Source organism: Amblyomma mixtum, chromosome 9 (genome assembly GCF_055824585.1).
Source record: "Amblyomma mixtum isolate Tamu chromosome 9, ASM5582458v1, whole genome shotgun sequence".
Lineage (NCBI taxonomy): Eukaryota > Metazoa > Arthropoda > Arachnida > Ixodida > Ixodidae > Amblyomma > Amblyomma mixtum.
This window is the reverse complement of record NC_143020.1, coordinates 77,566,437-77,638,525: the sequence shown is the minus strand read 5'-3', so window position 1 is coordinate 77,638,525 and position 72,089 is coordinate 77,566,437. Positions and strand designations below refer to the sequence as shown.

Below are 72,089 nucleotides of genomic sequence, written 5' to 3'. Positions count from 1 at the left end.
CCTCTCAAGGCATTCCGTTGGCGCACTTCTAGAATGTCTAATCAAATGGCCCTCGGCTTCGTCTCCATAATCTGTCCTATTCATGATGGCAATCGCCCCGCCTTTATCAGCTGTTTTAATGATTACATCCCGGCAAGGTGAACACGTTTCGATAGCGGAGATTAGAAAGAGATGAAGTACTTGCACAATGATGATTGGAGCATATTTGATGTTTACCTTCTCTTACTGAGTGACTACGGGGAAATGCTTTGGGATTGTTATAAGCCTCTCAACACGTTATGCTGCACTGCCAAAAAGTACAGTCATTTCAAAAAATACACGGCCCATGGCTTTGGCGGGAGGAGTGGCTGAGGGGCCGCACCGCGGCGCTTCTATATTCATGGGGCGCTCGCGGGCAAGGTACACGAGGGCAAATTTCGCCCTCAACTAGCGAAGGCACTTAAAGCACTTGAAAAATTTCATGTGCGGTCCTCGTCAGTTTTGTAGCTGTGGCTCGCTACGAAGGAGGACGCCGTGATGCTCCCACTTTCTTACGCGTGCTTTGGAGGGTGCACGACCCCTGTTCATAGATGGTTTAAAAATATGCGCAAGGGCAAAGTGCAGTGATCTGTCGCACTCTCTTGTCCCGCTGTAGCAAGCAGCCTAGGGCTGCACAGCGTCAGGACTCCACTGTGTGAAGGGGTGAAGATCTGTTTTTATTTTTTGGTTCAAGCTTTCCATTTCTCATTACAGAAAAATGAACTATTTATATTTTTTTTTACTTAGACAACTCAACAAGCTCCTCTTGCACCTCACTGTGCTTATTTGCCAGGGATAATACGAAAGTTATTGCGAGTCAAGCGACAGATTGCAATTGCGTTCCAATTGACATCTTACTCTCCTCCACTTATATCGCAATTATATTCCAGTTCTGTTCTGTTTCTGTTATATTTCTTTGCATTGGGAATGTCCTGTTGCATTTTACCATCACCTGGATATAAGGGACCCCTAGGGTTAGTTTCCGTATGCCAGAATCATCATGCTATATCAAGTAATTGTGTAATTCAGCAGCTAACACACACTTTATTCATATTTCCATATCTACCTGAAGTATTTTGATACCATAAAGGCTTGTTTGGTTTTTTGTTTGTTTGTTTGTTTGTTTGTTTGTTTGTTTGTTGGGTTTAACGTCCCAAAGCGACTCAGGCTATGAGAGACGCCGTAGTGGAGGGCTCCGGAAATTTCGACCACCTGGGGTTCTTTAACGTGCACTGACATCGCACAGTACACGGGCCTCTAGAATTTCTCCTCCAAAGAAATTCTAGCCGCCGCGGCCGGGATCGAACCCGCGTCTTTTGGGTCAGCAGCCGAGCACGATAACCGCTGAGCCACCGCGGCGGCATACCACAAAGGCGCCGTGCGGGTACGGCAGAAAAGGCTTTTTTCTTAGCGACACCGGCAGCGATACGGGCAAAATTTCTACTCATGAGGCACATGCTTCTCATGGGGACGAAGTAACCTCGGGAAAATCTGACAGAAATTCTATCTGCAATCTGGTCAGTGACGCTGAGATGAAGATGAGAGGAAGACGAATATACGAACAGGAAAATGCCACTGTCAGTTGAGCAGACGTGAGGGTCGTGAAATAATGCGATAGCCATAGTGTAACACTCGATAGCACATTTGGTAGTGCTGTGAGCATAGAACAACACAAAGTTTATGCAAAGTTATGCTCCACCGCGAGCGTCTATTGTGAAGGAGATGAGCACAGATAACGAGAATTCATAGTTTCTGTTTTACCAATTGCGTCACAATTCGACAGAGTGCGTTTTTATTGCGCACAAGTCGACTTTATATAGTGAGGACGGTAAACAATCTTTAGGCTCATCCTTAAACCCAGCTGAACTAATTGCACAAAATCTCTTTTCATCTGCCAATGGAGCGAGTTCATATTGTAAAAGCACGAAATAAGTACAGAATATAATTCGTTATAAAGCTTTATGGAGGCTGTTTTTTAAGATCTGTTCTTACTGGGAACGGAGGAAGTCGATATAGTGATGGCGCAAAATCAGTTCTATAGAAGTTGACTCTTTATGAAGCCTTGAGGATATAATTCCATGAAATTTGTTTTGACTACGAACAGAGCGTGTTCGTGCAGTGGTGCCACCAAACAAGCTGTATTTGACTCATTATAAACTCTTTACGGTGATGATGTTGATGAATTTTTATGGCGCAAGGGCACCTGCAGTATGAATTATTACCGAGCGAATTCCAGAGAATCCTTCTTTACTTTGAAAAAGAGAAATATTTCCGTTAGGTCTCTTTAAAGAACAACAAGAATTTTAATGATTTGGTTCCGTATACATTAAGTTCCTACAATTTTAAGATCATTAGGCTCTCTGTATATGGTCAAATAAATCCACGTCCGTTTTTGTAAGAGAAGGAATGTTGAGTCCTTACTGGCATGCCCCGCAATGAACACATACTAGAAAATGTGGTTCCGGTGGCACTACAGCTACTGAGGGGTGATGGCAGGGTGATGCTGAGCCCTCATAGGCAGCTACAAACTTTAAGCAACTTAAGCAGCCTGTTTCCTGGTGGTTCTCAGCGCAGAAAACAGCAGAGCATGCCGGCATGTCACCTAGGAGGTTGATACTTGCGCCGGCGCTGCAAAGTGAAAGCGCTTTGTTCTAGCTTTTTTCCTACATAGATGCAAATATTGTCGCCTAAAAGGCGCAGATACTTGTTTACGTCACGACCTGATGTTAGTTCTCAGATCAAAAGCTCCTTTATTTGCGTTAAATGAGAGCAAACTTCGTAGGAAACACAGAGAGGACATCGATGTCTCGAAGCGCGGCACTGAAGTCTGCGAACGCTGGTACGTAACTTGGCGCCGTTAGCACTTAATTATGGCACTAGACAGCAACGATGCCTGGGCCACGGAAGACTGGATGTCGTCATAATGTAGCATGTGTTCAGGCCAGTCAAATCACAAAATACGGTTTGTGGGGCATTGGGCGACAGGTCTGCAGTAGATCGGCTGCAGAGCGACAACGTTTCAGTGATTTCAGCTTTTCTCGATATGGATAATCTATTTTGCTTGCGGGGAACTCGGCAAACAAGTTCTTACACTTCATACAATCGTTCTCACTAGAACTAAATGCGCGTCTATTTTGATGGTTCCGAAATGCTAAAGGCCTATGTGTAGAACTCGCGGCGAATCACATTCAGTTTTTATTAACTTTGAAATCTTTTCTTGCGTAGCCGCTGTCTCTAAGCAATAAGGAAGAACGTTGTTTTATAACAAAATAAAAAGAGAAAGCGTTTAAGTATATAACCAACACAATGATAACAATAATGTGTAAAAGGAAGTTGAGAAATAAAAAATAGCAGCACCACTATGGAGGGTAAGGTAAAAGGAAAAGTGCTAGGATACAAGAACAAACTACACGATGGTAGGAACACCAACGCGAAATTACTGGCGCTAAAGTGTGGGAGTGGTCATTGCTTGGTTAGCCGGGAGCAGGTTCTGAGTGGTATATGTGCACGGTATGAACGTTCAAAGATATATTCCTGTCACAAGGGCCGATTCCAACTTCCAGCTGCAGATCGGCACTTGGGCACCTTAATTATGGCCACTAAATAAAGTACCGGCTTAAAAGTCGACGAAAGTAAAACTTAGGGAAGTGAGAGAAAGGAAAAATGAATTTTTCGAAACAATTCTTTGCACATCCATCGGAGCTAGCGTCAAAGAACTTCTGAAGTACAAGCAATCTGGCACTTAGTCAAGATATCATACCTTAGTACTCATAGCAACACGCATTTCGGTGCAATGTCCTAGAATGCAGATGTTGCGATATGATCGAATAGAAAATGTCTTCGCGAACAATGAAGTTTTTCGGGAAGAGTTCTGTAGAAACAGCGCTTATTATTTAAGGAATGCGCAGAGCTATCTGTTCTCTTGAGCCGCTTGAAGCGAAGAGTACGCTTGATGCTAAAGAGTGATCTGCCGCGAGAAATAAAAATTCATACAAAATCTAGAAAGCGAACCCGTTGCGTGGAATAGCGAAAACACATCTTGAAAGATAACGGAAGGAAGTGCCCTGCTTTTTGTGTCCTGTTTCGTTCCCAGAATCTATGCGAACATATGAGTTTATTCGGGCATGTTTCAGCCAGAGCGCGAGTGTTCGCAAGAGTGCTTTGAAATAAATTTAATGTCTTCACTGCGCCATAGACACCATAAAATGAATGCTAGAGAAGAATTTATCGGAAAGGTTGAAGATCGAAAATAATGGCGCGCAAGGAAGAAAATGCGAGAAGCGTAGCAAATCGAAGAGAAATGCTCCAACAAGTATTCTTTCTTATAAACTCGTTGGCCCAGCATAGCTTTCGTTGACTTCGCGATGGCGTTAAAAGGGGACGCGGCTTTGAAATCCCACAAAATGCATCAAGAGTTGTTTTTTTTATTTTTGCGAGCGCTATTATGGCTGATTATTTTTCGCGCTTCCTCGAAGATTTATTTCTAAAGTCAACCCGGTGAAATGTGCAGTATTTATAAATAAAATATTAATCTCACTTTAGTTATGTGAATGGCCATGCGGCCTTCACGCTGAAGGGTTATAGAAATTGAGTTTTTCTTCTTTCAAAAACTCATATGACATATTCTTGTTAGCGGCATCAAACTCCTAGTTGGGACTAACCACGCCGCTACGATAATTCAAAAAATAATTATAGGGTTTCTGTTAATTGCCTGGATAAAGAAAGGGGTTTTGCAGCATATTTTGTCCGCCGAGAAAGGGAGTGTGATTCTACACCTAGGTACTTTCTTGCTATATTGAACCCATTACTTTCAGGAAATTGGCAGGGTATGCAGGGTGTCTTAGCGAACTAGGACCAAGATTTAAAACAAACTAAGCGTTCTTCAGAACTGAAATCGCGTGGGTGTTGTTAGAGTTTATCTAAAGTTACAGTACCATTTTTTTTGCTCGTCTACTTGAATAATTAGTTGAGATAACGAAATTAACTTTTTAAATATAGCTTGAAACGTTCAGGCGTCAATGGGAAAGTTGTGGCGCTCCACAAATATTGACCAACCCAGGCACTTCCAACGAGATAGACTTAGCGTGTCCGTTTTTATCCGGGAAAAACGAAAGCCCGCGGAGTTTAAAAACTACGACGTGACAGCGCGCTCCGTGCACCCGGATGCGCCGCGATTACAGCGCTCTCATCCATGCTTTGCAAAAAACATCACTCGCTTCGCGTCTTTCGTGCTGCTCAAGACAGAGCTTCGCGTTGCGCTTGGTTACAAGATAAGCGCCAGTGGGTACGGGCGGCAGTTAAAAGAACACACACACACACACACACACACACACACACACACACACACACACACACACACACACACACACACACACACACACACACACACACACACACACACACACACACACGCGCGCGCACACACACACGCACACACGCACGTACGCACGTACGCACGTACGCACGCACGCACGCACACGCACACGCACGCACACGCACACGCACACACACACACACACACACACACACACACACACACACACACACACACATTGGCCAGCTCGCCTCCTAAGCCTCCCATTGTCCCCTTTCGGGGAGGGACGCATGTTTCTCGCCGGGTCCGCTTCGCGCAAGTGTACAAGGAGCCATAAAAATGTCAGCACACCACTACATCGTACGCCGACGGCTCACAACGTCTTGACAAACACCAGTTGGGGATCAATATAGATACGAACGCTTCGTCGGAGGTTCGACAGCTTTTGGTTTGAATAGAGAACACTGCTAGACGAAACGGGTTCGGGCGCGTCCGGAGGAATGGGAGTTGTGGGCGAGAGTGCAGCTGGCTGTCGTCCGGTATGGCCCCGAGGCTCAACAACTCGGTCTCAAGAAACGGGCGCGCGCAGAAGACGTCACCGGACAGAACGAACACAGCCACATGCTTAATTAAGGACAGTGACGGCCACTTGAGTTATTACGCCGCACGGACACCGGAGGACGGCTGCTGGGTCGGCAGTCCATTGTGATCCGACTCGTATAGGAACGTCGCTCGGCGCTCTCGGGTGTTGTCGGCGACGGTGCAGCTGGCTGGTGGTCGGTGATGGCGCCAAAGCTGTAAACTTGAAACATCAACAGTTCTCAAGATACGGGAGCGCGCAGAAGACCCCACCGGACAGAGAGGACGCAGCCACTTGCTTAATTAAGGACAGTGACGGCCAGTTGAGTTATGACGCCGCCTGTACCTCGGGGGGCGACTGTTGGGTCGGCAGTCCAGGGTAATCGGACTCGCATGGGACGCGGTTCGGTGTTCCCGGTTGTTGTGCGCGACAGTCGTGGCTCGCGTTTGGGTCAGATAATTGCCCTAATTCCGAGAACCGACAAGGTCACGGGCTCTGGGGAGACCAGCACCAGTGGAAGTGTCTTGCTATGTTGTTTTTACGTGTTTTGTTTTTTCTTCCACAGGGGAGAGAGTTGGTCTAATACAGTGGAAATGTTTTGCTATGCTGTGTTTAAGTATTTTGCTTTTCTTCCCATATGGGAGAGAGTTTGTCCAATACAGCAGAAGTGTGGGGCGCGGCACGTAACCCAGGGAGCCAATCTGGTTGTGGGTCTATTCTCGGAATGTACGATGTTTTAAGTGAAAATGATGCCCTTTTCACACTATGTATATTTGAGAGAGGCTTATGCGCATTAAGAAAATTGGAGGGCGGGCCACACGGCTAATAACCAATCGTGTTAACAGTTTGACACGACTGGATGCTGAAGAATGTGGGCCGGACTCATGTGTCTTAATAACTGGCTCCAGGAGTCCGGGAAAAGGGTTCTGGGCTACGGGCAGATGTAACGCATTTTTGGTTATGCTAGTAGGGACCTCCCCTAAGTGTTAGCAAGTTCCATGTTGTTGTGCTCACTGCTCAACTTATGTATATATGTAAACTATTGTACATAAAGCTTCAGTTTATAACCCCTGCAGGTTCTCTGTTGTTGTGAAGTATTGTCTACCTAGACCTCCAGCCTTCAAGACATAACAAGCCGTCTCCGACGGGGCACCCCTGGTGCAAAGGAAGGAAGAAAAGAACCTTTTCGCCTTGGTGCGAAACTTTACCTTCACTGACAACACAAGCAGAACACCGATGTCTTCAAGCGAGACACCGAAGTCTGCGCACACAGATACTTAACTTGACGGTGTCAGCACTTAGCTATCGCACTAGACAACAACAATGCCTGGCTGACAGAAGACTATGTCATCGTAGTGCAATATGTGTTCAGGCCAGACAAGTCCGAAAACGTGGTTTGTGAGGTGTTGGCCGACCGGTCATTAGTAGGTAGGCTTCACAGCGATAACGCTTCTGCGATTTCGGAATGTATAGGTATGCTTTTTTATTTTTCTTGCGGAGAACTAGGGAAACAAGCACCTACACTTCATTCAAATGTTCTCACTAGAACTAAACCAGTGCCTATTTTGATGTTGCCTAAGAAGCAGTGGCATATGTACAGGGTTCAAAGCGAATCCCGATGTTTTTATTAACATTAAATTCCGTTTTTACTTGACCGCAGTCTCTGAAGCCATAGGGAAGGGCATTGATTTATAACAAAATAAAAGGAGAACGGGTAAATATAAAACCAACACAATAATGACAATAATATGTAAAATAGAGCTGAGAATTAAAAAAATAGCAACACCTCTATGGAGTGTAAGGTAAAAGAAAATGTGCTACGATGCAAGAACGCAAAAAAAAAAATAATAGCAGCACCACTATGGAGGGTAAGGTAGAAGGAAACGTGCTAGGATGCAAGAACAAATTACATGAGGGTAGGAACAAAAACGGCGAAATTAATTACTGGCGCTAACGGGTGGGAGTAGTGATTGCTTGGTTAACCGGAGGCAGGTACTGAGTGGTTTATGCGGACGGTATGAACGCTGAAAGATATGTTCATGTCACAAAGGACCAACTCCAACTATCTGCTGCAGATAAGCACGTGAAGAGCTTTATTATGGCGCTTATATTAAATAGCAATTTAAAAGCTGAAGAAGCAATACTTAGGCAACTGCGAGAAAGGAAAGAAAATAATTTCAAAGCAATTCTTTACGCATTCGACGGAGCCAGAAGTACATGCCTGCTGAAGTACAAGAAATGTGGCATTAAATCAAGAAAACATTTGTTGTTACTCGTAGCAACAGGCATTGCGGTGTAATGTCAGAGAGTGCAATGTTGCAGCATGATCGAGTAGGGAATGCCTTAGCGAACACTGAATTTTTTCAGCAAGAGGTCTTCAGAAACAGCGCATGGTTTTTAAGGAATGCAAGCACTATCTGTTTTGTTCAGCCGCTGGGAGCAAAGGATATGTTTGGCGGTGAAGAATCATCCGCCGCAAGAAAGCAAAACGCATAAAAAGTCAGGAAAGCGAACCCATGGCGTGAAGAAACGAAACCACATCTTGAACAATAAGGGAGTGAATTGTGTTGCTTTGTGCATCGTTCCTTTCCTAGAATCCATCCTGATGTGTTTATTTATAAGTGTTGACGAAATATAGAGGTTCTTAACACTGCAGTTATTCGTGTTTGTGTCAGCCAGAGCGCGAGTTTGTCGAAGAGTGCTGATCAATATATTTCATGTTTTGCATTGCAAAGTGGACGAGACGAAAAGAAATTATAAACAAGAATTAAACGGAAGGTTTGAAGTCCGAACAGAATGGTGCTGAAGGAAAAAAGTGTGAGAAACGTACAAAACTTAAGAGAAACGCTTAAACGATAATGTTTTCTTATTAATTTGCTGGCTCAGCATAGCATTCCTTGACTTAGTGATGAAGTTAGAGGGTACTCTGCGCTGCATTTAATTTTTTTTTATCCATACGCTATTAAGTTTATTTTTTTGCGGCCTCCATTTCTTCACTGCTGAAATCAACCCGGTGAAATGTGCTGAAATCTCGCATGGATTATTATACTCACTTTAGTTATGTGAACGACAGTACGTGGCAAAATTTTAAATTCAAAATTTCTTTGTGGCAAAAAAAATCTAAAAATGCCTTGAACTCCGCAATACCAGCAGCAACACACACACACACGCACACATACATACACACACTCACGCACACACGCGGGCACACACACATGTTGCGAAAGCATGAAGTGCTTGAGTCCTTTTAAGAAAGTATATGGCGAAGTATAAACTTCGTTGAAGGAAACATATTTGACTCGACGTGCGGGTCGGAGGTCCGATCTTTTTCATCAACGATTTATCTTCGCTGGTGCCTCCCCTTTTATAGGGGTAGTACACGGACTAGGTAAGCGAGAAATCGAGAAACGGATTGAGAGTACAGAAATAAGGAGATGGAAGGAATATATATATATATATATATATATATATATATATATATATATATATATATATATATATATATATATAACCAAGAACAAAGAAATAAGCATGGATAGGAAAAAAGGAGTGTTGGACCCGCGCATAAAAATGGAGAGTGCGCAGAACATGTAAGAAGTATGAAAATACAATATCCAGATGTGGCCTTTGCTTTGTTAAGCACCGCATGCTTGCTTGTTGACAGGCGTGTCGAGTCGAGCACAGATGGTCGACAGCGTATGTGGCCGTGCAGCTACCTCCTGCCGCGACGACAAGGGAAGAAAAGAATATGCACCCAACAACAGAGAGAGGAGGAAAAAAAACTAAAGCAGTGTTCTTCGTCCTCATTCAGCAATAGTGCAGCAGCCGCTGGTTTAGCGCCTGAGGCTCAACAATGGGAGAAAAAAAATAGAGGGAGGAGGACGGTGAAGAGGATCCCGAAGGACTGTTACCAGTATAGAAGACGTGTGCTTATAAAGTAGTCAAAATAGATATGCTAAAAAAAGACCTATGCTGGCTTCGCTAGGCCAGATGAGCAAAACGGGGGGTGGAAAAAAGTCCGCCAATGTGCTATCTCAGACGACGCAGTCAGTGGTGCTTTGTGTACTTTCGTAGGCCTTCTTACCTTACAGTGTTAACTTTAAGAATAAAACATGATTCTCGTTTTTCGCGCTCACCAGTGTTTTTGAAGCCACTCTGCAGTATTGTTACTTTAAGTTTATCAAACTCGTTGCCTTTCTCGCGGAGGTGTTTCGAAAGAAGGAGGTTGTGGAGGGATTCAGTATGTGAGCGGTAGTTATTAAACCAGAGTCGCAAGGAATTGTCTGTTCTGCCTATCTAGTGCATTCGACAATCGATACACTCGAGCATGTAAACAACATTGCTGGAATCGCAATTTTAATCTTCCCTGATAGAGTGTTTGAAATTTCAATGGGTGCTTTTAGCCAGTGCGGTGGTTTGTATGTGTTGGCAGATGTTTGCAGACTTAGCATCGTTTTTTTTTTCCGCACGGTGTGCTCCTCATAGCTATCATTTCATCGACAGTTGAATGGACATGATTGTTTTGTAAATTTTTCGGTCTCCTTTATATTTCGTGGGGGACCATTCTGAATATTTTGGAAGCCGGTAACTCCGTTTTATGACATCGAAGTGTTTATTTTTTTAGGATTTCGTTAATGTTCGGGAGGTTGTTTGTGAAGGTTAGTGTGAGAGTACAGCGCTGTCATTTTGTCTGATTTTCCTGAATGACGTGGTTATGATTAGTTGCTCCCACCTTTTTAATGACATCGTTGATTATACAGGACGTGTAATGTTGCTTTTTAGAATGTCCTGCGTCCGATTAGCATTTCCGTGAATATCTTCCGATCATGAGCAAATTCCTTTGAATCTGATGGCCTGTGAATATTCACAGCCCTGTGAATACTGACAGACCATCAGGAGAGGAAAGGATTAATTGGAAAGATATGTGAAACGATTTTTTCTCTCTACTGGGCGTAGTCAGGCAGATGATGACGATTATGCATCCAGTCTTGTGCCAGCTGCGGCCACCCCATCCTCGCAAATTTCTTAATCTCATTCGACCAGATAACTTTCTGCCGTTCATGCCACGCTTCCCTTCCTTTAGAATTCAGTATGTTAACCTCAAGTACCATCGCTTATCTTGCCTTCGCATTACATGCCCAGCCGAAGCCCATTTCTTCCTCTTGATTTTTGACTAGTATGTCATTAACGCGCGTTTGGTTCCTGACGCACTCTGCCCTGTTCCTGTATCTTAACGTTACACCTGAAATTTTTCAACATCGCCTATCATCTTGGTCTTCTCAAGAGCCAGATAAAAAAAATGTACAAATGAAACAGGCAGTGAGCCTACACTGGCAGTGCTTTGTAGAGCTCAATGCCCAAACAAAATAAACGAAAAGAACGCTGGTCACGCACGAGTGTGAAAGGCTCGCCGTCGAGGAGACCCAGTTGTGGCCGCCACCAAACGAGAAGGCGATCGGCGGTGTTACCAAACCCTGGAACGGCGGGCGATTAAGACCTTGTAATAGCGAGAGCGACGCCGACGACAACGCGTACCGGGCAAACCATAAAAGGAAAAAGGGGTCGGGGTTCATTTTATGAGGGCCGCGCGGGAGCGGCAGATTAGGCACGTCAACGAAAAACAGCCACCGGGTCACACTGATCGCTTAACTGTACTGTTACGTAGTTTAGCAAGTTGTCTTCAAAGCTTGTTATTTCTCAGAAATTTCTGTCGATTGCGTTGGGCTACTGATTTGTTTGATTTTTTTCCGCTTTGGCTTTTTTAAATCCAGGAAGCGGTATGATGACGCTTTAGGGATAGATTACAACAATTCATAAAGGATAATAAAAACGTTGGAACGTTACGTCTTGACAATGATTGATCCCGTGGTAAGGAGGATGCAGCAGGAAAGCCTGCAGGGCACGGATGCCGTCCTTGTTAATTGCGCGCGGTAACACCACGAGCTTTCAGCTTTTATTTACTTATATCGTAAATCTGCACGCATTCGGTTGAGATATGGGAAAGGTACATTTCTGAGTCAAATATGACCTGTTTGATGCATATTTCTTGCTTTGAGGAAAGAGGGATATACGTCATACAAACACTGCAGAAGAAATAGAAAATGATTGTTTTCTTAGCGTGTACTTCGATACGACTTTTGCCCTTTCACGAGAAAGAAAACATCCAAGACGAGAACCTACCCATAAGCACATTGAATATGTTTAGGAAATGGCAGATCCAGAAGGTCTCGCAAATAAAAAAAAAGCAAGCGCAATGAATGCACTCAGGCAAAGTTGACTAGGTATAAAACTGAATGCTACCTAGGCATGGCTTGGGATAAGTAACCCTTGGAAGTGTAGCAGCAGCTGCTGCCTTACGCAGCAGGAGCAGCACCAGCCGCAGAAGACGATGACGCTGAAGATCCTGGGAATTGAGCTGGCTCCGCTATGCACCCTGGCCAATCCGCCGCCGTGGGCATCTGCCATTAAGCCTGAGGACACCATCATCATCATCATTAATAGAGGTCGCCTCTCAAGCCGGCGTAAGCGCCGTTCGGCTGCACGCCATCTTAATTTCTAACACTCCGGCCAGTCAATCAATCATTTTCTTCATTGTGTCGGCCTCATACTTTCCGGGTGAGACAAGCTGGTGATCCGGATGTGATTCGAACGTGCAACCTCCTGATCTCGAAACATAGAAACAAAGTGATCGTTCAGTGCATTCAGAAACTACATAAGAAATTTCTACATTACCTGAAACTAAGGATTACTAATGAAGTAAAAAACCCTGAATATTCAAGACAAAGAACAGGAAGTTTATTTCATCCTTCTGGTGTTAAGTATGTTATGCACAAATATTTTCAACGCTTCTCTGCAATACTTCATTTTGGTATACAGAATAGCGTTGAATTAAGTTTCGCGTTAATGAATTTGACTAGGAGGGAAGGCAAGAAATTAAGAAACGTCTGGTCGGAAACAGAAACATTCATAAAGTAAATATAATTCATAAAGGGGAGGAACAACTATTTTTTATTTATAAAAAATCAGGTCCTAGGCTTCTTACGAAAATTCCTCATTTACGGCTGCAAAACCAACTCTTCCGGAGAAGACTAAATGATTCTAAGCAGAAAACGTCTTAAAACGTTCACGCGTATACGCTGGGTAAAGCCTATGTAACGGTATGGTCTCGCTGGAACAAACAAAGCCAGGAACGAACACCAACTGAGTTCCGTGAACTGAAAGTATGGAATTCAATGTGCCGCTCGCTAGCGTAAAAAAAGAAATTATGCTGTTTTTAAACGTGCTCATGATAGTCTGCATTTCTCAGAGATATATCTGATGAATAAATGAATAAAGTGTTCACTAAACCACACTTTTTTTTTCATGTGGTTGCCTGCTTCTGTGTACATAAGGTTCTATAAAAGAATCCTGATTTACATTTATTGTGATCGATGAAACCCAAAGTTCTCTGTTGTTGGATGACTGCCAGATCGCTCGGAAACGGCAATGCTGTCCTTGCATGCCTGCATACTCCGGCGGCTAGCAAAATAAGAAAAACACTGGGTTCACTTTCTTATGCCGCTTCTATAATTCATCAAACGTGAAAGAGCCCCAGAATGCGATGACAAATTTAGAGTACTGCGTACTGAATGCACAGGCTCCAAATAATATTTAAAGCGCGTGGGCGCTTATAAGAAAAAAGATATTGGCAACGACTAGCTTGAAATGGTCTTCTCCCCGCAAACTGTCTCCATTTTCTTCATCGCTGGTACACTTGGTGAGCAGCTAATTATTGCGTACTAGACTGAGTCAAACGAATCTTTTATTGATAAATATATCCCTCATAGAGACACTAAACTACGAAGTTCGAATAGAAATTTTGGGTTTAAGTAAGTTTATTTTGTGTGGAACAATGCCATATTGTATGAAATTTGTTTTCCATGTTAAAGGTGCTTTATAACCGATTTCCCGGGACATTATTTTCAAGTAGCTCAGTTTTCTCCAATGCGCTGCGCTGCTTGGACTCCAGATCAAGGTGCTTTGATAATCAATTAAAAAAAACAGTAGTTGCGACTGTCCTTCGCTAAGACATAGAAGCTATGGTGTTTTTCTACTGAGGTGTAGGTTGCTAGATAGAGTCCTGGCCATGAGGGCCGCATTCCGACAAAGGTGCAACAAAATAAAGCTTTTTCTTAGGATTTGTGGGTCTGCGTCGAAAGGCCCAAGGAAAAAAGAATCCGATATTTACAAAACAGAGCAAAAGTAATGAAAAATAGGCGATGTTTGGTGAAATGTTTAGGGGTATCCCCCAGGGTGGAGTAGATTTGTAATATGGCAGTAATTACTCATTGACATCCAGCCGAGCGCAGCCATACGGCTACAGACGAAAGCTATACAGCTTTCTCAAAAACTTCGTGGTTAAAGAAAAATTCACCCTGGTCCGGGGTTCGAACCCGGGACGACCGCTTCGCCGGAGCAGTCGCTCTACCAAACGGAGCTAACCGGGACGGCAAGCTTACGGAAAGGCGAGAGCGAATTGATCTATAACTCGAAGCAAGAACTATGAGTTATAGACCAATGCCCTCTCGCCCAGCCATAAGCTTGCCGTCCCGGTTAATTCAACTGGTAGAGCGACTGCTCCGGTGAAGCAGTGGTCCCGGGTTCAAACCCCGGACCAGGACGAATCTTTCTTTAACTACGAAGCGTCTGAGAAAGCTGTGTAGCTTTCCTGGGTAGCCGTATGGTTCACTCGGGTGGATGGCAAAGAGTAATTACTCCCATATTAGATGACCATTGCATGAAAGAAAAGTAAAAAAAGCTATTTCCTATGTTTCATCTACTGGCAGTGAGTTTTGAGCAAATGTTTATTTCTGCAATATTGGCGTTAGATAGTTGCAAACTTCGAAGACCAACGATATCCATATTTCATAGTCTCCCGCATTACACCGCCTAGAAGAAACGCTAATCATTGTCTCTATCAAAAGTGTCGGTACAGATTTGCAGATGTTATCAGGAACCACGTTTGTCGGTATAGTCCCAAGCCCTCACTACGTATGTTGGACCCGCCGCATGTCCAGCCCGATGATATCAAATACTGCACGAAGCGAGAGCCAGGTGCATAAAAAGTGTGGTCACGCCCCCACACCCCCTTTCCCTCTACCGTAACGCACTCACCACCTGACGATGACGAAGGCCACGTAAGGAACGTACAGAGGGTTGTGAAGCGATCACGATATGCAGCCATACTCGGGTCGTTGAGACGTGCGTATGATGCCTATTCTTCAATGAGCATTGCTCAAGAAATGCTTTCCTGTCTCCTTTGCCTTCTAATGTATTCCGTTTGATAAAACTCTCACGGTGAAAGATAACATTAAAACACTTCTCGATCGTAGTGTTTTTCACCAGAATTTGTTCCCTATATTTTGCAAAGACGCTGCACGCGCATATTAGGTTGTCTTAAGTAGCGAGAACAATAAATTCGCACTGCACAGATCATAACATCCGCTTCAGACGACATTATCCTTTGACATGTGGGATACTGCAATGCTGGATAGGTTTAATATGGAAGAAGTCATGATCCTTCACTTTAGAAGTCGGAAATCGTTTCCAATGGTTATTTTAGAAATAAAACGTAAATCGTCATTGGGAATTTTCGTCTGCGAAATATCACTTCGTAGAGCGGCATTTAACAAGCTAATGCAAAAGTTCATTTAAGGGCTATAATTTTACGCCTCTTATCCGAAATTATTAAATGATACGAAATTAAACCACGAGAAAAGTCACGAAATAAAATGAACATTCAAAGTATAGGTTCATCTCAAATTCGAACCCATGCCACGTAGGCTCAGAGCCTGCTCTTCTAAAGACTCCACTATTAAAAAAAAAGAACTCGACTATCAGCGCATGTTGTGTCTTCCTTAATAGAAAATTGCTGTATTTTAGGGCGCAGCTCCTAGGCGCCCATTTCTGTGTTTCGCGCCGTAGCCGACGCCGTAGTCCATTGTAACCAGCAGTGGACACCCTTTACGCTGCGGAAGCAATGGAGCGGGAACTTGGAAAGGAGGAAGTAAAAGCGCAACCTCCTCCTCTTCTTAGCCACCGGCGCGCCAGTGGGGGGCGCAGCTGTGCATAGCAACCGTGACGTCACACAGTAGTGGTAAACGAGCGCGCGTGCGTCGTCGGTGGCAGCTACACCGCCGCTCCTTCGCCAGACGTCTCGTTGCAGTCGAGTGAGTGAGACGCATTGCTCCGAGGCGGCCCACTGATTACCCGCCAAGCGGTTACACCTCAATCGTGCTTTAAGCTACGTGGTGGTAGTGACAGATGTGCGCTGCATGCTTTGGCATTGACAACGTTGGGCCAGAAACGCTGCCACCGGCTAGGGTGGCAGGGTGGGTGTGGACTTTAATGTAAATATTAAGACAAGCGGGAATGTCTTACCACTTATGAGGTAGAACCTCCCGTTCCCTTTGCTCGTAATGGCTCCCACAGCTGTGAAAATCTCGCGAAATACTTGCGCAGACCTCTTCTTTAAGAACCAGGCATTTGTGCAGCAAGTCGAGCATATATCCATCTATTTCTCCGTCCACAAAGCTTCCTTCTTTAAAACCAAGAACTGTTAGTGAAATGTTTCTTGAAGAAGTAATATGTGTGAAAAATAACAAGTTGTCTGTAATTATATTACAAGTCTTACTCGGATTATTTTGGTCAATCTATCGAAAAGCTGAATTAGCTGATGAGCTGCACTCAAATTTCGCATTAGGAAGTAACGTAATCACCGCCAATTTTTTCGATAGCAGCGATTTTGCTTTCTTTATTATCAGTTAAGGTTCTCTACATTATATAATCAACACCTGTTGTTACAACTGGGACTAGTTTTGTGAAATACATCTATGCTGCTCTAACTTCCACAACGTCCTTAAGCAGAAAGGAACCGGTGGCACTTGGGCTACAGCTGGATCCAAGACATTTCGCTCAAGAAAAAGAGCTCAAAAGTACGCATTGTTCGCACAGTGCATTTGGGAGAGCAGTTCTGGGGCAGAACATAGAAGCTATCAAAGCTCTCAAGTTCATGCGTGTCATCGCTATCATGCATTGTTTTAAAACAATGGACAAAAAACACTCCCTTTTCGAGTAAGGCAATGTTAGACCCCGCTCAGAGTCTGAATTTTTGTACAGTAAATATCCTGCCCCTCTACAGCCGTAATGTAGCCAGTCCTGCAGCCACTCGGTTATTTTCTTCTTTCGTAAGTCACAGATCATGTCAGTAGGCCGTTTTTATTCGTTCAAAGGCATGGACCATGCAGAGCGAACAAAGGGAACTAGAAGCGTTTTTCCGGAGCTCTCTGAAATGGTATGATAACAAGACTCCACAGCTGCACAGACTTTAGTTCCGCAACTCGATTGTTAAGCAGGAGAGAAAACTTGAAAGCTTTATTATTATCAGCGCCATCACAGACAAATGGAAACGCACCGACGTTCTGTAGAATGCGGTTGTGTTCCGTATAGAGTCGTGATAAATATGTTACCTTGAGACGTTATGTATTGTAAAAAGGAACAGTTCTTGCATTGTTAAGATTGTTCTCGAAGCATGTCAAGATTTAATACGAAAAAAATAGCAATCTCTCTTAGGCTTAATGACCCCCTTTCTTTAAAGACCTCATACAACTGCATCCTGGCTCAACACATGATTCACAGTGTCAACTAGATTTTTTTCGGCTCATTCTTGTCGATACACTAGTTACACAAAAAAAATCGGCAATTTTAAGCCTTTCAAAACACTGCCGCTAGCAAAAGTAACAAAAGTAAACGCGTACTCTTCGGAGTTGTACCCGAGTTACCGTAAAATGCACAACTCCCTTCTTAAACATGGTTATTTGCGCTCATGATGCATGCTAAGCTTGACATCCTTTCATGGAAGATTTTTCTAGTGCGTCCTGCTTTCTGTAAGTGCTTATTCTGGACCAGACGCCCTCTGTACGTGCAATTTGGTGTTCTAGTAGCATGTACCAACGTACAAGCAACGCCTGAAGGAGTCATATATGGCACTATATAGAATTGTGTCGCTGAGTATTGTACTGAACGCGGATGCGTTGTGTGCAGCATAGAACGCGGCGAGCTCTGCAATCCTTTACACCACAGCAGCCGCTTGTGGGCGCGTGCGAATCGTATACGGACTTTCACCTAATCTTCATTCTTCAATTAGGAAAACGAAAAAGGAGAGCAATTTTTTTCCCGTTGATTTCTTAGTTTTTTCAGCTTTCTTGGTTTGCACGCGCTACTAAATTCATCACTTAGCACATCAACATTAATCCATAAAAAAGGCACTGAAACTGCGTCTTCGAAAGTTCTGTTTTCCTTAAGTTACTAAGTTTCGAGGTTCTTCGCCACATTTGTCACTGTTGGTGGAAGTTTCGAGTGGACGTTAATGGAAGACGTTGGCTTATCATATAAGACCGCGAAGAAAGTTGTATGCAGAAAGCGGCCCCGCGTGAGTTTCTTCTCGAAAACCAAATACTCGCGTTATCTTGCATATAAAATTCACTTAAGTGCCACTGTAGCCAGAAAGTGAGTTAGCTGCAGATAAAAGGGCCCAGAGAACACATTTTCGAGCATACTTACACTCCATTCTGCAATTTATCATCACTTTCACCTAATCTTCATTCTTCAATTAGGAAAACGAAAAAGGAGAGCAATTTTTTTCCCGTTGATTTCTTAGTTTTTTCAGCTTTCTTGGTTTGCACGCGCTACTAAATTCATCACTTAGCACATCAACATTAATCCATAAAAAAGGCACTGAAACTGCGTCTTCGAAAGTTCTGTTTTCCTTAAGTTACTAAGTTTCGAGGTTCTTCGCCACATTTGTCACTGTTGGTGGAAGTTTCGAGTGGACGTTAATGGAAGACGTTGGCTTATCATATAAGACCGCGAAGAAAGTTGTATGCAGAAAGCGGCCCCGCGTGAGTTTCTTCTCGAAAACCAAATACTCGCGTTATCTTGCATATAAAATTCACTTAAGTGCCACTGTAGCCAGAAAGTGAGTTAGCTGCAGATAAAAGGGCCCAGAGAACACATTTTCGAGCATACTTACACTCCATTCTGCAATTTATCATGCGTACGTCAAAACAAAAGTTAGTTTGAATTTATTCGATGCTGGATATCGTAAGTAAATTTTTTCGTTTCTTTTGAAAACATATTCTTGGTCTGGCAACCTTTGGCCGCTCGTATTCGAAGGGCATAGTAGCCTCGTGTCTATTGCTCCGCACTGCTCGCTGCATTGAGCTCCCACGCTGAGGCGTGAGTTTTTCCATCAGCCGCTAAATAAAGATCGGAGGAGGTAATTCCAACAAAGCAGGGGACCTTCTATCTCAAGGTGACACAATTCTGGCTATGTGATGAAAGCCGTCACTTGATATGTTGTCATAGCCATCACAGTAGCTGAGCGGTCCTGCCCTGGAGTCGTGTGTATTCTTGCCTCTAAACTCACAACGATAAATTTACTGTACGGTCTACATAAAAGGTATACAAAACGGTTTTCATGATTCCCGCTTAAAGTTGCTCAGTGCATACAACAAATTCAATTGAGCATTCACACAGGTATGAGCCCCGAGAACGGAGTCTGTTTTAAATACTTTATACGGAAATGTTCTCTAGAGTGTGCGCATAAGGAGTATTGATGATGTTATGGTGAGCGATAAGCCACCAAACACTGCAATTCGCTGCAGCCACGAGAGCCAGGATGTCACAGGCACAGTTCTGGTGAGTTTTCTGCTCGTGAGGCTGCGCGAGTGAGTGTGAGTGAGTGAGTGAGTGAACGGTTTGAAGAGGAAAAGGGGGGAGGGCACGAGCCTATCTACTGGTGGCAGACCACAACGCCCATTGCCAGCGTGCCGATAGTGGTAGGGGCAGAGGGGGAGAAAAGAGAGGATAGAAGAGGAGCGCGCCGCCGCATTGTGTGTCGTATGACACTAGCCGTACTCCTTAGGCCTCGGAACGGCCGTGGAGACCTGTCCCCTCCAGGAAGGTCAGGAGGAGCTGGAAGACTTTGATAGAGTGGTATCCTCCAGGGAAAAGGAGATCTTGCTGCGAGGAGCAGGGTAGACAGGCGCAAGCCTTCAGCTAATTTGTTTCTGTGAGCTGAGAAGGCCAAGCACTGGCAAAGAAGATGCTCCAGTGACTCCATAGGGCTGTTGCAGTAGCTGCAGGCTGGAGAAGGGGTGAGGCCCAGGCGGTGAAGTCTGGAGCTCGTGCTGGCGCAGCCCACACGCAGTTTCAGCAGGAGCCTCCTCTCTTGGCCGGTGAGACCCGAAGAAGGGAGTGGCCGTGGTGGGTGCCCCTCAGCGACCCTGGGGTCAGGGTGGTCAAGGAGCAGGTGGCGGTCAGTGATTGACCTGACCAGGTCCAGGGGACACAGTGCCGTTGAGAGTGGAGTGGAGGGGTTGTGTGCTTCCTTTGCCGGGGTATCGGCTGCCGCGTTGCCTCGTATTCCAGCGTGGCCTGGGACCCAGAAGAGGTGTATGGTGGTCCCTCTATGGACGATGGCGTCCAGCCTGGCCGCTAGCCTCTTGACGATGGGGGGGCCCTTGGAGGGTCTCTGGAGGAGTTTAAGGGCAATTCTGGAGTCTCACCAGACTGCCGCCCCACGGACTTCCGGTCTGTCCACAAGGATATCGGCTGCCAGGTGTATGGCTGCCAGTTCCGCTGTTGTGGAAGAAGCCACGAAAGGTAGCCTGGACTTTCTGCTACAGCCGAGGGAGGGGGCAGTGCAGGCTGCGCGAAACCCACCGGGATGCCTGAGGTCAGTGCCTTCCCGAAGACGGCTGCAATTTCTCGCTGCTGCGCCTTTCTGTTGAGGTTCGTGTAGTAATTTGCCGAGTATTTTGTGTTGGCTCCAGATGGAAACGCCTTTCTATATTGGCTGCAAACCCAGTGACTCCTGAGGCGTTGAACTCACGCTTGTTACTCCAATAGAGCAGCCTGGAACGCATCGGATGCCTGCCGGAAGCAACCAAACCGAGAGGCAACATAGGACTTATTTATTGACGTGGCGCAATCCCAACCTATATTTGGTTTCCTTTTTCTTTCAAGGTTTGGAGTATGCGACTTGAGGAGGAAAAGGTGGAGAATAGCGGAGTAATTTTTTTGTCACTGATGCCTTCGGTGACAATGGGCCTAGCTTAAAATTGGTAGGCGTTTAGCGTCGATAAACCGAATAGACCTACGAAAGCATGTGTTTAGCCAGGTTGGCATATGGTTTTGCTTTGTTGGGTCATCGGCATGTCTCGCGACGATGCTAGACTTAGGTTAAGCTCTTATCGAAGTGGAGGTGATATGATCTTTTCGCGACGGAATTGGAAGGTGATGATGACATTGATGTGCAATGCACAGCGTGAGAGTGCGTTAAATTACCTTTTTCTCAACTTACGCCTGATGACACTCTTCTCGAATAAAAAATAACACGAGGCGTAATCGGCTGCGGCGATAGTATTGTGCTCTGCTCCACTGGCCAGCGAAGCTGATCGGTTCGTGGCGCTGCGGGTTGGAATCCCACTCTCGATAATATTTGTTATTTATTTATTTCACTATTTACTTAACACACAAAAAAACTTAACGTGGCGTCGCTGCTGTTAGGCAACAACCAAAAATCATGAGGTCGGTTGACAAGATTCATATTTACGGTCGGTGAACGCATGAGTACTTATACTACGAAACATCTGGGGTAAGATTACGACTGATGATACATCTATTTCCCGTGCGCGCTCGCTCTCGAGCTGGGCTATTGTAAGGGCATGCTTGAAGGCTGGCCCTTCTTCCCAATAACGTCACCGGGGTAGGGTACGCGCAGTGCGGTGTGCCGCCCTGATCAGTTACTAGCTACTAGGAGAAATGAGTTTTGAAAATCATTGATGTAGTGTAGCAGCCGCGCTCGCTCACTGTGGAGAACTGTGTGGGTGAAAGACGGCGACATTACAGAGGCGTGTGGAGAAGAAGAAGTGAAGCTCGCTCGCAGCCCGAACGTTTGTCCTGAACCTTTGCTGGACGTTGGAAGGCGACCTAGGTTTTGCTGAGCCAGAACCCCCTCTTAAATTTGGTGGAGGCTGCTGTACGTTCCCCCTCACATCCTGAAGCTCCCCTATCGAAAAATCTCGTATATATGTGTCATATGTGTCTGGTTCATACGAGATTATGGAATATGTGTCTTACGTGTTATACGAGTCATATGCAGCATACGCATCATACGCAGCATCCGTGTCATACGCAGCATATGCAGCATACGTGGATACGTGGCATATGGGGTATACGCGGATACGAGACATATGAGGCATACGTATACGTGTCATACGCAGAATATGGGGTATACGCGGATACGAGACATATGAGGCATACGTATTTGTGTCATACGCAGCATATGAGGTATACGCGGATATGTGGCATATGGGGTATATGCCGATACGCGACATACGAGGGAATGTGGCATTCGAGGAAACGGCATTGCTGGAAATGTTGCATATGTGGCATAAGAGAATGTGGGACACATGAAAATGCCACGTGACGCTGTATACACCTATCTTCCATTCATTTAAAGCGCTTTATCCAGAACACGCTGATAGTTTGTAGGTCTAAAGACATGTGAAAATAGTAACGTGCCATGCCGACTAACAGGCAAGGAAAGAAATTCATTTGCACCACTTTATTTCAGGTCTCGCAGCATGTCTGCCAGATATCTGTTGAGTTTTTTTCGCCGGGCTTCTGCATCCAGGTTTCCAGTTTCAGCAGATCTACCCATTTTCTCGAGATATGCATCAAATGCATCTGAAATAATAATAATTCTATTAATTTCAGTTTTGGAAACAGTGAATGTATACAGTAAAAGCTCATTGATTCTACCCAAGCCGTTAATTCAGAAATCCGGCTAATTCTAACTGCCTTCTCGGTCCCAGCCAATGGTTTTAGAATAAACCATAAATAATACAGTTTATGTAGGCTGCACTAGAATAAAATACATAATTTTTTTTCAGTTACTTCAAAGGAATCAGTAGGAAACTTACAGCCAACAGCCTGCAGCTTCTTGGGGCTTAGAGCCGGCTTCTCCACAGCCCCTCCGGTGTTGAGGTAGCGGCGGCAGGGAGCGCCGGTAACGCTCCTGCCGCGAAGTGCAGGCACGCCCCACAACAGTTTTGCCAGCTCTTTGCAGAAGAGCGAATCCTTGTTGCGCCCCAGCAGCCACTGCCATCTCGCTGCATCAATGAAGAACCCATTGCCAATGTGAACCTGCAATAAAAAAAGAGGTTTGTTTTAGTGGCTAGCAATATGACACCCTAGCTCTCATGACAGGAAAAAGCTGCAGCAGTGGGCTAGTGCGATGTGTGCTTCTTAGCTGCCACAAGCAACCAAACTAGTGCACTGTTGGCCCTCGTGCTGCAATATCTTAAGTATAACATGTTGATTTATAGGGTGCTGAGAGGATAGCATTATGCTAATCTTGGGACTGGCCTCCAGCTCGCAAAAGAAACTGTGGACAGAAAGGAAATGAACACAACAGTACAGTGTTATACCCATTCACATGACACTCCTCTAAGGCTTTTTCCAGCAAAGGCATCTCTTTTCATCAAAGGAGTGAAAGCTCAAAGCAGCTGCAACACAGCTACTTGGTGCAACCAAGGGTGAAACAGTCATTGAGGTTTAGCACCCTTTGCTGGGCATGAGGTGGCTGAAGTTAGTGTATTATGGTGTACTCTATTCATTCCTTCAGCTCAGATAATTTTTTGTCCTTGCTACAATTTTGTGCTGTTATTGCTTCCTTAAAAGAACTGCAACAGCTACTCTCATAAGCACCAGCAAATTTTATTCCATTTCACAACCCCTTTAAATATTAATCCACAACTGCCCCTTCCGGAACAAGGCCTTGCCTAGCAATGCTTTAGGTTAGCCAACAGCAGTTGTCACCATCACTTGTGGAAAACAAATTAGGCCATTTCAATGAAAATCGATTCTTTTAAGGCTTCAAATACTGGCTTGCTCGCTTCAGGGGATGGCACAATCTGACTTTCAAGAGTGCTTATAGGGAAGGAGCTTACACTGTTGAAGTGATCTTCTAGTTTATGAATGGGCCAACACGCCCATGGAGACTATTGCCAACTGCTTCTGACACAATAGTTTTGAGCAACCTGACTGCTGTTCAGCAGAACTGCCAGCTGAAACAGCTGACGCACCCAGAGAGGAAGACAACAATAGTTTTCCTTGCCTTATACCATGCGGCACACTGATTACGTGGCCATCGATGACAGTGTCATGGTCACCGGTCAGCTATAACCGCGGACAAAATAGTTGCAGAAGTTCTGGGCGCTGACAACACTTCAGAAGACAAAGGCTGTGATGAGCGGCTACAACCATTGCGGTGCACGGCTTAAGAACCCATAGAAGTTTTGTCCATGCTGGAGGACTTTTGCGGATAAGCTCCTCATAGTGTGCATGCCACGGAGCATCTGGCTGCACCTACGGCTATTGTAGCCACTCATATTTCAGCCAAAAAGCAGACAATCATTACACAGTTTTCCACTAAATAAGGCTATGTCATGCTTAAGCAAATTTCATGTTTGTTGTTCATTAGATATTTCAACATTCCGTTAATCCAACAATTTTTCATGGTCCTGTCAGGGGCTAATTAAGAGATTTTGCTGTATTCATCATCATCAGCCTGACTATGCCCACTGCACGGCAAAGGCCTCTCCCATGTCTCTCCAATTAACCCTGTCCTTCGCCAGGCGCGGCCACCATATTCCCGCAAATTTCTTAACCTCATCCGCCTGCCTAACTTTCTGCCGCCCCTTGCTACGCTTGCCTTCTCTTGGAATCCACTCCGTTACCCTTAAGGACCAGCGGTTACCTTGCCTTCGCATTACATGCCCTGCCCAAGCCCACCACCACTTCCTCTTGATTTCAACTAGGATGTCATCAACCCACGTTTGTTCCCTCACCCACTCTGCCCTCTTCCAATCTCTTAACCTTACACCTATCATTTTTCTGTCCATAGCTTGCTGCGTTGTCCTTAACTTACTCACTTTCAAATTACCTCACCGTTCACCTGTACCTCAGGTGCCGCGGTGGCGCAGTGGTTATGGTGCTCGGTTGCTGACCCGAAAGACACCGCTTCGATCCCGGTCGCGGTGGTCGAATTTTGATGGAGGCAAAATTCTAGAGGCACGTGTACTGTGCGATGTCAGTGCAAGCTAAGAGCCCCAGGTGGTCAAAATTTCTGAAGCCCTTCACTATGGCGTCCGTTATAGCTGCAGTCACTTTGGGACATTAAACCCCCATAAACCATATAAACCATCACTAAAACCCCACCACCAATTTATGTCTAATTCATATTAATGCTTCAGTATTATTTATCAAAGCTTGCATGCCGCAGGAGCCACCACAGCAGCAGCAATATGTTAGGCATATCGCACTGAGCTAGAATGAACAACAGTGTACAGTTAGAGCATATACGGCGCGGCTAACTGTGTGCCCTTTCCTTCTAAAAGCTAGTACTTGCCAGTGCAAGCCTGCATGTATGCCAATACTGTTATATTTACTCACCATAAAAGTCATCTGCCTAATAGAACTAATCACAGTATATATTGAATTCATTGGCTAGTGAGAGATCAATACAAATAGCACTCCTGCACTGTAATGAAAATCTCCAAAGGAAGTTTATGTAAGGTGTTCAATGCAGCTGGCTTGGACTTTCAGGTAGCTTTGAACTGATTGATAACATCTCTGAGCGTAAACTTCATGAAGTGATAACAACTGCATTAGAGCACATCCTTGTACCTCGGTTGCTTTGTCTCACTGGTACAGCCGGAGAAATTCCTGGCTTTCCACCTGAACAGCAACAATGGAGTCTTACCTTCCCATTCAAGTTTACGAGCAATGGCGGCAGATTTTCACGAGTGTCCTCGACTTGAACAGCTGGGCTCTCCTGCAGATGTAGCAAAGAAACAGTGATGTTCATACCCCCGTGAATCATGTATACACTGCATATTACCAAAGTTAACTGTGGACTTTCAAGTAGCTTTGAACTCGTTGATAACATCTCTGAGCATAAACTTCATGAAATGATAACTGCATTAGAGCATATCCTTGTACCTCGGTTGCTTTGTCTCACTGGTACAGCTGGAGAAATTCCTGGCTTTCCACCTGAACAGCAACAATGGAGTCTTACCTTCCCATTCAAGTTTACGAGCAATGGCGGCAGATTTTCACGAGTGTCCTCGACTTGAACAGCTGGGCTCTCCTGCAGATGTAGCAAAGAAACAGTGATGTTCATACCCCCGTGAATCATGTATACACTGCATATTACCAAAGTTAACTGTGGTGAAAAAAACATTCAGGACACAGTAATATGCAAAATATTTTGCTACCTTGCAAATTAAGTTCATGATTACACTTTAAGGTGCTTTAAGGGGGGACGAGGGTCTTAAAACTGACCTTTTTATTTATGGTTGAAATCTAATGAAATTTTGCACAGATGCATTTTTCTCTTCTGATTCCAAAAATGTAGTCCTAATTGAGCCGGTGATCTTAGATCAAAAGTTACCTTAAATTCTAGAGTGTAATTAGGTAATTTCTTACGCAGCTTTAATGAACTTTCTCATTGCATTTTGTTGCTTTTAATTACATGAATTCAGAGCCAGAGAATTCCCAGACCCGATGACATTCTTACTTTTTCTTTTCAGACCACGCATAAATAGCAATTTACAATTAGCTTAACGAGTTGAATCAAATACTGCGACCTTTTGCTCTCGACACAGTATATCACGATGACATGCCTTGAGACAAAAACGAAGAATGTCACCGGGTAAGGAAAGTCTCTGGCTATCAATTCATGTAAATAAAAGCAACAAAATGCAAAGAGAAAGTTCATTAAAGGTGTGTAAGAAATTACCTAATTACATTGTAGACTTTGTAAGATTTAAGGTCACTAGCTCAATTATGATTACATATTTGGAATCAGAAGAGAAAAACACATCTGTGTGCAAAATTTCATCAGATTCTAGCCACAAATAAAAAGTTAGTTTTAAGACCCTTGTCCCCCCTTAATGCTGCATACAAAATTCCTTAAATTGATCACACAATGTGATACGCTGTTTGTGTTCGGACCACATGCTTTCACACTCTACCTGTGCATAGAGCCAGCTGCACTGCATACTTATAAGTACCCCTCAAAGTGGTGCCAATGTGCACTCACTCAGCCTCCTCCTAGTTTCATGCGCAAGGACTTCTCACCTCCTCCAGCCAAAGTGAATGAGAAAGACATGGCTGCAGCCCGGCACACTTGGCAAGCAAAGCAGCAGCAAAAACAACTATTGCAGTTGCGAACTTAGACATGGCGTATCACATTGTGTGGTGGCTTTAGCCTAAACACTTGCCTTTTTCTAAGCGGCACTGCATCAGAACATGATAAAATCCTTGAAAAAGCTAACATTTGCCAAAGCCAATCCCCAACCCCCCCTCCCTGGAGAACAAGGAGGACCAGTGCAGGGCAGTATAAATCAGCTGGTACATTCACAGCATGCAAAGCCACTGAGTTGTGGTCATACAGCAAGCAGTGAACATATTCCTTATGTGCCCCCAAATGTTTCATGACAGGTAAAACTTCCAGTGCCACTATTCTCTAGTGCAAGCAAACTCTAGAATGGCTGCATAAGAAAACAAGGTACTATCAAGCTTAAATACTGCAGTAATGTGTGCAAGGGCCACACTTTCTTTTCCAGATTCAAGGGTCAATTTTCGGGGTGCGGCCCATACATGCAATGTGTGAAAAAAAAAGATGCTTTAAGTGAAAAAACACAAATCAGGGAATGAGTGGCATTTATTCTATGTTCATTTGTTGCATGCTCATCCCACACAAAGCCACGCAGCATGTACGCTGTCAATGCGCAGCCGTTGTTCCGCACTTCCATCACATAAGAGAGCAGCTCTTCTTCCAGTTTGGGAAACTCGCACGGCTTGCCTCGGAAAGCGTGCTTTTTGCAGCTTGTGCTTCTCAATGCATCCTTTTGGTTGCACTATCATCAGACACTTTTCGGACAATTTCCTGCATGCCGCAATTTCCTGCATGCAGACAATTTCCTGCATGCCGCACGCTTGCCATGTTCGAGAGCCAACTCCCAGCCATGTAGCTATTAAGGTGCTTGCCCATCGTGCTAAAAGTGCAACGCTCGGCAGCAGCACGTGAAAGCCACAACTACGATGAACTAACACGCTACCACAACTGCCACAATTATTTAGACACGGAAATGTTCCCAGCTAGATCTGGCAAATCGGCTCACAACTCTACTTGGCTGCTCACAAACTGTGCAAAAGCTAAAATGAAGCTAAGCTCAAATACCTGCATGTCTGCATATTGTTCAAGGTCAGCTCTGCTGGGCAGCTCCACCAAACCTTCTTCCATCTCCACTGGAGACACTGCTGCAGCAGACAAGGCACTGGAGCTTTGGGTGCTCCGCAGCGGCGACCTCTCTGCAGGCTTCAAACCAAAATCAACAAAAGTAACTGGTAATTAACAACATGAATGGCACCAAGCAAGACCATAGAGCCGCTAGGCAGCAGAACATCACACATCGGCTTATATGTCTGTCTTGAGAGTGTACAGCACATCTGCTGCTCCCACCGGACTGCAAGCCAAATGTAGAAGTGGTGTGTAAATGATATACCCACCCTCTCATTCCTGACACAATAACTTCAGCAATACTCTCCCAGCAAAGTGCGCAACAGCTTCTTCAAGACATCTGACCACTTGTGTGTATAGAATTATGGAGTACAAATGGTACTCCAAGTTAACATACAAAGGCAGCACGTACCTTGGGGCACTGACAGCAGCTTTGTTTTTTCAGCCACGTTTCTGCAAACAAAATAAAACATATATATACTCTAGCAGTGAGCATGTTTAATTTCGACTTTAAATGCCTCTCTCTTTTTCCCAAAGGCAGTTACCTAAAAAGGAAAACGAAGCAGCAGCTGAAGGTATGGCAGACGGACCCAGCACATTTTTCTCCCCGGATACTTCCGATTAACACTTCAGACACTTCTGATTGCTGTTCTTCAAAGTCTGATGTATCTCACAAAGTAATTTTCTCATGCGTTCAGTGTAATGGTTTACGTGGATTTAACATCCCAAAGCAGCTCAGGCTATGAGGGATGCTGTAGTGAAAGGCTACTGATATCACACAGTACACCCATTCAGTATAATAGGTATAATGGTGTGCTTCTGTCCACTATTCAGTTGTAGCAGCGGGCAAATTCAAGTCAGTACAATTGCATAGTGCAGATTACGCTGTGGCATAGCTTGGAACACTGCCATTTCATTTTCGCTAGGTAGTCTGCCCAATTTCATCCTTGAAGCACTCATTTTGATTACGATCTACAAAAACCTTTGGCTCAAGACTGCTTGCAAACTGCAAAGAATGGCATGCATTCTGTGCACCTATTTTGAGTGCGACAGCAATGAACTGTCTGTTACGTAACATGCACAACAAACACCAAGTTTTCCCATTGTACCTCTACCACACGTCGCTGAGTTGCAGCATGCAAACTGCAAAGTTACTCCTGGCTATTTCCGTGCAAAACATGAGGCACATGTAATTTCCTGCTATGCGCCAAAGCCTGCTTTGTGAACATGGAGACCTATTTCCATATGGCGAGCCACTGTTCTTGAATCAAACTTGAGTGCACATGCATGGTGACGGCTGACTGGGCCGTTGAACTTGATTTAGGGTTGAACGCGCGTGGGTTTAAACTCTATGCATGCGAACTTTTGTGAGGAAGGCCAAGCTGCAGGCTGGGAGCTCTATTTGCCAGCAAGTGGATCATTCGGCTTTCTGGTTGCTCCTCCCTCGTGCACTGTGGTGGAGCATGTCTTTGCCTCAGCACGCTCAATGGCCTCGTGTTCCAGCTGTACCAGTGTAAGCCTCAAGGAAATGAGACGCGCTACTGATTGTGCCATGGCTGAGACAGAATCTAAAAATTTCAAAATTGAGTATCTTGTTCTTCTATCTGCAGGTAAAGAAGACCTATCATAACATGTCTTATTTATTACCATGTAGTACAAATGAGTGCTCAGCAGTGAGATGCGTGGGTGAGGTTGCTCAATCACAGGCAATACAAATGCTGGTGATAGCTAGCTTAACCTGCTAACCGACTTTTCAAATGACATTTGCACTAAAATGGTCATTTTTTTTATTTAAGGAAATGAAAATATTGTTTATCGAAAGCACACAAAACACCATAGAAAATTTCCAGTCAGATAAAAGTGGCAGTGTGGGTTTTCAGAACCCACATTGTCGTCCACTGTCTGAGCACAGGCTGTGTTGGACGAGCCCTGCTAGCTGTAAATTGGACAGAGCGCCAAAGAAGCACAATACGAGCTATACACGCGTCATACGCCAAAGTAACTGTTGGCTTGTGACTAGCCTGGCTGGTCAGTGTCGGTTAGGGCGTTAAATTACAAGCAGGCTGAGGTGACAAGTTATGAGGCTCTCCACTAAATGCAAAGCAGAGGCATCTAGCCAATGCATGTGTCTGCTGTCATGCACAACCTGGTGTGAAATCACTGATCTGTGCTGTCAGTGGGAGTGTAGCGATGTAAGAATGAGCGAACACCACTTTGCAGGTCGTCATAAGTCATGAATGTAGCATGTAACTTGCATAAGCATTGTGGGGAACAGTGCGTAGCAAGCAGAATGACGGGCAAGCATCAAACATGACTTGCGCTATGGGCCTACGGCAATGTCCACCACCATACCTTTAATGAGAATTGGCTAGGCTAGGTACAGGGTTGGTCAAGTTCCCGGGCCACAGGGTCTGCTTTTCATCGGTATATCCTGGCACTTATGATTCAGTAAAGCCAGCAAGGTTCTCAGAGGTTAAAGCAATACTTCTATCTTTTGTAGATATTTTAAGCCTCGGAAATGCCGTAACCGCCTGACCGTATCGCTCAAAAGAGAACCCTGTGGCCTGAAAACTTTTGACCGACCCTGTACATCGGGTGCATCTTTAGAAAGTTCGAAAAAAAAGGCTGGTTAGGTGTAACGCATCACTGATTAACAATCAGCAGAGAGATGAATGTTATGTTTTATTTCTCAAAGAAGGTGATCTGCCTGGAAAATCTTTGTCAACAAATACTGGATATATGTCCGGCAGTTACGGAGACATAACACGCTGTTTCTGATCCCTTTCTTAACTGTGTAAATCAAATTTCTATGCATACTATTACTATCGGAAAACTACAAACATGTCATCAGGAGAGCCTGGATTGCACTAAAACTAACCTTACAGGCAACTGCTTAAAAAAAGAAACTGGACCATTTTCAAAGAAGTAATTATGCACCCACCGAGCTTATTCAAGTGCAGATCTTCAATTCTGTCATGGCGCGCCTGCAGCTCAGCATTTTGTTTTTGTAATGCTTTTATCTTCTTTCGAAGAGTCTCATTTTTCTGTTGCTCATCGAGGAGCATTTTTTTTGGCACCACGTCATCATCACCCCCCTCAGAACTTGTTTCTTCAGTTGGGAGAAGATCCGCCATTTTTTTTCTCTGTGCATTTTTTCTCTTCCGAGCAGCATCTTTTTTTGAAGGTGCCTAGAGTAAAAAAAAAATATATCACAAGATAAAGAGAATATTAAGAAATAGAAGAAGTGTCGCTGCACAAAACTATCAGCCTGAGAATGTAGATTCAGGAACAGATGCATTTTTTGAGCAGAAGACAGGGTTGCAATTAAATACATGCGAGTGCCACTCGGGTACAGGCATGAGCCTGTACTATGTTATGCACTATCTGATGGCACGTGCCTGTTGTCGAGATATCCGCAGTGAGCCCTCCCCAGTGGTATGCTGGCCTGCCCATATGCACAGAAGCAATCGTGTTGAAATTATGCAGCTGTGCAAAGAAAAAAACGCCACGCAAGTAGCACCAGAGGCCTACCGCCAGTAGAGCCATTCCCTGAGCTTTTTTATCAATGCAAAAAGTGCTGTCTGAGAAAAAAAACATTACCGCTAATAGTCTCTAGTCGAGTACACATTTTTGTGGCAATGCAGGGGAAGCTACCAGTGCAAGACGCCAGCTTCTGCCTTTGTTCTCATGCGCTCACAAGCCAAAGATACAGGTCAGTTAGCTGGCAGTTTGCGCTTGTAGCTTCCACTATATACAGAAAGCTGTCCCCAGTTATAGCATCTTTTAGAGGCGGGTGCTTATTTAAAGAAACTGGATGACGGGAAGAGCGGCGAAAACAGTCCGCGATCATTCAGGTCGATTACCAAAAACACACAGCAATAGCGATGCTACTGGAGCGCATGTTTATCGTCATCTTTGTTATGCATGCTCGTCTTCATCTTTACAATATACACACATAACATCCTTGCGGTGCATACTGAAAAAGTGCAGCAGTTTAACTGAACCTGTAAGGCCGCATACCAGCTCAAGCGTACGGTTGGCGATGCCGATATAAGGGCAAATGCTGGTGCCACCTCTCGTGGCGTACCATCCCTCCCGAGTCGCATGATACTTCCACAGACATGCACCACCGTGGGAGGCGGCATAGTGAACATATTGCAAAGTAATAAAGCCTGCCGTGGTTTCAACAGAAAAGTAACCATGGACCAAGGTGGCAGACTGCCTGGCTGAGAGTGTAGCATCACTGTTTCAGCACGCACAAAGACGACGAAGCGGCGAGCACGCACTGGAGAGAACACTTGGGCCTCGGCCTCGGCCGGACGCTGCCGCCGCTGCTCTGCCACTATCTCCTCTCTGGCTGCTCTCTGGCAGCCACACTCTGGCAGCCTCCCCTCTGGCAGCCGGCAAGAGTTACTGCTCATGAATTATTTTATCATTCAATCTCTACCACAAGCCGCTTCCACAGCACAGTTCTATGCATCAATTCTGCACACTGTCTAAAGCAACGCACAGCTTCTACATGATGAAGGTTATTCCCACGTGATCACGCTGCAGAGCGAAAGCTTGTCCATGCTGAGCTCTGTCTCCAGTGAAACTCGCCCCCCATCCCATTCAACCAAAGGCGACGGATTGTTAGCTCAGTGCATAAGAGAATATACAGCACGAAATTTTCTGCCACACTGGCTGATCACGCATTACTCGTGCTGGGCCAGCAGAACTTGTGCTCACAATTGTGCCGCACAAGTGGCTTACGACAGAGATAAATGATAAAATGAGTCACGCATGCTAGCTTCCTTACTCAGGCAACCTGCCACCATGGAAGCAACACAGTTTTTCTGTCAAAAAAGTCACGTCCAATGGAACTGTATGTGCAAACAGGCCAGCCTATTAGAGAGAGGGCGCACATCCCAACAATGCACATTCGCCATCAGATGGTGCTGACGAGCAGTTGTGCCACCATTCCTGTAATCTCTGCACCTGTGCTCATGTCTATTCATCAGTTTCCAAATGACATACATAATGGAGTCATGCGAAGGGCAATGATAATGCAAAAAACAGTAGCAGTTGTCAAGATGATGATCACACAGAAGATAGAAAGATGGTGAACTGATGACTGCAATAATGCACTGTAGGCAGTAGATCTGGGAATGCCCATTATAGATGGCTTGCACATGGCGCCACGGGCACCATGACGGAAAACCACACATAGCTTCGGCAGTGTACAACAAAGCAGGTGGCCATAAGCAGATTACAAAAACATGCATTCCATCGCTGCATTCCTGTTCTGCCAACATGGCAGCTGCTGTGACAACAGTGCAAGCCATCTATATGTCTTCTTGTGACTCTTTCACAAATCATTTCATACAAAGGACATGCATCAACACTACTGGACCTACGTACACTCTTCTTTGGGTCAACTGCTCCAAGTACATCTTCTTCGAAAATGAAATCTGGCACAGGAATCCTGCGCTTTGCTATCCTCTGGATCAGGTCCACCTTTGTAACTGTGTCACGGTGCAAAAGAGAAACAATGTGGACGATAGCAAACAGAAATGTGGATAAGTGCATGTATGATGCGCAGCCTTTGTCAAAAACATACAGCCAAAGTGCAAGTACATCATGCAGCGTGTCTCCTTTTGCATCACCTGCATTCTAAATCGGACAGGTACTCTTATCCTCACATCTCCGAAGCTTTGGACATTAGCGCTAGAGTGTCCTGCTATTTGGAATAGAAGCAAACCCCTCGGGTTGCATACCTTTGACAAAAGCTGTATGCTAGAAAAACACTTCTTGGAAAGTTTTACAAACGCTTTGCAAAACTCGTAAGTTAACTTCTCTTCAAAGCAAAATCATGTATCACAGCGGCGCGTCCTGCCCGCCGGTAATACAGTGCAGCGGTCGAAAGTCCTGAAGGCAGAATAACGCAACACATCCATCCTGTACACTTCTGATATGAGCTGAATAAGGCAATGTGGGGAGGCGCGAGACTGAAAAGCAGCAGCTCTGCAGGTGCATGCAGCAACCACGCTCAGGCAAGATACAGTAAATTTACAGTACTGCACTCAGCTTTTATTGCGCTGCCATGATGGAGGGGCTTTTACACACATGGAAGCTGACTTCGCGAGTTGTGCAAAACACTGTTTGCACTCACTGCTAAGCACAATTTCGAGTCGAGGCAGAGATGGCTGTACAGCGTACCGTTCGCTTTGGTAGGTATGCAACTGAAGTGGCGTTAAAAATCTTCCAAAGTAAGCACTAGTTTCGGAGCACTAACACGCCTCTTCTATTTGACAACACTGCTTCGCTTAGGGAGATTTTCTCCTTGTCACCTAGCTGTTTCAGATGGACAGTACATGCACACCGGTAAGCGGCAGTGCTTTTGACTGCAGTCCCGCATGGAGTCGGTTCGATCTAGAGGGCAGCGGCCGCTGCTTGCCGCTATATACGCAGCTGAGTCATTGTGAAGGCATTGCACAAACTTTCCGAAGTGAAGGACTCACCGCCAAGCTCCACAATGTCCGCTTCATAAAAACCTTCATCGTTTGTCTCCTTGTCAGCGCTGCTGCACCAATAAACACTTTTCGCCTTCGCGAGGTCGTCGACTGATGACGGGGAGTAGCTTTTTATTAAAGAAATGTGCACAATTGCCTTAAAACCATCTTTATATTTTACGTAAGCGAACGCGGGTGATGACGAAGTCATTGTCGGTTTGACTTTGCTTGTAGCACACGCCGCAACAAGGGCAATACCTGACACATGGAGGAAGAAAAAACTCAGGAGAGGCGGCTTGACTTGTCCGGCGCAGCGGCTAAAACGCACCTCGCTGTTGGATTGCGCTAGCAGACAGCATAGGTATGCCCATGGTATGCCACACGCAGTGTGGATGGTGTGCGCTGGTTTTCACGGTAGTACCTTCGTGAGATTGAATGCGTCACAGTGTTCTTTCGAAGCACAGTGCGCGAACAACATAGACGGAAGGAGCAGACGAAACGTAAGCAAAACTGGAGAAAAAAAAACTACGCGAATGCCAGGTACTCGCAACCTCACACTACTCTCCTGTTGAAAGCGAAAAAATTCACCACATGTTGTCTATGAATTTCCATATTCCAATAAAGTTGGCCAACATGTTGGCATTGGCGTGGGTTTCTGCCCATGAAATATGGTAGAGATCTGCAAAGCGTATATAAACAGACAAGAACTAAAAAACACAAGGATTATTTTGCGGGCTGTAATAATGCTGTTGTGCCTGTTCTTATTCCATATTCTTGTGGAAGCCCCAATGTGTTATCTCTGAAATGCGTTTTTCTTTATTTGCGCGTTGGTATTGCTGCGTTCGAAGCTAACAGCGCGAAAGATGGAGGAGATGATCGCGCGACTGTATTGTAAACCCGGGATGGACATGGTTCGGTGTGTGCCCCGTTACATATTCCATACACAAGCTTCATCCATGCTGCATTCACACCGAGACTGGCTGCCGCAGTGCTTGGGAAACGCGAGATATACGGCGCGTAAAGCAACTCTTGACATGTACCTACAGGTGGCGGCGCGAAAGATTTACATGTAAGCTAGGACGCCTTCCCCGGATGAAACATTACCCCGGGTCCCCCAACATCGCGCAGGAACATAATTATTCTGAACCACTATTTATCTATTAACCCAACAATAATTGAGGACTGGGAGGCGGCGCTGTCCAGCTCAACGTTTTTGGATCTAAAAACGTTGGTCCAGCTCCCATTCGAACGACCAGCTATCGCTGGTGAACCGCGCAAGAGAGGCGGCAAAAGCCATATTGGTCTCCTGGATTGAGAGACGCCCAACAATTTTATGCATTAAAGGACTACAGACACCAAATCTCATTTCGCGTGTTCTGTCAAACGATGCATTAGACATTAGAATACATGGATTAACTGGTGGTATATGCCTACAACCGCTAAATAATTTAAAACTGCATTTTTCTCTCATGTTGTTTCGGTTTCATCGACTGAACGACGACTGTGGCGTCAAACTGATGTTTTGGTCATGTTGGTTGGTTTATGGGGTTTAGCGTCTCGAAGCGACTAAGGCTATGAGAGACGACATAGTGGAGGGCTCCGCAAATTTCGACCACCTGGGGTTCCTTAACGTGCACTGACATCGCACAGTACACGGGCCTCTAGAATTTCTCATGTGATCCACTATAAAAACTAATATAATAGCTGATATGTAGTTTTGCTTCCCTGCTACATTTAATGCAGCCTCCGCTCCGTGTATAGACCGTTTACAGCGCGCAGTTCTTCCGTTTGAGACCAGATGGCGCCACGGGTGCGCTCGGAACACGGCGTCATTACTTGCCTCGTAAGTCGCCGGCGTGTATGCCTCGACGCAGCAGTGGAAATGTGAAAAGAGAAAATACATGCTCTGTTGTGGGTTGCTAGAAGTGCGACAAACAGTTAAAGGGGCGGGATGCGATCGTTTGCGCGCTTCACGGAACCGAACTGCACAAGGACGTACTGCCCCTGTTCGCGCCCGTTGGACATCCACCCTTTCCGAACGGGTGAACACAACACACACGTTCGCCAGCGCTAGACAGCGAATATAGAAGGAAATGTCTCGATCTTGGAAAATCTGCGAGGGTAAGTCCGCAACATAGCCGCATGAACAAGCTGTCCCGCCACCGATACGTCACAAAAAAAAAACGACTTACGCTCCTATACCGCTAGTGCATATTGTGCAGTGCATAGCCGTGCGAACGGACAACGTTTACCGTCAGTTCGCGTATTACACACCGCCTTGGTGTTACTGTTGAACTTCGCTCCAAGTAGCGCGGTTTTTGTGGACCACAATCGAAATAAAGCATTGGTGTTACGGCTTCTGTGCTCTGCGATTGGCACTTCCTCGCGGTCCATGCGAGACAGTCACTATAGAAGTGACTCCGGCTGATTACTTACAAGCAGCGAGACCTCGAGCATTTTCATGTCCGCATATCGAGCATAGAGCGTACCACAATTTTATACTATGTGAGGCTGACATAATTGTGAACTTCGTGTAGTGAGCGCTCTGCCATGCGCGCGTTATAACAATTATATCGCGGAATCGTTGTAAACGATTGCATCCAAACTTGTGAAGGCTGCTTGATGCATGGTACTGCTTACATGATTGGGTAACATTTGTTTGTTTACTTATTTTTGTCGCCTTCCTTTGTTTAGCAAACCAACAGAAAATATTTTAGGCTTCCTAAGCACCTTTAACAAGTTGTAAACAAATGAGTACGATGTGCATGTGAGCGTTTTAGAGCAGTCTCCGCATGCATGTACACAATGCGACAACGACCTGCGCAGCCGCAGGGTCATTAAACCTTGCTGTTTTAGATAATAACAATAAAAAAATATTAAGCAAAGCCTTCAGCAGCATTCAGGCGATCCACCCGTTGCCTCGAACAGGAGGAGAGCTCAGCGGCTCTTCGCGACATGAAGCCCGATCACGTTTTCACGCCTAAAATGAACAATTAGGGTTTTCACATGTCCTTCGAAGCTTCGTACCAACCACAGTGTCGTCTTGCCACTCCTTTACAACCGCATCAGCCGGAACACTGCCTGTCGGAACCGAACATCAGACGCAGCAGCCGTCGCGACGAGGCGTGCGCCGAGCGGTCAGGAGGCGAGTAATGGCGGCGTGATCACGTGATCAAAGATGGCAGCCCCCATGATACGCCGCTGTAAAGCGTCTATACGAAAGTCTAACGCATCGTTTGAAAGAAGAAAACACCCGTTCTCATCCCTCCCGTTTCTCATCCCTCTGCTACAAATCTCACGAAGTCCATCTCCTGCGTGCGTTGTGCATTTCCCGTTTCTTTTTTGTATTTTTGCTCTCTGTTGACTTTTCTCTTCCCCGGCATTCTTTTATTTCTATTAATTAATTAGTTTATTCATTTCCCCAAGAAAAAAAAAATCACCACAAAAACTCTCTATGCACCCCTCTTCTCGGTCGATCCCCATCTTCCTCCATGCCGATCCCCTGTTCGGGTATGCGCCATTCTACGAGGTGAAGAACAACGACTCTCCTCCCCAACGGGCATTGGCATATGCTTGGCGTTCTTTCGTCTTCTGCTGTGGAAGTGTTGGATTATCGGCGTACGCATATGTTTCCAGTTGACATTCCGAAAACATAGTTGAAACGAAGCGCGTACGTCCGCCCCATTTGCCGCAAGCTCCACTACTAGCGAGGGAGTACGCGCGCCAGTTCGTAACCGCAGCCTCTGCTCGGGAGACATAGCTTCGCCGATCATGAGCCAGGGAGTGCAGGAGGCAGCGCCAAAGCGTCGTAAGCTGTACTTAATCGATGCAGCGCAGCCATTTGCTGTTCCGCGCACTACGTTGTGGGCCAATAAGCAGCGGACCGTCGCGCCGGCCAGCGCGGGAGTAGCGTCCCCTCATCTTGTCCCCAAACCCAAGATGAACCTTGCGATGAACAACTGCAGGACAGTGCGCCTGGCGTGTCTTGCGAGGCCGGCACGTCAACGCAGCCAACAGTGTGCGATGTGGCCAGCAACGAGCCCGCAGTGCCTCAGCTCGGAACCTCTGGGCTGGCAGAGCTGTCAGCAGACACTGAAAGTGACTTTAGCTGCAGCACTGAAGACAGTGAGCAGGAAGAAGGCGACGAAGACGTCCAAGATGGCACTGTACCGCAATTTGATGACTGCGAGCTGTTGGCACAGTGTGTCAGGGACTTTGGGCACAAAACGTTGCCAAACTCAAAAACAACTCTAGCAGAGGCGATTGTTTTGATAATGTCCTTTGTGGTGGCACATGGACTGACTTGGTCAGCGGTGAATGACATGCTCAAGTTGATTGATGCACTCTTTGGTTACCAGCGGTCAGGCTTGCCTCACAGTAAATACCTGTTCCGAAAGCTCTGGGCACCAAAGTGTGCAACAATGGTCAACACACATTATTTTTGTGAAGTGTGTACATCCCTCCTTGATCTTAATGATGGCAAACTTACTTGCAACATCTGCAAGTCATCTTCTTCCATCCGTGATGCCAGGAAGAAGGGCAGCTTTTTCGTTATCTTGGACTTGAAAAAACAGCTTTGCCACGTCATGGCACGAGTGAAGGATGTGCTCTTCACCAGTCTTTCGAAGCTGAGAGATGAAATCAATGCAGGAGGCAGACTCGTGACAGACATCGGCAACGCAGCAATGTGTCTAAGACTCCGTCAAGAGGAATGTCTGAGATGGAGTGACCTCACGCTAACAGTGAACACTGACGGAAGTCCGCTGTACAAGTCAACAAATGCGTCAATCTGGCCAGTCCAACTCTGCATCAATGAACTTCCTCAGCCTAACCGCAATGATAACTGTTTTCTTGCTGGCCTGTGGTTTGGGCGAAAACACCCAGACATGCTTCTTTTCATGGGAAAATTTGTGCAAGCCCTCACAAGTGTTGGGGACATTCTATGGCGGCATGGCTCCTTGTCATTGTCATCAAAAGCATACCTGGCATGTATATGCGTTGATGCCCCTGCTAGGGCGTCTGTTGGGAACCACGTCCAATTTAATGGACGTTTTGGCTGCCCCTGGTGTCTCAGCTGTGGACAGTTTGAAAATGGTAAGAAAGTCATACTAATATTCACTGAAGGCATTGTTTGCCAACATTCAGTAATTGTTATTACATTGATGTTCAAAGAAATAACAAGGGATGTGTTAAAATGCATGCATGTTAAACCTGGACAGTAAATGTATAATTAATATCTTTTGCTGTTGTTTAGTTCTTTTCTGAATCCATTTAATATACTCCACAAGATATTGGATGTCCATGTAATGTTTATGTTATGCTCATTAATTCATACAGTCTTCACTTTTATGACAGTGGATGTCCACTTAACACAGCACTATGATAAAGCTGCTTGTTATGGGTCAGCAGTGCTGCAGATTATTATAATTATGATCAAATCAGTAAAGTACATCCAAACTTGTTATTGAGAAAGCAAGACTCGTGTGTCATCTCTTTGTCGAATTCCAACATGAATAAGTTAGCGGTTTAACCGAGAGAAGCATTTATGGTGCGCGTTTAGCATTGCAAAAGTCTATATTTTCAGGTTTGAGGGCACCATCTGTCTTAAAATATGTTGTGAATTTAGTTTTCTATGATAGGCTTTCTGAAATATAATCCTGACTCAACTTTGTTTTTTAGGGCGGCGGCTCTACGTTGAGACAGATCCCCCTGCCACAGAGAGGACAGCAGGGGGCGCACGTAGAGACATGAACCTTGCCATACAGCTGGAGACGTCAGTGAATGGTTTCAAAGGGCCATCACCTTTTACAGCTCTTGCATACCTGGACGTCGTGTGGTGCTATACAGTGGAGTATATGCACTGTGTACTCCTCGGTGTTGCAAGGCAGTTTACCGACTACTGGTTTGAATCATCCAACTGCCGGGAGCGGTACTACATAGGTGAGCACTAGCAGCCTTTCTACATGTTATGTGTATTTCACATACCTATGCCTTGAGCTATCTCCTAAGTGCAGTTGTGCACTTTCAACTTTGTTTGCAGGGCGGCCAGCTACCATAAACGCTGTCAACAAGCGCCTCCTCAGCATTAGGCCACCACATCACATCACACGCTTGCCTCGCACACTTCTGGAAAGACATTTCTGGAAGGCACATGAATGGCGAAATTGGTTGCTGTTTTACTGCATACCTTGCTGCCATGATGTGCTACCATCCAAGTATGTGACACATTTTGCTCTGCTCTGCGAGGCCATTTTCATCCTTCTGCGTGAGCAACTTTCGACTCCTTCCATCAACTATGCAGGTAAGCCTAAACTCTCCTGCCTGAAATGTTTAAATTGTAATTTTTTTGTCATTCCTATTTTCTACAGAGCGCTTTATGTGACTTGAGCCAAGGCTAAAAAAAAACAGTTGTATGATGCAGGTGCCTGAGGGCGATAAATATTTGTCATCATACTATCTAACTGTCTTTAAATTCTACCTAATTACGTAATCAGCCAAGATTAATTATGAAATTTTTTATATTGATATCTAGCGTATAAACAACAGCTTCAACTGAATGTGTTTGTATTCGCGTAAATCAAATGCTATTTATGTGAGACCGCACCTACATGTAAAACTGGATGCTGCTACTTCGTTTCAGATCACCTCCTGCGGCGTTTCGTCAGCCGGGCTGCAGGACTGTATGGCGAACACTGCATGAGTTTTAATGTTCACCAACTGACACACTTGGCGCAGGCTGCCCGTAACTTCGGTCCATTGTGGGCCCACTCAGCTTTTGTTTTTGAGAGTGGGAACGGCCATATTGTAAAGCTAGTAACAGCTGCAAATGGTGTGCCTGACCAGATCATAGAGCGGGTGATTATGGCGCAAGAATTGCAGCTGTTGCTTTCTCTGCCCGAAATCCCTGCGCAGTGCAAAATTCTGAGTGAAGAATTTATTTCTTACAAGAAGGTAGACAAGGCCCATTATGTAGGGGGTGCATACATGTTTGGCACACCCAAAGAGGTGCCTGCCATTCTTGCTCCTGAAAGAGCATGTTTGGAATCCCTTCTAGGTAGCGTACCTGAGATGCAAGAGCATTTCAGGTTTTCATATCGGGGTACCATTTTCCACAGTAAGCAGTACAAACGAAGCTGCAGAGGGGACAGTACCTGTTTTGAATCAAACAATGGTGACTGTTTCTTTATAAAGCGCATATTTGAGATCACTGATGAAAGGTCGGCATGCAATGGCGATGTTATTCTGCTTTGTGGCAAAATTGTTCCTGCAGAATCGGAAGTTGTGTTGCCGCCTCACATTACAGAGTGTTTTTTTTCTCAACAGTATCCTCTTGTTGCCTTGAATATTCTTGAGTTGTCTAAGCCTTGCATACTTTTGTCTTTCAGTGGTGAGGAAAACTTCCTCTGCAAAATTCCAAATCTTATTGAACGAGACTAGTCTGCTGCTGGGACCTGCCCATAAATGCAATAACAAAATGTGAAGAAAAAAATTTGACAATGAAAACTTTGCGAAAAAGGTCTGCTTCTCTGTATAGCAGCGTGCAGTAAACCATAAAGTAGAGAAGCCCTTCACTACTCCAAATGCTTTATCCTGGTTGCTATTACCTTAAATATGCAGTGAAGCTAGTGGTGACTTAGTGTGGTGACTTGTCTCTTACTATAATGGTCTTCATGCTGCGAATCACCAATACAAGGCTCTGCCCAGTCAGCTGACAGCTCCTGAATACCATTCAGTGTTGCAGAAGCTGTTGAACAGCTTCTTCCACAGTAGGTCATAAAATATAGTAAATGAAACAGCACAAGAACCAGCACACTACCACTCTAATTCATTGAACCAAAACAAAAAAAGGCTGCCTCACATTGCAGAGTGTTTTTTTTTTCTCAACAGTATCCGCTTGTTGCCTTGAATATTCTTGAGTTGTCTAAGCCTTGCATACTTTTGTCTTTCAGTGGTGAGGAAAACTTCCTCTGCAAAATTCCAAATCTTATTGAGCGAGACTAGTCTGCTGCTGTTGTGGACTACTTTCAAAAACTGCATGAAAATACAAGAACGAATAGACAAGAAAAGACAAACACACAGCCCAGTGTAAGCTGCACTGTCTTTGGTTTGTCTTTTTATGCAGTTTTTGAAAAAGAGGTATTTGCACCAACTATCCCACTAGGAAACATTGCTAAAAAAAGTGACGTTTGCTTGACTGCTCTAAAAAAAATTTGAATTTCACCCTCCTTGCGTAGCATACATAATACAGTCATGTCGTGTTAATATCAACAGATTTAGTTACGAACAATTTTTCTGGGGATCAAACTTCTTATATGTATTTTTGCTTTCTTGATCTATGTGGAAGCTTGCTGTTTAGATGGTGGACATGGAGTAAATGCACAAGGCCTATTGGGGCCTACTTATTCTTATTCTGTGTTGATTGATGGTTAGGACAAAAGCTTGACCTCACCCATCTGTTTTGAATGCTGGACACCTTGAAAGGCAGCGTGAAATTCTAAATGCCTTAGGGACGGCCTTTTTTTGTTTTGGTTCAATGAATTAGAGTGGTAGTGTGCTGGTTCTTGTGCTGTTTCATTTACTATATTTTATGACCTACTGTGGAAGAAGCTGTTCAACAGCTTCTGCAACACTGAATGGTATTCAGGAGCTGTCAGCTGACTGGGCAGAGCCTTGTATTGCTGATTCGCAGCATGAAGACCATTGTAGTAAGAGACAAGTCACCACACTAAGTCACCACTAGCTTCACTGCATATTTAAGGTAATAGCAACCAGGATAAAGCATTTGGAGTAGTGAAGGGCTTCTCTACTTTATGGTTTACTGCACGCTGCTATACAGAGAAGCAGACCTTTTTCGCAAAGTTTTCATTGTCAAATTTTTTTCTTCACATTTTGTTATTTCATTTATGGGCAGGTCTTCTTGGGAACTGACACTCTTGTATAAATGAGACATGACTGTACTCGTGAAGTGCGTTTTTCGGACTAAAAGTTTCAATTATGTTCCTAAATTGGCTTAGTGTTTTGGTTCATTGGGGTTTTAACGTCCCAAAGCAACTCAGGCTAGGAGGGATGCCGTAGTGGAGGGCTCCGGAAATTTCGACTACCTGGGCTTCTTTAATGTGCACTGACATCGCACAGTACACGGGCCTCTAGAATTTCGCCTCCATCGAAATTCGGCCACCGTGGCCGGGACCGAACCCACGTCTTTCGGGCCAGCAGCTGAGCGCCGTAACCACTGAGCCAATTTAAGTGTTTTGCACCACATGCTGTCTAGAGTGCATCATGCTATGTGTTAGCAACTAAATTCTATAAAAATATTGTCACGTGCTACGCATGGGCCCTGAGGAACAAAGAAGGTGTGCGCACGCTGGAAGAAAAAGAGGAACTCCAGTATCCTGCCGCTGGCGCACCAGGCTCTGGTCGACCTGTCTTGTAAATAGTATTTGTAAATAGCACCTGTAACAGTGTGGTGGAGGTGCTGGGTCGATCACCACGGACCCCTCTCGCAACCGCTGCAGCCGAAGAATCGCCGGATTGCCACCGTTGCCCGTGAAAATGCCCAAGGAAGCCGAAGCATGTCCAACCGGTGTAGCAACGGCCGCTTGAAGGTCTTGAAGCTGTGCAAAGTCGTTAATCCCAGTATGTCCGACGAAGATCGCATTGGCCATCTCCTTAAGGGCATCGTAGAGGACGTCTACAGCTGTCTTATCAGTAAAGAAAATTTAGACTCGCCCACGGATATCATCAAGCACTGCCGCACCTTTGAAGCTCTAAAGCTGCGTCGAATTACTCCCAAGTTCGGTCGCCTGCCTAACGTCATCACCGTCGCCAACGTGGATTTCCACGAGCCTGTGAATGCTGCTACTCTCCCTGACGTCATTCGTAAAATTGTGCGTGATTAACTCTCCCGGCATCAAGATCTTGGGCGCCGCAGTGAAGTCCCGTGTGAGAGCTGTTCTCTGCAGGCGGCTCCCGCCTACCGCTCCTCCCCTTGAAGTTTGTCCAGTCCGGCCCCTACCAGTGCTACTCGCATTGATTACACTGACGCTCCCCGGATCACCCGCCCCAGCCCCAGTGCGCCAGCTCGTCCGCAACGCCACCTGCGGCAGCCGGAGTACGATGGCCGCTTCGACACTGGCTACGAGGAGTGTTATCCTGAGTGCCCCTGCGACTCACCACTTTGTTACCGCTGTGATCTGATCGGTCACATCTCTAAATTCTGCCGTCGCCGGGGCCAGTTTTCCCGCTCCCAGCGCCAATGGTCGTACCCTCGCCCGGGTTTCAATGCGCCTGTTCATGACCGTGTCTTCACATCGTCTCAGCGCCCATCCAGTTACGCGCCACCACGGAACGACTCCCCTGCCTCTGACCGAAGTCTGACTCCACCTCCGCACCGCTCTCGCTGCTCGCCTTCTCCCCAACGTCGTTACCCACCGTCACTGGGAAACTAGCATGTGCGGTCGATGGAGGTGCGGTCGCCGGATCATCGATAGTGCCAATTCCTCTGCCCATTGTTATGTTACAGAACCGCCTTGAAGTTTTAGTGGACGGTGTTTGCGTCATCGCCTTAGTGGACACTGGTACCACAGTGTCGGTGATGAGTTCTACTTTCAAGAACCGTCTGGGTCGTAAAATAATGTGCGCTTGGGATCGTGCTGTTATATTCCGGGGTGTAGGGGGAGAATCATTGGTTCTGATTGGTGTTTCTTTTGTGAATGTAGTGATCGCTGGCCACATGTTCCGAACTGAATTCACGGTGCTCCCTCGTTCTACGCGTGACATCATCTTCGGTATTGACATTTTGCACCAGTGCGGCGCTACTCTCAACTTCCGCAGTGGTGGCATATCATTAACTCCTGGCCTTCGGTCAGCTCTCATAGAAGACTCGCCAGTGGTTGAAGTGTTTTCTGTCTCTGAAGATACCGTCGTTCCAGCAATGTCTGCCATATTCGTTCCCGTTGTGTCCTCAAGCACGATTTCTGATGCCTTCAATGCTGTGGTGGAACCTTGTTCTCTTAACTGCGCAAAGAAAAGTGTGCTAGTACCCCACAGCATCGTCCATGTGACCAAGGGCCATGCCACTCTTTGGACTGTCAATCATTCCAACGAACCTGCAGTATTGCCATGTGGTTTAAAACTTGCTGGCTTTGAAGAACGTTTTTCTGTACCAGTTGCCGCGATCACTGACAACGTGTCTTGTCCAACTAGACGCCGCGATCTGAGCGACTCTCAATTCCTAGCCATGGTCAACAAATCCCTACCCACTAGCAACCGCCAGGTACTAGTAGCCATTCTTATGAAGCATGCGGACGTATTTGACTCGGTCGCGACCAACCACCGCCGATTCCAGCTTCCCGTACCCATCACATGATCAATACTAGATCTGCACAACCGATTCGACAGAAGCCATACCGCGTCTCGCCTTCTGAACGTCAGATAATCGATGAACAAGTCCGTGACATGTTGCACCGCGGCATCATTCAGGAATCTTCAAGCCCGTGGGCTGCTCCAGTGATCCTCGTCAAAAAGAAAGATGGCACTTGGTGATATTGTGTCGACTACCGCCGGCTTAACACTGTCGCAAAGAAGGATGTTTATCCGCTACCACGCATTGTTGATGCCATTGACTGCCTCCACTCAGCCTCCTACTTTTCCTCGGTGGATCTACGGTCTGGATACTGGCAGATCCCGATGCACCCACAAGACAAAGAGAAGACGGCATTCGTGACACCTGACGGGTTGTATGAATTTAATGTTATGCCATTCGGCGTTTGCAACGCTCCTGCCACTTTTGAACGATTTATGGATACGCTTTTACGTGGCCTGAAGTGGCAAGTTTGCATGTGTTATCTGGACGATGTTGTTATTTTTGGAAGGACCTACGCCGAACATAACAGCCGCTTAGCCATTGTCCTAGACTGCATAGAGAGAGCGGGCCTCGTGCTGAGCTCCAAGAAGTGTCGCTTCGGTGAACGCCAAATTACTGTGCTTGGTCATCTCGTTGACAAGGATGGCGTCAGGCCCGACCCGCAGAAGGTTGAAGCTGTAAGCAGTGTCAAATAAGCAGTGTCTAAAAGCCCAAATCAGTGAAAGAGCTCAGGAGTTTCCTAGGACTTTGCTCATATTTTCGGCGTTTCGTTCCCAAGTTTTCTGATTTAGCCTACCCGCTTACAAGTCTCCTGCAGAAAGACGCTCCTTTCCACTGGACTCCCGAATGCGACTCCGCATTTCAGCAGCTCAAGTTTCTCCTCACCTCGCGGCCAATATTGTGTCATTTCTGCCCCACAGCACCCACTGAACTCCACACTGACGCCAGCGGCATCGGCGTGGGTGCTGTGCTTATCCAACGCCATGAGGGCAATCAACACATCGCTTATGCAAGTCGCACCCTCAGCAAGTCGGAACGTAATTACACTGTAACAGAGCAAGAGTGTCTCGCAGTTGTTTTTGGCGTACAATGGTTTCGTTTGTATCTTTATGGACGTGCTTTTACAGTCATCACAGACCATCATTCTCTGTGCTGGCTTGTGAATCTACGCGACCCCTGCGGTCGGTTGGCCCGCTGGGCTTTACGCCTCCAAGAGTTTAACTTCAAAGTGTCTTACAAAAGTGGCCGCCAACACGCCGACGCAGATTGCCTCTCGCGGCTGCCGCTCACGGTTACTACTTCCGATGATGAAAACTTCGACGACTATCTCGCTGCCGTTTCCCAAGAGTTTCCAGATCATGGCACTTTCCAGACAGAACAACGCAAGGATCAGCACTTGGCGCCAATTTTTGCCGAAGCCCGTGACCCGACATCCGCAAGCCCTTTCTGTATTCGCGACTGTTTACTCTATAGAACGAATTACTCGCCTGGAGGTGAGCGCTTTCTCCTCGTCGTTCCGGCTACTCTGTACTCCTCTGTTCTGCACGCAATGCATGATGACGTCACGGCTGGGCACTTGGGGTTTGCTAGGACCCTTAACCGCATCAAAGAACGTTTTTACTGGCCAAAAATGCGTCACATGGTTCGGCGCTACGTGGCCACCTGCGTGCAGTGTCAGCGGTTCAAGCTTCCCACAACTTCTTCGCCTGGACGCCTGCATCCTGTGCCACCTCCAAGCACACCGTATGAACAAGTTGGTCTCGATCTGCTCGGCCCGTTTCCCCGCTCGTCCAACGGTAACCGCTGGGTCATCGTGTGCGTTGATCACCTCACCCGTTACTGTGAAACCGCCGTCCTACCTTGCGCCACCGTTGCTGAAGTCTCACTTTTTCTTCTTCATGCTGTCATCCTCCGGCATGGACCTCCTCGAGTTGTTATCAGTGACCGCGGTCGCCAGTTTACGGCAGATGTTGTGGAAGAGCTTCTGCATCTTTGTTCATGCCATTTTCGCCACTCGACACCGTACCACCCCCAGACGAATGGACTGGTTGAACGTACCAATCGGACACTTATGAACATGCTTGCCATGTATGTCGATTCCCGCCATAAGAACTGGGATGACATGCTTCCCTTCATTACATACGCCTATAACACGTCGAGGCATGAAATAACTGGCTAAAGCCCATTCTTCCTTCTTGATGCCCGTCCGCCTCGAAGCTCCCTCGACAGCATGTTACCTTTCTCTCTCGACACCGAGCCTTCTATTGCCAACACTCTATGTCGCGCTGAAGAAGCCCGTCTGATTGCCCGGATACGCACCTTGGCATCGCAGGATCGCTCTAAGCAGCGTTATGACCACCGGTGCAAGGATGTCTGCTACCTGCCCGGTGACGTTGTATGGTTGTGGACGCCTCTACGCAAGCATGGTTTATCACAAAAGCTGCTGTCCCACTGCACAGGCCCATTCATTGTTGTTGCTCGCCTCAATGACCTCAACTATGTCATCTCTCCCCGATCAACGCAAGGACGCCGCTCAAGGAAAACCCAAGTCGTGCATGTCGCACGGCTAAAGCCCTGCCACTCTCGGGACCCAGATTGATTGACTGGCCCAGAGGGTTTCGTCTGCGAACGGGGAAATGTCACGTGCTACGCATGGGCCCTGAGGAACAAAGAAGGTGTGCGCACGCTGGAAGAAAAAGAGGAACTCCAGTATCCTGCCGCTGGCGCACCAGGCTCTGGTCGACCTGTCTTGTAAATAGCATTTGTAAATAGAACCTGTAACAATATGATAGGCAATAGAAGGTGTTGCAATGGTCTGTTAGCAAAAAAGTATTTTTGTTGACTTCATGCTCTGCCCCATCATAAAGCCTCGTCAGCATTGAAAAAGGACTTATTAATGCTGCTGATGGTATACAAAAGTGTATCTTGCGCAATGTCAACATTTGTGTTGTAATTTTAGAAAATTGTCTATTTTAGCAGTATGAGAATTATACATGAGAATTATACAGAGGTGTGACATATCCGGAAGATACCATAATGGCTGTGGCTTTCTTGAAAGCTCCTTTGACAAAAGACTGCTCTGTTGAACCATTTCTCTGCGACTTTGCAGAACAGTGCACTTCATTCCTAAAGAACTTATGAACACATATCATCAAGAGACAGTTTTTAGGTCAGCTAATTGGTGTTTTGGTGGTTTGTTGTCGCAGATGGCACCTCGAACTTTGGTTAAATCTGGAGTGCAGTTTACATGCATCAGAATTTGACGTACTTCCAACTTCTTAGTGTGTTATCATTATGTTAGCCTGAGCAGTAAATGCTTTCGGAAGATGGCCTTTTGGCTTATTTGCTCTTTGACTTCTCATGTGACAGTTGTTTTTTTGCTTGTTTTCATTTTTAAAGGCCAACCTGTTAAGGTAAACTTGCATTTGTTAATATATTATATGTTTGTTTCCATGAGAGAGCTGCAGCAAAAAGTCAGGAGTTGTTAGGGGAATGTGAGGCGATTGCTGCATACTTATTTTAATGTTCAGTCCAAAGCAAGGTAGGCTGAGTGTAGTGTTTGTAATCGGTATCTAGCCGAATGTTACTACTCTGTTGGCCACTATGAAAGAATAAAACATGGCGGCTTAAGTAACAGGCTCGCTTTATCGGTCCCTCGCCCAATCTCATCAATCGGACCCCATCACAGTCTCCGGGAACACTAAGATGGTGTCAGAAGTGCTCTTTTATCTCATGTGAGTACCACTACATCAAGAGTCAGTCCGTCCAATCACCCATCAGCAACAAGCGGCTACCGGCAATCGTAGCCATGGCACATGTGCTCCCTGCCTTCCCGAGTTTTGACCTTCACGCTACCGACGACAACAATATTGGTCACGAATGGACAAAGTGGATAGTAAGGTTCGAAAACTTTCTTTTAGCTTGCGATATCTCGGCAGATGCACGCAAGAAGGCGCTCCTCCTGCACTACGTCGGTGAAGAAGTCTACGACATATATCGCTCGCTCCCCGACAGTGCTGCGCAAGTTGCAACGGCTACAAGCACGACCCAAACCACGCAGAGTAGTACATCGACGCCAGAATACGATGCCGCTCGAGTGAAACTGAATGCATATTTTGCGCCGCGAGTGAACTCAACATTTGCTATCTACAAATTTCGTCAAGCTCAGCAAAACGTTGGTGAGTCACTGGACGCCTTCTACGCGCGCCTCCGGCAGCTTTCTCGCCACTGTAACTTCGAAAACGTCGACTCTGAAGTCGAGAACCAAATCATTCTCGCCACAACGTCTTCTCGCCTCCGAAAGTATGCCATGCTTCATTCCCTCACGTTACCGGACTTACTTAAGCAAGGAAGAATGCTCGAGGATGTCGAACGGGATGTGTCCGAAATCGAAAAGCACGTCGATAACAATGCGGCGGTGTTCGCAGTGCACAAGGAAGGACAACACCATGGCCAACACCAAAGAAATGAACGACAGATGCCACGGCAGGCCTACACACTGCAACGACCTCGTGTCTCGTCAGCAGATTGTCGCAACTGTGGCGGCAAGTGGCCTCACCTAGGTGGTCGATCCAGTTGTGCTGCATGGGGCAAGACTTGCAAGGCATGTAACAAGGTTGGTCATTTTGCACGGTTCTGTCGCTCAACCAGGAGAACAGTACTTGCAGTGGAATATGACAATGACTCAAACACACAGTTAGCCTGCAGTAAGAAGAGTTCAAGTACTAGAGAGCCTACAGCCACCTGTGACACCAGTCCAAGCAGTGACGAGTACGTTTTTGTTGCTATGACTTCCCCTCAAGCAAGTTCATCTCCAAAGGCTGTTGTCACTGTCAACAATGTGCCAGTCACTTTCGTAATCAACACAGGTGCTACAGTGTCAATTGTTGGTGAAAATGACTTCAAGAGCTGTCGCCTAAATATGAATCTCCAAGAAACATCCATCAGAGTGTTCCCATACAAATCAACGTCTCCACTTCAACTTTTGGGCAAAGTCTCTGTTACAATGCGATACAAAGATAAGTGCATTGAAGACGACATTTTTGTCATTCCAGGAAACTGTGCACCATTCCTAAGCTTCACAGCAGCAACCAACCTGAGGCTTGTCCAGATCACGTACCAAGTTTCTGACAATCCAGGTGACAAGTCAATCGTGGAAGCATTCCCCAAATTGTTTAGTGGAGTTGGAAAACTCAAAAATCAGCACATCCACCTTTTTGTGAACGACACAGTCCCACCTGTTGCACAACCACACAGGCGTATTCCGTTTGCCTTACGTGATGCCACAGAAAAAGAACTTAAACGCCTCCTGTCAGAAGACATCATAGAGCCAGCCATCGGACCTACACCGTGGGTGTCCCCTGTGGTTATTGTGCCGAAACCACATCAGCCTGACGAAATTCGAATCTGCATTGACATGCGTGTTGTGAACAGTGCCATTCAGCGGGAACGACATTTGTGTGCAACAGTGGATGACATCATTGTTGCCTTGAATGGAGCAACAGTATTCTCCAACCTTGACCTGAAGAATGGATATCATCAGTTGGAACTTGACACTTCTTCAAGGCAGCTCACAACTTTCTCAACGCATGTTGGCTTGTTTCGCTACAAACGTCTCAACTTTGGCATCAGCAGTGCGGCTGAAATCTTTCAAAACACCATCCGCCAAGTGCTCAATGGCATCCCCAATGTCCTGAATGTTAGTGACGACGTCCTTGTTTTTGGACAAACAAAACCAGAGCATGACGCCTCTTTGAAAGCAGTTCTGCAGCGACTCCGAGAAGCTGGACTGACACTCAACGAGAAAAAGTGTCACTTTCATCAACGAGAACTGAACTTCTTTGGACTTATTTTCTCAGCTGACGGCATTCCTCCTGATCCCAAGAAGATAGCAGCCTTCCTACAAATCAAAACACCAGAGTCACCGCAAGAAGTGAAGAGCTTGCTAGGCATGATCAGCTATTCAGGCAGATTCCTGAGAAATCTAGCCGATCTCACACAGCCATTACGTGAACTGACATTGAAGAATGTTGCATGGGAGTGGACAGAATAACAGCAGAATGCTTTTGAGAGCTTAAAACAAGCCATGTCAGATGCATCCACCCTTGCTTACTTTGACCCATCCAAGCCGACAGAACTGGTCGTAGATGCAAGTCCACATGGACTGGGTGCTATCCTCACACAACGTGTCGGTGAACACATTGCAGTGATAGCCTATGCAAGTAGAGTGCTCACACCTGTTGAAAGCCGCTACTCCCAAATAGAACGTGAAATGCTCGCAGCTGTATGGGTAATGGAACACTTTCGCCTTTATCTTTGTGAAATTCACTTTCTTTTGCTGACTGATCACAAGCCATTAGTGAGCATACTGGGAAACCCAAGATAATCACCATCTGCCCGCATTGAGCGCCTTGCTCTATGCATTCAACAGTACATGTTTGATGTACAGCACACCGCGGGAAGTAGCAACCCTTCCGATTACCTTTCCAGGCATCTGCTTCCTGAGATAAAAATACATGCCCGCATCGACAAAGTACCCAACGAGTATGTTAACTTCATCCAGTGCCACAGCATCACAAATGCCTTCTCAGTTCAAGAAGTGGCTGAAGCAACTAAAGCAGACCGGCAGTTACAGTTACTTGTCAGTGCTATCCAGCACCCGACACCTAGCAGCTGGGTCTCAGTTGAACTGAAGCCATTTGCATCCATAAAGAATGAACTAACAACAACACCTGAGGGCATCGTCCTTCGAGGAACGCGCCTAGTTCTTCCCACTAGCCTGCAGAAGCAAGCAGTGCTGCTCGCCCACAAGGGTCAAGGGATCGTCAAAACAAAACAGATGCTGAGAGAAAAAGTTTGGTTTCCAGGCTTGGATAAACTAGTGCACACTTTGATTAAAAACTGCCTACCATGTCAAGCAGTCGTTCCCCAAGCAAAGCAAGAACCACTTGCCATCACTGAACCACCCAATGGTCCCTGGGAGGAAGTTTCGGTTGACTTTTGTGGTCCGTTCCCAGATGGAAAGTACACAATGGTGGTAATAGATGACTTCACGCGATACCCTGTAGTACAAGTCACACATTCCACAAGTGCAAACAATGTTCTTCCCTTGCTGCGACGAGTGTTTTGCCAGTTTGGAATCCCTGCACAGGTAAAAACTGACAATGAACCACCATTCCAAGGCAGAGAGTTTGCTGCACTCTCGAAAGAGTTAGGACTTCAACATCATCGGATCACACCTTTGTGGCCTCAAGCTAACGGTGAAGCTGAACGGTTCACGAGAACATTGAAAAAGCATGTTCACACAAGTCAGCTTGAGAACACAGATTGGAAAGCAGAGCTTGACACTTTCCTGATGTCATATAGATCTTCCAAACACCTAACAACAGGAAGATCACCATATGAACTGCTGTTTGGCAGACCAATGAGGAATCTTCTGCCGTGCTACACTGAAGCTCCTTCGCACAGTGAAGACTTAACAAGGTTGAAAACAACCGTGCTCGAGAAAAAGGCATACAACAAACATCATGCTGACGCACGAAGACATATTCAACCACATCGCTTTTGTATCAGCCAACGAGTCTTGTGCAAGCAAGAGAGACGCGACAAGTTCACTCCATACTATGATCCAGACCCTTATACCATTGTAAGCATTCATGGATCACAAATCAAGGCATCGAGAGGAAACAGGGTAATAACGCGCAACTCAAGTTTTTTCAAAGATGTCTCCGGCCTCAAACAAGCATCAGCCACAACACCGCTCCACTGCGATGACATCATATATCCACCACCTGTAGTGAACCAGCCTGCACCTCCTATATTGCACCCTCCTACACCACCTGCATTGCACCAGAGTTCTCCAACACGGCGCTATCCACAGAGAAACAGAAGACCTCCACGTCATCTCTCTGACTTTGAGACCTGACTTTGCGACTGTTTGCCAGTGAGAGACCTCTCTACAGTGAACTGTGACAGTGTGTGTGCACATCCATTTAACTTTCCCCGAGGAGGGTAGTGTAGTGTTTGTAATTGGTATCTAGCCAAATGTTACTACTTTGTTGGCCACTATGAAAGAATAAAACATGGCGGCTTAAGTAACAGGCTCGCTTTATCGGTCCCTCGCCCAATCTCATCAATCGAACCCCATCACAGTCTCCGGGAACACTAAGCTGAGGTGTATAGTTATGGCTTTGTGCAAGAACGAATGTAAAAGGAGTTCAGTTTTTAAATTATTTTGTGTTTGTCTATTTGTAGAGCAAGAGGTCATTTGGCATTACTTTGGAGTTCTGGGGCATATTAGTGCATGTTTTTTACTTACCTTTTTTGTGTCACGCCTTTGATATGCTTGCAATATTGGATGAGCTTTCTCGGCTGGAGAACTTTGCCGTTGGTGGTGATTTCCTTTGACCATGCCATGGGAAACTTTTATTCTGTTGCTGTGCTTTGAGTGCTTTCACAGTGTAAAATAATACCGTATGTTAATCTTCTGTAATTTCCAGTCTCACCTGATGCTATGCACTATCCCTCACTTCAGCACTCTGTATATACCTCATTTCTAATCTTCAATAAAGATAAGGAAATAATTTTGTCAATTAAAAAGGTTCTTCATTCAAAAGGTTGTGGTTATGATGCTACATTTTATTGCTGTCTGGATCTGCATTTGGGACAGCAATTTACCGAAAAAATATTATATTACACATTTGGTCCTAAAAATTGCATCGATAGCATGACAGATATACATGTCACTGCCAGAAACTAAAGTTTGAAGCTCAAGCTGTCGAATTACCATGGACTCTTGTACGCGTGCTTTCAAGCTCTCAAATATCTAGTGGTATTGTTAAGTGGTACACTCAAATAACTTTTTGTGACTTTACTGCATCTCATTGTTTCTAAGTGGTCACCATCCTTGAATTATGCACAATGTATAGGCATACCGTACTTGCAATTTCATGAATCTCTGTGATTTTGTGCAGTTATGTCTTCCAGATGTGCAGCTTTAACTGTTGCACATTAGTTAATTTGATACTGGTGGCCATTGTAGCCAGGATGCAAGTTAGTGTAGCTGCTCTCCCTCAGTATATACCGCATTCTCCAAGCTTTTTTTTTGTTAGATCGAAATGTTATTGTAAAGTTGGCATGGGCACAGGTGTTTGACAATAAAACATGCAGTATCATGTGAATGTACATTGTGCATATTACAGCTGTGTGAGCCATGTTATGCTGCAGAACACTGTTTATTTCATAGTTCGTTGTTTTAGAGCTTGGCAGCTTCTTTTTGAGTAAGTTTCGTGCATATATATACAGTCCTGGAGAAAAGTTTGTGGGTTCGTGGAAAAAAACATTACTACACATGTCAGTGAAGAGCAGCGAATTATGGGGGGGAATGTGTGTTCCATCTCCTGGAACGCTAGCTGACTCGTTAGCAAGGCCATGCAGAAATAGTATTTCTTTTTGCGAATCGCATCCTGTAAATTTTTGTCCATGAGTACAACATCATGAATGTGACACTTCAGGCTCATAAGAAAGACAATTCAAATGAACTACTCGACCGATATGCCAATTTAAACATTTCATACAAGGGTGACGCGAGTTCAAAAAGAAAATTGCAAAATGTAGGTTTTAATTTTGCGAAGCGACACATGGACAGTGAGTGACGCGATCAGTTTAGATCATATTTCTGCTTTTTAACATGTCCTGACATTGCACAACTAGCACATGGGTATTTTTGTATTTCATATGTGTCCATTGAAATAAGGCTGCCATGGCCGGTATTAAACCTGACATATGATCAGCATCCCGACATCAAAGCCATGTGCGCTGGCCGTCATGGCGGGAAGACGCAAGTTGATGCAAGACATACACAAACTGATGCGAGATCACGTCGATTTGCAGAAGTGTGCCACGTATGAATTCATACGCAAAGTTCGGCACATGAGCTCGTATGCAGCATATGTACACGTATGGCTCATATGCTCCGAGTGTGCACACATATAAGGCCCATATGACTCGTATGCATACATACGAAGTGATACGAGAGAGACACATATGCACACATATGACCTCGTATGCAGCGCATATGCACACATATGGCCTCGTATGCAGGCCATATGCATCTCGTATGCCACATATTTACACACATATGACCTCGTATGCAGTGCGTATGAATTCATATGAGGCACATATGAATTCATACGAGGCACATATGAATTCATACGAGGCACATATGAATTCATACGAGGCACATATGAATTCATACGAGGCACATATGAATTCATATGAGACACGTATGAAATCATACGAGATTTTTCAATAGGGTCCGTAGCCGCACCTTACCTTTGCCATCCGTTATGCCCGAAGTCACCAGACAGACAACTCCCATTCCTTCGGCTACCATCCTCTGTTCTGGCGGGCTCCGGCAGCACAATCCGAGCGTCTTCAGCCAGGGTTGCCAGGTCCTAATCTCAAAAAATAGTCAAGAAAATGATAAAAGTAGCCAAAAAGTAGCCAATCTACGGCCACGGTCTCAAAAGTAGCCAGAATTGGCGCCAAGACACAAAAAAAAAAACGTCACCAGAGGCAGGAAATTTACAGTTTAAAGACAGAGGGCAACCTATGGGGCAACAGTGCTTGTAAATAACTTGGAAGCATAAGAGGTATTTATGACATGACTTGTAAAGTGACCAGAATAAACATTTTCTCTTCGGCAGAGCAAATATTTTGTGTTCTTTTGACGCAGTCATAGTTATTAATGCGTGAGCATTAGAGGGGACATGTGATTTCGTGATGGGTAAACAAAGTGAAGCCCTACGTGAAGCCCTACGTGAAGCCCTTGTGAGTCCAACGTGAAGGCGTGAAGGCGTACGTGGAACTCTAGGAGTGGAGCACTGCCTACCAGATTATGAGTACTCTCCCTACCATGGCTTGTGGAAGTTAAACTACTGGTTGGTTGAGACTGGTTGCTTGGGAAGAGCAACCTGGGCACAAGCCCCACCAATGGCAGCACCTGCCATCGCAGGGCAGTAGCGTATTGCTTAACCACTGCACCACGGCGCCAGAAGTGGTAGGAGTCTCAGCGATCAGTAAATGTAGATAATGACCAATTCCACATATCTGGGCATTAACCCATTAATGCTATCTCGTCATGCCCTTAAGACGGAGCTCAAGTCTGATTAAGTCGCCGATGTTTGTCTGAAGCCTGCTTGACGTGTAAAACCGAGCCTCAAACCGAAACCGAAGTGAAAACCGAAGTGCGTGCACAACTAATTCGCATTTGGCCTAACCCGGCTAAATTGTTCCCAATTTATCGACAACAAGGCAGGTACAACAGGATAACGCAGTTCATAAATAGCACTTCAAAAGTAGCCAAAAAGTAGCCAGGTAGCCAAGCTTAAAATTATGTCGCCAAGGGCTCTCAAAAGTAGCCAATTTGGCGCAAAGTAGCCAAACCTGGGAACCTTGTCTTTAGCGGTGCCGACGACCACGATGTCGACGACTGGTTGTCGTCTTACGAGCGCGTCAGCGCCCACAACAAGTGGGACGATGCCACCAAGCTTGGTAACTTCCTCTTCTCTCTTACCGACGTAGCAAACTTGTGGTTCAGGAATCATGAGGCTGACTTGCCGACTTTGCCGACTTGCCGACCGGCTGTGCGCAAACTGCGCGCCGAACAGCGCCTCCTCTCTCACGCTCAGCAGACCACCGAAACCTTCACAAGTTATATAGAAGATGTCCTCGACCTGTGCAAGCGCATCAACCCATCCATGCCGGAGTTCGATAAAATTAATAACATTTTGAAGGGTATCTCAGACGATGCATTCCAGATGTTGCTAGCACGGAATCCACAAACAGTGGTGGTTGTTATACAGCTTTACCAAAGCTATGACATCCTCAGGAAGCAGATGACTTCTACTCGTCGTTCCGGCGTGCTCGACAAGTCACTTCCTGCACCGGCTGTCTGCAGTCTGGTGTCTGACCCGGCATCGCTGCTTCCCGGGATCAAGGCCTTTATACGAGAAGAGGTGGCCCGCCAACTGTCCCTCCTGTCAGTGTCTGGCGACCCTGCACCATCCCTTGATCCCACTCTTCAACGCAGCATCCAAGCGCAGGTCGCCGACGTTTTGCCCTCCAGCACGCTGCTTCCTCCTGTGACTGCCCCTGTCACATACGCTGAGGTTGCCGCCAGACGACGACGCCACGACGCCTATGTTTGCCATCCATCTGTCACGCCGCTGACACCTCCACCGGCACCCATTCGTCATCATCTGCTAGCTCCCCGCGCCGTCATGAACACAAGGCGCACCCACAACAATCGCCCCATATGTTATGCCAGTGGCTTTACGGGCCACGTCGCACGGCTTTATCACCTACGCGTGCCAAGTTTCCGGGACGGGCCAGGCCCATTGCCTCCTTCGCTACCCGTTTCCTCCGGCATCCCTGCGGACTCCTTGCCTCTTGACCGCTCGTCATACTCTTCATGCCGGTCGCCCTCTTCGCGTCGCCAATCTATCTCTCCAGAGCTTTGAAATTTGACTCAAATACCCACAAAGACCATCCCTATAGATCTGTTTCACTAGTATGTGCCTATTGATATCATTTCAGGGCGCCATTATGAGCTGTGGATCGTGAGTAGGACACAAGTGAAAGCAGCAGTAACGGTTTAACGTCTTTTAAACTTCTAGTTTGAACTTCTAGCTAGCTGGTTTCGAGCTAGTTTCTAGTAGCTTAAAAATAGTCAGTTGAAGGTGGTTCACATGTCCTTGCGGCCAGGTGGTATCTTCACTTGAACTGGCTACCTCAGCCTCGCATAGATACGATTGTTCTTTTCTTGGGCATTAATAGAAAATATCTTGACTCAAAAACAATTATTTTGCATTTTATTCTCTCCCCAGCATTGAATCAAAGCATAAGTAGTTGCGTCAAATATAAAATTGCATTAGTTTGCTGCGTCAAAAGCAAAGAAAATGGAGGCAGTTCTCGCCCCTGAGGCGTTACCGCCGGATATCGCTCGATGAAACTTCTTAAAGACAGTTTTGCCAGATTTGCAAATATAACCTCAAATAACGAAGCATTGGACTATCAGCTATCGGTGCCTTATGATGTTTTCTTTGTGTTGTGTTCATTGTACATTGCTTGAATTTATTAGTTACTGCCTACACATTGTTCGCGCTATGTATTCAACCATGCCAGATGTAATCTTTTTGTGTATGTATTGTACATCGTCATATTTCCAAATTGTTAACCCCACTCCTCCAATATCCCCAATAGGGGCTGCACTATGTAAAAATAAATAAATATATAAATAAATTATAAGGTAATAAATAAATGAATATATAAATAAATAATAAGTTAATAAATAAATACATAAATAAATAAATAAATAAATAAATAAATAAATAAAAAATAGACTATTTGAGAGAAGGCAACAAGTGCATGAATACCCTACCTGCCGTGCAAAGCATACTTCTTTCGACTGAGAGGCGCTAGTGCAAGGCATCCCTCAAGCACCGTCCCTGGTAGTTTGCCGGCTTTGTTACAGAAAGCTGTCATTTGGTAGCAATACGGTTAAAGGGGTAACTTATATTTTTTGAACGTGTGGTGATCATTGCCACCCCAGTTACGTCTAATAATATAAATGATGTCTGCTATTCATCGCGCAATAAAACCTCTGCCCACATTACCCTGCTTTCTACAGGAGATTCCGTCTGGATTAACCTCCCAACGAACGCTCTCCTGCGCGCGCCGTGTGTGCCTGCCAACATAGCCGGCTGGACTTCCCATCATATTGAACATTCTTGCGTGAACTTCGTGTGCCCGCTTCATTCCGAAGTGTGAAGCGGCCCTGCACGTGCACTTGCCACTCCGGCACCATCTCAGCGCGCACTTCTCGTGCCCGCGTTCCCCAATTGCGCGCGCTCTGCCGGATCAGTTTCTATCAACTGGAACTCAAGTTCAGCTTCTCTGTCGACTCTACTCTCAGCGTCTCCTCGTTCCGTGGAAGCGCCGGGTGATGTCGGCGGTTGTCGGCTCCCATGGCATTGAATGTTTTTGCGCTGCGGATGTCGGCATGGCTCTAAGTACGGCGTCGCGCCTGGAATTCGGGCTCATCTTCATCAACTTTGCCTGCCTCGGATGTTTCCGCGCTTCTGCCACCCAGCCTCCGCTTAATGGATTTTCCTCCGTGCGCCGGTGTCGCGATTCGGCGGCGCTTCTCTGTGGTGAGGGTTCTGCGAGGTACCTTCTTGCGTTGAGTCGATGGACCCCTGGACATCGCGCTCAAGTGCCAATTCCTCATTTAGTGCGCCCGTGCCTTTTGCCAGTACCTTGCCTCCATCTGCAATATGACTCTCATCTTTTTTATTCGTTATTCTGCTTACCTAGCGCAGTCCATTTCCGTCGACCTTTACAAATAAAGGTAGTAGTTACCAGACTGGGGTCTCATTAATATTTTAAAGTACTGAATCCCCCTTCACGGCCTCTTAAATGCAAGGACATGAAGTTAAAAGTGCTTTTGAAGTTAAAGTCAAGCACATTTCATTGTTCGTAAATACTAACAGCCATTCGGCAGCACTTAAGGAATGGTATGAAGATCTTAGCTACAATAATTGTTCCGAAAGAAAAAAAAAAGTCTGAATGCAAAGATTTTTCGCACAAAACGTTTTGCACAGCACGTCCTGCAACCACGTCGAGGCAAAGTGCCATTTCTCAGACGCTCGAGTTTTTTTTGGTGTCGTGATTGTGCATTGTATGAAATCTGTGTGCACATAACTACTGTCCTTTCTAAGAAGGAAATCGTAAGACCGGCTCCTAGTAGGTATTGTGAGGTACAAAATATCAGAAGAATATACCACCCCTTTTCTTCTCATTTGACGGCATAGTTGAAGACCACGCACGGGTCTGGACTCCACTTCAGTGGCTGCATTGTTGAGCACGATGTAAAAAGAATGGTTTAGTATTGTTAGCGCGTTCTCCTCCCACAAACCTTCTAACGCGCCGGCATTTCTTGGAAGATCGCTAAGGTTCCTACAAAGCTGGGCAGCTAGGTTTTAGTTTTATATGGAGAATTGTATGAATACGCTGCTGTACACGTAGGACCGCAGCAAGTTCTTCCATAACGGAAAACCCTCCTAACGTGTCGCCTCGTTTCACCGCCATATCCACACACCTTGTGTTGCTAAAGCCCAACAGGCTTGTGCTCAAAAATTCTTCCTGATATATCTTCAAAGGAGTAATTCCTTGCACTGGACCCTTGAATTACCTCACTATGCTTGCTTTGTGGACAACAAGAAATCGTTCATCTTAGGTATCGAAATGCCAAAAGATAGAAGGCCCTGATACTTCGTTTTCAACGTTTTTGTATACAGGGTGCTTCACCTCAGATTTTGCACAATTTTTTAGTATAGGCTTTTTGAGTTACCTGAGTGCTTTTCTGGCATAGCATTGTCAGCGTTTTAGTACATCGAAAAATGGCTAAGACATGCTAACTAACAAGGTGGTTAACTAATACTGAACAGTTAACTTTTTAACTGCTACTGATAGGCTCGTTGATAATTAAGGGGAGTGTAGTCAACTGCAATTAATATATATATACCATTTTTTACCCGCCTCGGAGGCTCAGTGGTTATGGTGCTCGGCTGCTGACCCGAAAGACGAGGGTTCGATCCCGGCCGCGTCAGTCGAATTTCGATAAGGCCGAAATTCTAGAGCCCGTGTACTGTGCATTGTCAGTGGACGTTAAAGAACCCCAGGTGGTCGTCATCTCCGGAGCCCTTCACTACGGCTTCCCTCACAGCCTGAGTCGCATTGGGACGTTAAACCCCATAAACCAAACCAAAACGAAACCATATAAGTTTTTAGAATTTCGAAAACGCGTTTGCCCTCGGTTCTCTGCACAAGCAAATTGTGGCAACATCTCGCCAAAATACATGGCCTTTAGAGAAGCTTGCAGGCAAAGCGACTTCTCCAGTGCTCGTAACTCCTCGCAATAGGCAAGATATGCCGGGTCACAGCGCTGAGAGTAACTGCGTTTTCTAAATACTGAAAATTGTTATGGATGATAGTTACGGCGGGCTACAGGCCTCTCAATTATTAAGAGGCCTGAGAGTGATCATTGAAAAAATGACTATGCAATAATCGACAACCATCTTGCTAATTAGCACATATTAACCCTATTCTGATGTAGTTCAGCGCTGGCAATGCTACGCCGAAGAATGCGCTCTTCTAACTGAAAAGCCTACTTTTAAAAATTGTGTCAAGTCCTAGGTGAAGCACTCTGTATACTGAAGTCACTAGGATACAAAGACTCCATGACGCCACCACTACTGCAGCACTGTTTTCGTGTGGGGGACATATTGCCTAAGCACACAAAACGAAACATATTAACGTATTTGTGCAAATATGATGCAGAACATTTGTTTATCAAATAAGCAGATATATGACTACCTTTAACAATTAGTATAGAAAACAATTGGCGTTATGCTACGCCGATGCGACCTGGCATTCCAAACGCAGCGGATTCGGCACCGTTCACACCGATTCGCTAAAACATTTTGTAGTTTTGTAGAGCGGGGTCCTATTTTGTAAACTCATTAAATAAAGCACTGCCTACTTTCGCGTTTCGGCCCAGGCCAACGCTATGTGCTCTCACTGCGTTCAGTTGTTTGGAGGCTGAATCATATCTGGCCTACAGCGGCCTCTATTTTTGTTTGGTTTGTCTGGGCTTTTCAATGTTTTAGTTTTCTCGCCGATAACGTGAGCGCTTACTAAATGTCTGCTTCTTCCATTTTGTTGGTCGCCTTTGTTGACTGTTTCGAAATCCTTTAGAATGTTTTCTATGAACCTTAGGTTGATGCCGCTGTGGAAACCGTAATTTTCTTCCTGCAACGGCAGAGTTCCGTGAAGGCTGAAGGGGTGTTGTGGCTATTGCTTTTCGTAACGTTCCTATGTTTTTCAGGAAGAAATTAGGGAACAATCCTAGTGCGATTCTAAATTTCCAATTTCGGCCTTCGCTACAAAGTCTTCGTTAGCACCCAGGGAAGATAGAAAGAAATGGTGGCGTGAATGAAAACAAAGTGCACTATGCTGCTGATGTCCTTAATGAATTGGGGTCCTTCATACCTAGAGAACGTTCATGATTCTAAGGCTCCCCGGGAGGTTTTTGTAACAACGAAATATTCTCAAAAGGGCGCGGGTTATGGGGAGATATTTTTGCCGTTTCAATCTTGCACCATCAAAGGTAGTTTTTTGTACCTTAATCTATTAAATGAACAATGAAACGGACTATACTTGCGTAGTTACTTTTCTTTAAAATAGGGATGATCGCTAAGTCTTCTAGATACAATTCTGTAATAATGGCTCACTCTGCATAAAGCAACAAAAATTCCCGCTCGGCTCAGTTGTCATGAAGGTTTCCAGAACTATTTTAGGTCATGCTGTAAAAACATTGAAAAGGAGGAATTTCAGCTGATTATATCCAGTTATATAGTGAGTGGGCCAAGGAGACTGTGGGCTGTGGATGTGGAATCGGTTGATATTTGAGCTTGATGTTGATATTTGCGCCAGCGCGCGGCGCAGTGAAGGCGCTGTTTCCGTTTTTTTTTTCCTACACAGTTAAAAGTAACTTGTGGCCAAAGCGGCGCAGATACTTGCTGACGTCATGCCCTGGTATTTGTTTTCACATCAAAACCACCTTTATTTTCGTGAAATGAGAGCTAACTTCACAGAAAACAAAAAGAGAACACCGACGCCTCCAAGCATGACGCAAAAGTCTGCGATCGGAGGCAGGTAACTTGACGATGTCAACACTTATCTGTCGCAGTAGACAACAACAGCGCCTGGACTACAGAAGACTGGATGTAGTCGTAGTGTAACGTGTTCAGGCCAACCAAATCGGAACGCATGGTTTCTGGGGTGTTCACCGACCGGTCTTCGGTAGATCGGCTGCACAGCGATAATATTTCTTTGTTTCCAGATTTTTTAGGTGCGCTTTATTTGTTTTTCTTGCGGGGAACTAGGGAAAAAAGTACCTACATTTTGTACAATCGTTGTCACTAGAAATAAATGCATGCCTATTTTGATGTTTGTGAAATGCTAAAAACCTATGTACAGCGCTCACTGCGAATCACGTTCAGTTTTATTAAATTCTTCTTTTACTTAGCCACATCCTCTGAAGCAATAATGAAGGGCGTTGATTTATAACAAAATATAAACAGAAAGCCGTAAAATACATAGCCACTACATTAATGACAAACATGTGTAGAAAAGAGCTGAGAAATGAAAAAAAAATAGTAGCGCCACCATGGACGCTACGGTAAAAGGAAACGTGCTTGTATGCAAAAACAAACTACATGCCAGTAGGAACAAAAAACGGCGAAATTACTGGCGCTAAAGGGTGGGAGTGGTCACTGGTTGGTTAGTCGTATTCAGGTACTGAGTGGTTTATGTGCACGGTATGAACGCTGAAAGATACGTTAATGTCACAGGGACAAATTCCAACTTTTTGCTGCAGACCAGAAAGGGGAGAGTTTTATTATGGCGCTTAAGTTATGTAGCGTCTTAAAAGCTGACGGCGGTAAAATTTTTGGAAGTGAAAGAAAGTAAAAATAAAACTTTCAAATCCATTCTTTACACATCCTTCGGGGCCAGAATTACATGCCTGCTGAAGTACAAGCAATGTGGCAGTAAATCAAGAAAACGTCCCTTAGTACTCATAGCAACAGGCATTATGGTGTAATGTCACAGAATGCAGATTTTGTGGCATGATCGAATAGGGAATGTCTGCGGGAACAATGAAGTTTTTGAGGAAGAGTTCTGCAGAAACAGCGCTTATTATTCAAGGAATGCGCAGCGCTATCTGTTTTCGTTGAGCCGCTGGAAGCCAACAATATGTTTGGTGCTGAAGAATCAACTGCCGCGAGCAAGAAAAATCCACAAAAACTTAGAAAGCGAACCCACGGCGTGGAAAAGCGGAAACACATCTTGAACGATAAGGGACGAATTCTGTTAATTTGTCCATCATGTTTCTTTTCTAGAATCTATCCTGATGTATGCATCAAAAACGGCACAGAGAAAAACGCAGAAAACACAGGGAGAACACACAGGACAGGAGCGCATTAGCAACTGATACGTCGTCGAAGAAACGCCTCTCACTCGGTGAGCATGCGCCAGGAAGTTCAGCACGTGTCAGCAAGATAAAAACCCAAATAAAAACGTGAAGCAGCTGTACGATAAACATACGCATTAAACCCAGAGAGAAAAAACATAATAAGACAAGAAATAAGACAAAAAAAACCTATACCCTTGCGGCGACCGAAACACATAATCAACACATGCGAGAGGCGAAAACTGCGTCAAGGTTCTAACAGTTCGGGTATGAGATACCCAGGAACGTGCGCTCTTTTGCAAGCAAAAACACCGAAGTTGAACTTACACACAAGTCCTTACCTTTGGCGACTATGTTTGAGGCCTCCAATATCTCTCTATCCACTTTTTTTCTTCGCGCCCGCTAATGCTTGTCGAACCCAAGCATTTTTTGCAGTGCAGGGGAAGGTTTGAACCATGACCCGTCCTTAGCGATGCAACGTGTTCGCACAACCTTTCGTTCACACATATCCCCGTCTGGCCCACATAAATCCGGCCACAGCTAAGGGCAATGATACATGACACGTGTTGCACAAGGAACAAATTTAGTCTGGTGGTTGATCCCACAGGTAGTTTTCTTCGTGCGCTCTTCGGCGACAAGGCTGCACAGCTTGGAAAGGTTATGCGGAGCGGTAAACGCGACACGATCACCAGCCTTCTGGGCTACCTTGTTAAGATAGAGTTGAATAAAGCAGCATGTTGACGCCATCAAGAGATTGTTAAGAATGCACATGTTCCTGTACGTTTCCGCCGTAGCAAGAGTGCTTTTAAATAAATTTAACATCTTTCATTGCACCATGGACGACACGGCAATGAATGCTAAAGAAGAATTTAACGGAAAGTTTGAAGATGCAAATTAATAAAGCACCTAGAAAAAAATGTAAGAAACAGTGCACAAGTAAGAGAAATCCTTGAATGATAATGCTTTCTTATTAATTCGCTGGCCCAGCATAGCTTTCCTTGACTTGGGGATTGCGTCAAAGGGGGGACGCGGCTTTTCAACCCCACAAAAAGCACTACAGAGCTTTTTTTTTATTTTTGCATACGCTGTTTTGGCTCATTTTTTGGTACTGCTTCGAACTTTCCCTGCCGAAATCAACCCCGTGAAATCTGCTGAAATCTTGCATGAAATATTATTCTCACACTAGTTATCTCAACGCCACTACATGGCAAAACTTCAAAGCTGAAATTTGTTCTGAGTGTAAAAAAAATGTAAAGATGTCTTGAACTGCAGGATGTGAGCAGCAACGTAATGAATGTTCAACCAGGATTGTGCCACATTTTGTAATATCTCAAATTTTTTCACAAGATTAAAAGAATATATAATACAAAGCTATTTTCTGAAAATAAACCAGGTAAATGTTTCGAGTGTACACGTAAATTTACCAGTGATATGCTAAAAAATTTCATGCAAATACGAAACAAACAAAAAAAGCAATTGCTGATAGCTACGCTCCTTCTCTAATGAAGGGACTCCACCAACAACTAAGCGGAGAGCGCTCCGGTAGCTTAGATGGGAGTCAACGGTTCCGACACATCATGGCTACGCCTTTATGGAGTCTGGTCACGTGGCGGCGGTGGCGTCACGGCCGAGTGCAGCGCTGGTCCAGTGATCTGCGACGGCAGCGCTCGACACCCACGACGACGCGAGCAAACCACAAATGGCTGTAAAATGAATCCACTCGCCGGAAGCATGCGAAGGCGGTTTCAACACAGCCTGGTGCGCTCTGCCCACGATCTCTTAATCTTTTGTAGAGTAGTACTTGGGCGCGAGGGACCTCAGATGCTACCGCACTGTACTATTAGGGCAGATTAAGCGTCGTGCACGTTTTAAAGTAAAACCTTTTGATAAATGCGACGAACATTTGTAATTATCTACACAAGAAAAAATCCAGGACTCGACATGATACAGGTATTCCTAATATTCGACTGCAAAAAGTCGGCAGAAAAGAACACTTCCGAAAGACTAAACGATTTCAAGCAGAAAACGTCTCAAAACGTCCACGTGTAGACGCTGTGTTAAAGCCTACATGATGGCATGGTCTCGCTGGAACAAACACTACCTGGAACGGACAACGCGTGCTGATTTCCGTGAAATCAAAATATGAAAATCAATGGGCTGCTCGTTAGCGCAAAAAAGCGATTATTTTGATTTAAAACGTGCTTATAACCGTCTGCATCGCTCATTAATATATCGCATCAATATATAAACAAATTCTCTAGTAAACGACACTCGTTTTGGTCCTATGGCTGCCTGCTTCTTTCTGAGTAAGGTTTCATAAAAGAATGCAGATTTACATTTGTTGTCATCGATGAAAAGCAAAAACGTTCTTTTGTCGGATGAGTGCACGGTCGCTCGAGAGCGGCAGTGCTGTTCTTGCATAGCAACATACTCCGGCGGTGAACACAATATGAAAATCACTGCACTCCCTTTCTTATGCCACTTCTGCAATTTATCAAGCGTGAGAGAGGCTCTAGTGTTATGACATATTGAGAGTATTACGTACTGAAAGCACAGGCTTCAGATAGTATTTAAAAACGCGTGGGTGCTCATAGGGAAAAAGAAATTGGCAACGGCTATCTGGAAATGGCCTTCTCCAAGGAAATCATCTGCATTTTCTTCATTGCTGGTACACTTGGTGAGCAGCTAATCGTTGAAAATTGCACTCTTAGAAAGGAATCTTTTATAGATAAATATATTCTTCGTACAGCTACTAAACTACGAGCTTCGGATCGCAATTTCGGGTTTAAATTTGTTCCTTTCGCGTGGGTGAATGCCACAAATTGTATGAAATTTGTTTTCTTGTGAAAGGTGCTTTATAACAGATTCCCGGGCCTTCATTACCGAGAAGCTCAATTTTGTCTGCTCTGCTTCGCTGCATGGACTCCAGATCAAGGGTCTTTAATAATTAATTTAAAAAAAAAAACAGTAGTCACGCCTGCCCTTCGCAGAGACATAGAGGCGATGATGTTTTTCTGCTGTGGTGAAGGCTGCGAGATAGAGTGGAAGCCATGAGGGCCCCACTTCGTCAAAGATGAAACACAATAAAACTTTTTCCTAGAATTCGTGGGTCTACGTCAAAAGACCCAAGGACAAAAAGAATCCGAAATTTACAAAACAGAGCAAAAGTAATGAAAAATAGGCGACCATTGCATAAAAGAAAACAAAAAATATTTCCTACGTTTCTTTCACTGGCAGGGAGTTTTGTGCATATGTTTCTGAAAACTTGGCGCTAGATAGTTGCAAACTTCGAAGACAGGCGATATTCATACCTTGTAGTCTTCCGCACTACACCGGCTGCCAGAAACGCTATTCATTGCCTCTATCAAAGGTGTCGATACAGATTTACGGATGTTATCGGGATCCGCGTTCGTCGATAGCGTCCCAAGCTCAAGGCATGCATGTTGGACCCGCCTCAACATCAACCCAATGATATCAATGATTTCACGAAGTGAGGGCCGGGTGCATAAAAAGTGTGGTCACCTCCCCCCCCTCCCCCCGTCACTCCCTTTCCTTCTACCGTAGCGCGATCCCCACCTGACGACGACGAAGGCAACGCAAGACACGTACAAAGGGTTGTAACGCGACCACGAAATGCAGCCATGCTCGGGTCGTTGTGAGACAAGCGTATGATTTCTAGACGCATTGCGCAATACGCATTGTCAATACGCAATGCGTATTGCGCAATGTCAATACGCTTTGCGCAAGAAATGTTTTCCTATCTCCCTTGCCTTCCGATGCGTCCAGTGTGATAAAGCTCTCTCGATGAAAAAGAACATTAAACGATTCCTCGATCGTAGTGGTTTTCACCGCAATTTGTTCCCTGTAATTTGCAAAGACACTGCAGGTGCCTATTCGGTTGTCTTAAGACAGCGAGAAGAATAAATTCGCACTGCACAGGTCATAACAGCTGTTTCAGACGACGTTATCGTTTTACATTTGGGAAATTATGCTGTATAAGTCTAATATGGAAGAAGTCATGTTCCGTTGTTTTGAGAGTCGCAAATCGTTTTTCATGGTTATTTTATATAGAAAACGTGAATCGTCAACGGGAATTTTCGTCTCTGAAACATCACTTCGTAGTGTGGCATTTAACAAGTTAAAGCCAAAATTCATTTAAGGGCAAAAATTTTGCGTCTCTTCTCCGAAATTAAACCCCTAGGAAAGTCACGAAATAAAATGAACATTCAAAGTATAGGTTCATCTGAAATTTGAACTCATGGCACTTCAGTTCACAGCCTGCGCTTTTAATTACACCACTATTAAAAAAAAAGAACTCGACTACCAGCGGAAGTTGTCTGTTGATAGACAGTTTTTCTGTAGCAAAAACTATTGGCGGTCTAATAGATATTACATATTCAACTGAAAAATTTCAGGGGCATTTTGTTAAAATTTAGGAATTTCGAATCCCCAATTTTAGAGCAAAAAAAAATGTTCACATCAGGCACTTCAAATGGTTTACAAAATATTATGAGTGGGAGCATCAGTGTTCATGGTTTGTCGCTTCAGGTGTAACGACAGTTTAACTAAGACAATAGCGGCCGTGTAAGCGTTCTATATTTCTTTAAAAACTGTTGGCTATATTCCGCAATATTTTACGCTCAGGCTGATGTGTCTCTTCGTGTAGAAAAAGTAATTTGTTTTGCCCAGTCATGTGCTTTGTTTATATGTTAGCAGAGAGCGCTGCAGTAAGCGTCGGGATTATAAATATAACTATTCCCAAAATTCGGACAACAGGAAGGGGAAATGTGAACACTCGCTCACAGCAGAAGTTTTTAATCACAATACGGATTTATTTACATTCGTCTCAAGGAATTCCGTCACATATGCCGCATCGAAACTTATGCTTTTAAGAAGTATCGACATTTACAGGCATATCTTTCGCCTACAACATTTACGCCGACAAATTCTGCTCCTCCGACTTACCCTAGCGCTCTGACGTTTGGCGACACCAGCCAACTTAGTCGACCATACATCAAGAGCAAAGTGACGTTCGAACTCCTTTTGTTTGCACTGAGCTGAAGGTTCAAATATTTCAGTTGTGCACAGAGCTGTCTGTTTATCATACAAAGCATGCAGATCGTTTTTTTTTGTTATGCGCTCTCTGTCGCGTTCGAGAACGCGCTTGTTTTTTCTCTATAACGCACTCTTGTATGCGCTCGCTCGTGCTTATAGCGTGCATGTTTTTAATGTTCTTTGCGAGTTTGGTTGCACATCACGTTCTTTTGAATTTTTGTGTCTGTGCGAACCACTGGAGGACTCGTTTCTGGTCGGAAAAGAAAATTTTCATTAGCACAGACGGCACCGTCGAGCACGAAAGTATGCCAGGATTTCTCGGTGTAGGGTCGGAAACCTATTGTTTTTGCCGCCGCCTGCAATCGCGCTGCAAGAACACTTTTGTCGTTGTTCACCCTTCCTTGAAAATGAAAATAATTACGCCGGAACACACAACGCAATAAAAACTAAACTTTCTCTGGCGCAGTCACCGCGAATCTTTTCTGGTTTTTGCTTGTTATATAGCTGGATACAGAAACGTTTCACTGTCAGCGGTTGTTGCTGTGAGGGTTTAAAGACGTGCAGTAACCTGACGAGCCAGTAACTAGCAGATTTTTCGCGCGTGGGATCTTTCAAAGCTAGCCAAATCAAGTGTCAGAGTAAGGGAAGGTTGAGCAGAACAGAAAATTCTTACTTAAAGAAGGCTGTAGGCGTGCGCTAAACATTCAACATTCTCGAAATAAACCACAGGCGCGTTGGTATCAATGACCTGGAAAAGAGAATGCTGATTCAGCCTTGTCTTTTGTCGGTATAATATCATTGTGGCCATGCAGTGAGACTTATCTGTAGCGAGGTTTTGCGAAAAAGTGAGACAATTAACCAGCATTTAGCGATAGTATATCATTTCTTCCGAAGCATGGGTCGATTATGCCAAAGCATTTTTTTTACGAACGCACTGCGTTGAAACACAATACCACTGGAATACGAATGTGAGCATCAAATGGCGTCTAATATTTCAACTTTGCTATACGATACGAGCCCACCTGAGCCCGGTTAAGAGATCGTCGGGATAAAAGGTTGCCACCTCGCTTCTGGGATTGCGGAGTGCACCGGCACTGTTATCAGCTCCACCTGGCGGGGTTGGGGTGCATCGGGGGAGCCCAGTTTGTCAAAAGGAGGGACATGGACTCGGCCTCGAGCAAAATTTAGACTCCCAGTTGTGGAGTCAGATAAAATGTACCGGGATTCCGTGCGGGTGATGTCAATTGCAATGGCGGCTTCCTTTTGATCACTCGTGCAGGCAGCGTCTTCCCATACGGCGCTCGGCTCGGAGCCGTACGCTCGATGGAGTGCCTTCGCATGGGCTCTGTGACTCTGGTCCTGGTGGGACGGGCGCATATTTCTCAGGAGAGGCCTCATGAGCAATTCCCGGTGGAAGGGCTAAGGGATGCCGAGGAGGGTTGGGTCGCTGGTCGGTATTCTGATTTCGATGGAGTCCAGGATACACCGGCCTTTGGGGGCTTGTATGAGCACGGTATATTGGAGTATGTGGGACTCCATGAGTTCGCAGATCGTGTTGCAGAGTTCCAGACTTAGTAATATGTCTGTGGGTGTGTTGAGGGGAAGATTAACTACGACCTTGAATGCCTTGGGGATCAAGGTATCCAAAGCATTTTTGTTGTGTTTGGAAAATTTTAGGTATGAGGTAGTGTACTGCACACGCTGACGAAGGCATGAATGAGGCGTCATAGGTCGCAGTCCTTCATGCCTCTATGAT

At 45.4% G+C, this 72,089-nt stretch overlaps 2 protein-coding genes across 2 annotated transcripts; one reads left to right on the top strand and one right to left on the bottom strand.

Moving 5' to 3' along the window:
• Nucleotides 1-22,581: 22,581 nt before the first annotated feature.
• On the bottom strand, nucleotides 22,582-39,405 carry LOC149329795 (BEN domain-containing protein 5-like). Its single transcript, XM_089559299.1, has 6 exons — nucleotides 39,307-39,405; nucleotides 26,098-26,169; nucleotides 25,783-25,854; nucleotides 24,964-24,975; nucleotides 22,940-23,162; nucleotides 22,582-22,703 (listed from the first exon to the last, which is right to left on the bottom strand). Exons 1-6 carry the CDS (start codon nucleotides 39,403-39,405, stop codon nucleotides 22,582-22,584), a joined length of 600 nt encoding a protein of 199 aa, XP_089415425.1.
• A 1,028-nt stretch (nucleotides 39,406-40,433) lies between these two features.
• Nucleotides 40,434-42,267, top strand: LOC149329794 (uncharacterized). The gene is made up of 3 exons (XM_089559635.1): nucleotides 40,434-40,757; nucleotides 40,858-41,118; nucleotides 41,458-42,267. Exons 1-3 carry the CDS (start codon nucleotides 40,565-40,567, stop codon nucleotides 42,252-42,254), a joined length of 1,251 nt encoding a protein of 416 aa, XP_089415761.1. The 5' UTR covers nucleotides 40,434-40,564; the 3' UTR covers nucleotides 42,255-42,267.
• The last annotated feature ends 29,822 nt before the right edge of the window (nucleotides 42,268-72,089 follow it).

Excerpts from the sequence above, each read along its gene's own strand:
- LOC149329795 (XM_089559299.1), bottom strand. The coding sequence starts at position 39,405 with ATGACGTGGCAAAGCTGTTTTTTCAAGTCCAAGATAACGAAAAAGCTG. Across the intron at positions 26,170-39,306 it reads ATGACTTGCAGATGTTGCAA|GAGAGCCCAGCTGTTCAAGT; the intron begins GTAAGTTTGCCA and ends CTACATCTGCAG. Across the intron at positions 25,855-26,097 it reads TCGTAAACTTGAATGGGAAG|GAGAGCCCAGCTGTTCAAGT; the intron begins GTAAGACTCCAT and ends CTACATCTGCAG.
- LOC149329794 (XM_089559635.1), top strand. The coding sequence starts at position 40,565 with ATGAACCTTGCCATACAGCTGGAGACGTCAGTGAATGGTTTCAAAGGG. Across the intron at positions 40,758-40,857 it reads CCGGGAGCGGTACTACATAG|GGCGGCCAGCTACCATAAAC; the intron begins GTGAGCACTAGC and ends CTTTGTTTGCAG. Across the intron at positions 41,119-41,457 it reads TCCTTCCATCAACTATGCAG|ATCACCTCCTGCGGCGTTTC; the intron begins GTAAGCCTAAAC and ends ACTTCGTTTCAG.